The following is a 72,089-nucleotide window of genomic DNA, read 5'->3' as shown; positions in this document are numbered from 1 at the left end:
TGGCAGCACAGACATTGGTCGCATTATGGTGTATCGTAGCAATCGTCCCTGTGGAAATCCCATGATTAGGAAGGGCACCCAGGAACGTGCGCACGCCAGTACAGGCTAATTCACATGTAGAGATATAGGAAGATCCTGCAGGCCAGTGTGAGTGGTCGCTCCGGGTCAGGACACCAATTCTGGGGTGTCCTTCAGGAACCCCTTCTAGTCCCACACCCCACAGTAGTAAGGGGAATGATGATGTGGCTGTATTACTATCTGTGGAGTCTGCAGAGGGGCATGGTCTCGCTATCTCATGTGCTGGGATGGCTCATCGTATGAGTTGTAGGATGAGACAGAAGGACCTAGGATAGTGTTCAGGATGGACATTCATAATTTTTTGCCTCTACATTTCTGATGTAGATATCCCAGCACCCACATACAGTATTCCCCCTTCCATGTATACCTGACACTGTGAGGATGTTTATCTCAGTCTTTGCTCTTTTCAGCAATGTGGATAGCCAACAGTGTTTATTGGGGGCTGTATGAGCCTTCCAGGACATCGTGATTTGCCGTTTGAAGAGTATGATGGCTATATCAAGGAATCTATTAAAGTACTTAGCCCCTTTAGTCTTGGGTCTAAGACAGAGTAGGCATAATTGCAACGAGGTATCAAGTGCCCCACCAAAGTGGCAGTAGTTCTGTGACTTCCCCCCAGGCCCGCTCCATCACCGGGCACTCCCAGACAATGTTGTAAAAAAATTGTGTCTTGTGCACTACATCTGGGGCATGCAGAGGATGCCGTAGAAAACATGCAATTGATGTATTTCTGTGTGAGGTGTGCCTGATGCCAATAGTTAAATTGTGAGTAACCGAAGCATGAATTATGTGAAACTTCCTTTACATGTTGTAACGCCTGGGTCCAGAGACTGTCTTGCTCATATGCATGCCAGCAAAGATATACGATCTTCATCTAATGCGTCTTATGCGGTGGGTGAGCCCTGGGGTCCAACAACCAAATATATATGTATATGCACCCGAGGAGTCTGTGGATGGTTGCTCTCTTAGGTCAAGGGGCTGTGCCCAGCCAACGCATCAGCCACTGCAGCTGAGCTGCTGCATAGTACAATACAAAATTGGGGGTACCAAGACATCCCTCACGAAGCAGGCGCTGGAGTATGAAGAGCACCACCGCCTCCTGCCTGAGCCCCATATCAGCTCCAGCAGGAGACCATTAAGGTCCCGAAAGAAGCGCTTTGTGGGGGAAAGTAGTAACGCTGCTAAGAAGTACAGGAGCCGTGGCAGGATAAGCATCTTGGAGATCACCACATGGCCCAGCAGGGACAGCGGCAAGGACGACCAGAAAGGGAGGGACTTACAGATCGAGTCCAGGACTCGATCCATGTTAATGTTACCCTCCACAAGGTACTTGTCCAAGTGGTAGATCTATACACCCAACTACGTGAGCGTGTCAAGACCCCATTCCAGCCAAAACCGCAACAAGGCCCTCTTGTAATGCTCAGGAACTGGAGAGAGGGGGAACAGGCAAGACTTAGACCAATTTACTCTGAGGCCTGACAAAATTCCAAATTCCTCCAGGGTCTCCATCAGGCCTTGAAGTGTTATAGTGGTATCACACAGATAAATTAGGGAAGCATTTGCTAATAAAGAGAAGATATGCTGTTCGTCATGTTCCAGGAGACTCCAAAGCTGCCCATGCAAGTGCAGGCAGCAGGGCAATGGCTCCATGGCCAGGGTACAATTCACCAGGGAGAGGGAGCAACACTCCCTGATGCTCCTATGTATGTCAAAGCTGTCAGATATTGACTGCCTCATCCTGACTTTTGCTGTCGGGTTCTTATAGAGAGTGTGTATCTAACTAAGGTAGCCCAGCCCGATGCCTATTTCCTCCAGCGTTGCCAGTAGGTAATCCCACCCCAGTATGTCAAATGCCTTTTCTATGTCAAGTGACACCGCTAACTGTTGCCCCGTCTCACTCGAGGCAGCTCTCATCAGATTAAGTAGTCGTCGCATGTTGAGGAAGGTATTGCATTCCGGAATAAACCCACATTGATCTACTTGCACTAGGGTGTTAGAAACAGGGACCAGCCTATTGGCCAGGGTCCTCCCTAATATCTTATATTCTTTAAGAGGGAGTGCGGTCAATATGAGGGGACATTGGGGGGATCCCGGCCCAGATTTGACAGAACCTCTATCTGCGCCTCATGGAGCAAGTCTGGGAGCTGAGCCTTCTTCCATGCTTAGTTAAAAACCTCCAAGAGATTCTCAGAAAGGTGTGAACTGAAGGTGGCATAATAGTCTATATTATTATATACCCAGGGTTTTATTTCAGCCAATGTGGGTGAGAGCCACCCATATCACATCAATTTGAAGGGGCCCATTCAGTTCCACTCATTGGAGAGGAATCAATCAGGGTAACGGTACCCCATGAAGAAACACCTTGATCCTGAGAGCGATAGTACTTGCATATTAACCACTGTGCCACCCCCCAACTTGATTGCTCCTATCGATGGGTGTGCCTGGTCCTCCTAACCCAGCCATGACAATAGCCTGCCCAAGCGATCTACCTCTGCATAGAGAAGGGCAAGACAGTGCCAATTGTCATGTTTCCCCAACAATGCCTCTAGATCCCTGTGATTCTCTCTCAGCTGCTTGTGTCTTTCTGTCCCGTCAGCCCACGATGACACCTCAGTCTCAAGTAGTCTCAACTCCCGCTTCACGTCCAGAAGCTCCCCGCTCAGGGCCTTACGGATCCCCACACACAGTGGCAATGCATTGCACTCTGATGACCACCTTGTGGGCATCCCAGCCCAGCGCTCTGCAGGGAGTGGTGCCCATGTTAAGTTCAGAATATTGGGCAATTTATGTTAAAAGTGCCTACCTGAAGGGGTGGTTTGAAGTGCCTCGGTCTGGAACCTCAAAGGTCCGTAACATCATTAGCAGTGGACAGTGATCTCAGAGGGTACGCTCCAAGGACTCCGTGATAGGCATCTGCATGCCAAATGGTTCATTGCAGAGAAAAAGATCAAGCTTGGTGTGGAGGTCATGGACCAGGCAATAAAACAAGATGTCACTGGTGTCTGGATGGTGCAATCGAATACACTCTTGTTAACAACCCAGGCCCAAAAGTATTGTGACACCCTGAAACACATAGCTTTATTCAGCAGAGGGGTGGAGCAGTCCCGGGCAACATCCGGAACACAATTAAAGTTGCTGCCCGACATGCTAGGACTGTGTGGGCCACAGAAAAGAGCTGGGGTTAGGAGAACTAAAAGAAGCTGAGTGATTAGTGTTGGAGGCAAAAACAACCACCAGCATGAGGGGGCAACGTCCATATGTCCTTCCACCACCATGTACCTACCCTACCCTCAGTGTCAACTCTATGTATGTCTTTCACAAATGGGACCCCCGGGGCAATCTATATCAGGACCAACTTGCATGCCCCGATGTTGTAGTGCCATACACCTGTCCCCTCCATTTTTCATGTACATGTACTGCCTATGTCAAATGCATCTCTTGCAAAAAAGTTATGCGTACCTCTTTGTGGCCCTTCACGTTCCACGTCAGCAAGTTAGAGTGTGGGTTATTGTGGCCTGTAGGTGTGTCCATTGGGTATGGTGGTAAGTAGTGATGCATTGTGTTCCTCGATTCACATTCCCCACAACTCCAGTGTACGGGTCCCCCCCAACACCCCGTTGATTATCAAGAGACTAGTGCAGTATAGGGCAATGCGAAAGAATTATATGTAGGTAACTTCATCTGTGTGTCAAATGAAAACACAAGATTTGCAACCCCTCCGCAATGACCAGGACTCCTCTAAGTGCCCAGCCATAACCATCCCATGAATGAACAACAACCAAAGAGAAATGTGTAATAAAATACATTTTCTATTGGAGAGGTCAGGGCTCATGGAAACATGGGTCTTCTCCAATGATCTGGATGTCCTACCCTCTCTCAAGAGGCCCCAAGGTTTCTCCAATAGGCACCAGTAAGACGTCCACACCACTTATCACACAGCAAAGATCAAACACCCACCCCTCATAGATCATCCGCCAGCCATGGTGTCAACTCCGGTCCCCAGGAGTCCTCCCCAGCAGAGGCCATGGAGCTAATAGTATCCGGCTGTCAGAGGCACGGTCTGACTGCAACGTCTCAAGAGTTCTGGCCATTTTCCAGAACCATTTCGCCTGACTGTGCTCACTCCCTGGCCTCCTGTGCCATAAAGGGACGGCTATGCATCACCCGCTCCTCCTGCACTTCAGTTGCTACGTCAGCCATTTACCAGTGTTTGTCATCTTCACAATTCCCTTGGCAAGTAACCAGGTTTATGTCTCTCCAGGAGACAAGAAAGAACAGGTTCACTCATCATCCATCATCTTAAGTTTAGCAGGATAAAGAAGATCATACTCTAGGCCTAGCTCCCAGAGGCGTTGCGTGACCATCGTATGTGAGTTGCAAAGATGCTGCACCTCCATAGTAAAATCTGGGTAAGCAGTGATGCTGCTGCCCTTGAAGTGCCCGGGACCTTTCATCCAAAACAACTTCAGAATCAAGTCTCTGTCTGTCCCTATAATTAAGTAGTTTTGCAATTACAGGACTTAGCTGGGCCTCCGGTGGAGTCTGCCTCCCAGATAGACAATGTACTCTCTCCACAGAGAAACATTTGGATTCATTGCAAGACCGCATTGTGGTCATCAACCACTGTTCGAGGAAGAGTTCTATACTCAGGCCCTTCAAGCACTCCAGAAAGCCCAAGAAGTGGACATTATTATACCTCAAGCAGCCCTCAGCATCCTCTGATGTAGAGAGGTCACCTCTACCCTCATGTCCTTCAGTCGGGTTTGGAGTTCCTGCAATGTGGGTCGCCTTGTGGTCAATGTGGATTCAACATCGTCCAGTTTCCTGCGATCCATACAGAGCAGGTTCACATCCAAGGAGACTGCATCAATCTTGGACTTCAGCATGGCTTTTGTGTCCAGAATTGCATGAAATATCTTTTCAAACTTGACAGAATGAAAGCGGAGAGTGGCCCAGAGTGCCAACTCCATAATCAGGAGGGACGGAAAGGGCCGCTGCATCCCCTATGCCTGGGGTGGGGTTATTAGCAGATTTCAGCTTTACCATCATGCCCCCATTGTTATCAACCCCAAGTGGATGCACCTGCAGGTTCTAGACAGTGCGCCATCATCCCCAACTCTCCGCCAGGTTCAGGCTGCAGGTGAGCGCAGTGCAATGCTGGAGCTGCGTGTGATGTCCGCCAGGCCGCCTCAAAGGAACTGAATGTGAAAGCTTGTGGAATGTTATAAAAAATGTGAAGAAATACTATGATCTGTGATCAAATAAAAGGCAACTTTAGTTGGTCAATGGCTAAAGGGTAACACATGAAAAGTAGGGGATATGAGATATTACAGCCTATGCACAAGCCTTAATATTTGGTACTGTCATAGTAAGAGATTTTAGAAAACTTGAGGAAGGGTGCCAGTTGGCAGAAAAGTATTGTGCTCACCAAGCCAACATAAGACCATGTCAAATTGAGTACTGGTAAGTTATAACCCTAGAATCCGATGGGATGGCAAATATTATAGGCCATATGGGCCATTATATTTGGTATCCCCAAAGGAAACAGATGTGAAAGTTAGTGGAATGAAATCAAAAATGTGAAAAGAGATTGCAATCTGGTATCATACTAAACGGCAACTGCAGTTGGTCAATGGCTAAAAGGTAACTCTTGAAAAGTAGGGGATACAAGATATTACAGCAACGCATGAGCCGTAATATGTGGTATCCCCATAGTAAATGCAAGGAAGGGTGCCAGTTGGCAGAACAATACTATGCTCACCCAGCCAACATAACACCATGTCAAATTGAACACTGCTAAGTTCTATCCCAAGAAATATAGGGGATACCAAATATGTCCTACATAGGCCATTATATCTGCTATCCCCAAAGGAACATGATGTGAACGTTTGTGGAATGAATTAAAAATGGTCAAGAGACCGCAATCTGGTATCAAACAAAATGCAACTCCAGTTGGTCAATGGCTAAAAGATAGCCCTTGAAAAGTAGGGGATACGAAATATTACAGCAACGCATGAGCCATAATATGTGGTATTCCCTTAATAAAAGGTGCTGGAAAACTAAAGGAAGGGTGCCAGTTGGCATAAAAATACTGTACTCAGCCAGCCAACATAAGACCTTGTCAATTTGAATCCTGGAAAGTTCTAACCTGTGAAACATAGGGATACTAAATATTATAGCCCTATGGGCCATGATATTTGGTATACCGCAAAGGAACCGTATGTGAATGATTGTGGAGTTAAATAAAAAATGCAAAAATATACTGTAATTAGCTATCAAATACAAGGCAATTTCAGTTGGTGAATAGCTAAAGGGTAACCCATGAAAAGTAGAGGATACACAATATTTTAGTCTTGCATATACCCTAATATTTGGTTTCCCAGTAGTAAGAGATGTTAGAAAACTCAAGGAAGGGTTCCAGTTGCCAGAAAAAGACTGTGCTCACCAAGTGAACTTAAGAGCATGTCCAATTGAATCCTGGTAATGTATAGCCCTAGAAACCTAGGGGATACCACAAATTATAGTTTGTATCGGCCACTATATTGGGTATCGCCCAAAAGAACCGTATCTGAAAGATTGTGGAATTAAATCAAAGTTGCGAAAAGAGATTGCAATCTAGTATCAAATAAAAGGCAACTCCAGTTGTTCAGTGGCTAAAAAGTAACCCTTGAAAAGTAGGGGATACAAGAGATCACAGCAACGCATGAGCCGTAATATATGGTATCCCCATAGTAAAAGGTGTCATAAAACTCAAGGAAAGGTGCCAGTTGGCAGAACAATACTGTGCTCATCCAGTCAACATGAGACCATATCATATTGAATCCTTGTAAGTTATAACCCGAGAAACATAGGTCATACAAAATATTATAGCCTGTATTGGCCTCTATATTTGATATCCCCCAAGGGAACCAAATGTGAAAGCTTGTGGAATTGTTACAAAAATGCGAATACCCATTGTAATCTGCTGTCAAATAAAATGTAACTTGAACTTGTCAATGGCTAACGGGTAACCCATGAAACGTGGGGGATGCAAGATATTACAGCAATGTGTGAGCCATAAAATGTGGTATCCCCATAGTAAAAGATGTTGGAAAGCAAAAGGAAGGGTGCTATTTGGCAAAGAAATATTGTCCTCACCCATCCAACATAAGACCATGTCAAATTAAACCCATGAAACACAGGGGATTCTAAATATTATAAGCATAATTGAACATTATATATGGTATTCCCAAAAGGAACCGGATGCACATTCTTTTGTAATGATGTAAAAAATATGAAAATATACTGTTGTCCGCTATGAAATAAGAGGCAACTTCAACTGGTCAATGACTTTAGGGTAACCCATGAAACATAGGGGATATGAGATATTACAGCAATGCATTACCCACAATATTTGGTGTCCCCATAGAAAGGAATATGCTACTTACCAGTATGCATCTGTTCTTGGCATTTAGAGCTGCAGATCTACACACTTTTGCATAGATCGCCATCTGGTGTTGGGCCCGGATGTTTGCAGTTTGTTTTTCCTCTTGGAAAGTCTTTGGAAGTCACGAGGTCAGTGACTCCTCCCTTGGTTCGTATTGCGCATGAGCTTCGGCTCCATCCTCAGATTGTTTTTCGCCAACAGGGAAAGCTGGAGCGTAGTAATAACAGTGAAGAAACCCATGTGTGTTGTATCTAAATAAGATAGACTGGAACAGATACAGGTAGCCGGGGAGGCGTGTGGGCGTGTGTAGATCTGCAGCTCTACATGCCAAGAACAGATGCATACTGGTAAGTAGCATATTCCGTTCGAGGCATATGAGCTGCAGATTATACACTTTTGCATAGACTATATAGCAGTTCCCAACCCTAGCGGCGACCACCGGTATCTGTTGCAGTGGTTTGAAATAGGGTTTTTAGTACAGCCTGGCCCACACTAGCTTGGTTTGCACATCTACACAGTAATGTTTAGTGAAAGTGTGCGGTGTTGACCATGTAGCTGCTTTGCAGATATCATCTAATGGGATGTTCCCTAGAAAAGCCATAGAAGCCCCTATCTTTCGTGTAGAGTGGGCTTTAGGGGGAACAGATAGCGTTCGTTTTGCTTTGTTGTAGCAAATCTGGATGCATTTTACAATCCACCTAGCTATCCCTGATTTTGAGATGGGGTTGCCTTTGTGTGGTGGAGAGAAAGAGACAAACAGTTGTTTGGTCTTTCTGAAAGGTTGTGTTCTCTGGATATAGTAAAGTAAGGCCCTTTTAACATCTAGCGTGTGTAGAGCCCTTTCTGCAACAGTTTGAGGTTGTGAGAAAAAAAACGGTAATTCTACCGATTGGTTTAGATGGAAGGGGGAAATGACTTTGGGTAGGAATTTTGGGTTGGTACGGAGGACAACCTCGTTCTGGTGCATTTGGAGAAAAGGTTCTTGTATAGTAAGTGCTTGTATCTCACTGACCCTTCTAAGGGAAGTGATGGCTACAAGAAAAGCTATTTTCCATGTGAGAAATTGCAGTTCACATTTATGCAAAGGTTCGAAAGGCGGTCCCATTAGCCTTGTGAGAACTATATTTAAGTTCCACACAGGTGAGGGTGGTACTCTGGGGGGAATTATTCGTTTGAGGCCTTCCATGAAGGCTTTAATGGCAGGCACTCTGAAAAGTGATAGGTGCTGTCTGTTCGGTAGGTAAGCGGCAATTGCTGCGAGGTGTAGCCGAATGGATGTATATGCTAGGTTACACCTTTGTAGATGGAGCAAGTAGCATATGATGTGCTGTATAGATACGTCTAGAGGGTTGATTGTGTTGTTATGGCAATTAACAACAAATCTTTTCCACTTTGCAGCGTAGCAGGCTCTAGTGGTAGGGCGTCTAGATTCTCTGATGACGTTCATACAGTCAGGGGGAAGGTTAAGGTATCCGAATTCTAGGATCTCAGGAGCCAGATCGCAAGGTTGAGCTGAGCTGGGTCCGGGTGTCTGATCTCTCCATGGTTCTGGGTTAGGAGGCATGGTGAGAGGTGTAACTTTTGGTGTGGCACTACCGAGAGTTCCAGCCGCGTGGTGTACCACGGTTGTCTGGCCCATGTTGGAGCTACTAGAATCAGTGTGAGGGAGTGCTGTTGTAGCTTTCGCACCACTAATGGAATTAGTGGAAGAGGTGGAAAAGCGTACGCAAATTTGCCTGACCAGTTCATCCATATCGCATTGCCTTTGGACAATGGGTGTGGGTATCTGGCGGCGAAGCTTGGGCATTTTTTGTTTTCGTGGGTGGCAAAGAGGTCTATCTGTGGATGCCCCCACATCTGAAAGAACGGGTGAAGAACCTGTGGGTGAAGTTCCCACTCGTGGATCTGCTGCGTCTGTCTGCTGAGCAGATCTGCCATGGTGTTTTGGACTCCTGGGACATGTTGGGCTAGGAGAAAGATTTTGTGTGGTATTGCCCATCTCCATATGCTCTGTGCTAGTTGAGAGAGCTGTGGAGAGTGTGTGCCGCCTTGTTTTTGAATGTAGTACATGGCCGTCATGTTGTCTGTGCGAATAAGGACTGCCTTGCCTAAAATCTGTGTCTGAGAGGATTTTAGGGCTAGAAAGATTGCCAGTAACTCCAGATGGTTGATGTGGAGTAACTTTTGTTGCGGCGTCCATGTGCCCTGCACTGTGAGGTGTAATAGATGAGCTCCCCAGTTGGAGAGCGATGAGTCTGTTGTTAGGATTATTTGTGGAACCGGGTCCAGGAACGGTCGACCTCTGGAAAGATTTGTGGTGTTCCACCACTGCAGAGAGCAATGGGTGCGACCGTCTACCAACACCAGATCTGTCAGTTGCCCCTGGGCCTGGTTCCATTGGCGCGCTAAGCACTCTTGGAGTGGACGCATCTGGAGTCTTGCATGAGGCACTATGAAAATGCAAGAGGCCATCATCCCTATCAGTTGCATAAACACTCTTGCTGGGAGAGAGTGTTGAGGTATGAATCTTTGTCGCAAAGCCTGAATGCTTGCAATCCTGGCAGGATTGGGGTAGGCTATGGCTTTTGAGGTGTGTATGGTGGCACCGAAGTATTGCTTTGTGTGGGATGGTATTAGCTGGGACTTTTGGTGGTTCACCGTGAAACCTAGCTGGTGAAGTAGTTGGATTGTAGTGGCGGTGTGATGTACACATTGGTTGTAGGACGTGGCTTTTATTACCCAGTCGTCCAAATATGGGAAGACGTGAATGTGCTGTCTTCTGAGGTGTGCCGCCACTATCGCTAGGCACTTGGTGAATACCCTTGGTGCTGTTGTGACCCTGAATGGGAGCACCTTGAATTGGTAGTGTTGCCCGTCCACTACAAATCTGAGCATGGTGTACCGGAATGTGAAAGTATGCGTCTTTCAAGTCCAGTGTGGTGAGAAAGTCGTTCTGGGAGAGGAGCGGAAGTACCTGCTGAAGTGTTACCATGTGAAAATGGTCCGAATGTATGTATGTGTTTAGAGGCCGGAGATCTAAAACAGGTCGTAGAGTCTCGTCTCTTTTTGGTATCAGAAAATATAGGGAGTAGACCCCTAAATTTTGCTGATTGGCGGGGACTTGTTCTATCGCATATTTTGTAGGAGGGAGATTACCTCCTGTTTTAGTAATGTGGAATGTTCTTGTGACATTGGGCGTTGCCTGGGTGGAATGTTTTGGGGGGGTAGATGTCAATTCTAGGCAGTACCCTGAACGAATAATTTGGGTCACCCATCTGTCTGAGGTGATGGTCTCCCAGACGTGAAGGAAATTTTGTAGCCTGCCCCCGACTGGAGTGGGATGGTCTGGAGGGAGCAGGGGGAAGTCATTGGGTAGGCGGTGTGGCAGAGCGGGCGGTATTTGTTTTGCCTCTGCCTTTATTGTTATTGCCCCTATAGCCGCCTCTTTGATAACCCCTTGTGAAGGTGGATTGAGTAGGGGATTTGTAGGAAGTGGACGCGCTATCTGAGGAGTATCCACTGGTCGTACCCCGAAAGGAAGAGCGGCGAAAGGAGCGCCTAGGATGGTGTGACTGCAGGGCTCCCATAGATTTCGCCGTATATGTGTCTTTCTTCATCTTCTCGAGGGCTTCATCTACCTTTGGGCCGAATAGATGTTCTTGGTCAAAGGTATGATTTAATATGGAGGCCTGTACCTCAGGTTTAAAGCCTGAAACTCTCAGCCAAGCATGGCGCCGGAGGAGGACGCTAGTGTTAATGGCCCTGGAGGCTGTGTCTGCTGCATCTAAGGCACAGCGTATGGAGGTGTAAGTTATTGTCTTACCCTCCTGAATTAATTCATTGGCCCTATTTTTGTATTTTTCTGGGAGATGGTGCATGATGGTTTCTAATTCATCATAATGCGCTCTATCGTATCTGGCCAATAGCGCTTGAGTGTTGGCGATACGCCATATATTGGCTGCCTGTGACGCAGTGCGCTTTCCTGACGCGTCCAGTAGCTTTGACTCTTTGTCAGGTGGTGGTGCTTCGCCTGATGCCTGGGAGTTTGACCTCTTCCGTGCAGTGGAAACCACTAGGGAATCTAGTGGCGCTGGCCCTTTGATATAGGCAGGATCTGTGGGGGCAGCTTTATACTTTCTCTATGCGGGGGTTAATGACCCTAGCCCTGACTGGGTCTTTAAAAACCTCTGGCGCATGTTTTATTACCCCCTTGAGCATAGGTAGTATGGAGGTAGACCTATGTGCGGTATCAAAGGTGTCGAGGAGGAAATCGTCCTCTACTGGGTCAGTGTGTAGCTCTACCCCGTGATAATGTGCCGCCCTCTGAAGTAGGTGGTGAAAACCTAATGAGTCCTCTGGTGGAGATGGCCTGGATGGGTAAAGGTCATCTTGTGGGACATCTGGAATGCCTGGATTATTATAGTTGTCCCATGGGTCTGGGGATCCTGTAGGGATGGGGTCTTGTGGCACATCCCCTGGATCATAATATGGGTCCCCCTGATCATCATGGTCTGGAGACGGGGTCGGGGAGCGATGAGGCAGGGGTGGAGAAGGCGGAGGGGGCGGAGGTGGAGAGGGTGGAGGAGGTGGAGGAGGTGGGGAAGGCACTCTGAAAGGGGAGGTAGCAGAGTCTTTCCTCTTTGGAGGTGGAGGCGGAGCCGGTTTATCCAAATGTCTCTTTTTAGAAGAGAGTGCCAAATGTCCAGTTTTTGGATCCTTGGTAAGCGACTTTTGCAAGGGATCCGGTGTAAACAGTTCCTGTGACAATGTTTGGTCCGTCGCCGCCGAAGATTTCGGGGCCGATGACTTTTTAGGCTTGTCCGTGCTGTGCTTTTTTGTAACCTCCGATTTCTTGGTCGGCGCCGAGGTAGGCTTCGGCGCGGAAGTGTCGGTGCCGAGGGCCTTATGGTGTTTGGTCGGTACCGAAAGGCTGGGTTTCGACACCGAGGACTTTGGTGCGGAGCTCGGTGTCGAGGTAGAAGCCGGTCTCTTTTTCGGTGCCGAGGTGTGTTTCTCGGCACCGCTGGCAGGCTGGCTCGAGCCCGAGCCGCCGGAAGGCTTATTAGGCTTCTTTCCGGGCCCGAAGGTGGGGTGTTTGAAGCAGTGTCTTTGGTCTTGCCTAGGCCCGGAGGCGAAGGCGTGACCGCAGCCTTTTTGGGTGTCGGCGCGGGTGTGGGAGGGGGTATAGTACTCACGACCCTCTGCGCCGGAGTGATGTCTTCCACATCCGAGTCGTCGGCTTCGGAAGCACTGACGAGGTTCTCTTCGATGTGCTGCTGTCCTGGAGCTTCGACGTCGTCCCCGAAGATGTCGACTGGAACAGAGGTCTAGGAGTGCGCCATGTTTCGTCTGGCACTTCGATCTCGAATAGTCTTTTACGATCTGAAAGACTTGCAGGCGGGACAGTCTCGAGCCTCGAGGGGAGAGGCAGAGGTTGCACACCTCATGAAGATCGGTGTGGGGGAATTTGGACCCACATCGAGGGCACTTCTTGAATGGAGTTCTTTCCATCAGCCGGGACCGGAGCTTGGATAGGCCCGAAGGCCGCCGTCGACGACTGGAATCGAAGATGTGTCGGAGAGAAGGTGATTGAGGAGATCTGGATCTGAACAATACCGCGATGAGCGAGGATTCCGCTTCGATCGTCGAACTGGAAATGTTCGGAACCGGAGCGCGAAGTATTACATCCGAGCCCGATGACGGAAAAAAACAATCTGAGGATGGAGCCGAAGCCCATGCACAATACGAACCAAGGGAGGAGTCACCGACCTCGTGACTTCCAAAGACTTTCCAAGAGGAAAAACAAACTGCAAACATCCGGGCCCAACACCAGATGGCGATCTATGCAAAAGTGTGTAATCTGCAGCTCATATGCCTCGAACACAATGTTAGAAAGGAAAAGGAAGGGTGCTATTTGACATAGAAAAACTGTGCTCACCCATCCACTATAAGACCATGTCAAATTGAAACCTAGTGAGTTCTAACCCGAGAAACACCGGGGATACCAAATATTATAGCCAGTATAGGCCATTATATTTGGGATCCCCTAAAGGAACTGGATGTAAAATCTTGTGGAATGATATAAAATATGTGAAAAGATACTGTGGTCTGCTATCAAATAAAAGACAACTTCAAGTGGCCAATGGCTCAAGGGTAACCAATGAAACATAGGGATATGAGATATCACAGCAATGCGTGAGCCATAATATTTGTTATCACAGTAGTAACGATGTTGGAAAGCAAAAGGAAGGGGGATATTTGGAATAGAAATTCTGTGCTCACCCATCGAACATAAGATCATGTCAAATTTAATCCTAGTTGGTTCTAGCCCGAGAAACATAGGAGATACCAAATATTATAGGCCGTATAAGCCATTATATTTTTTATCCCCTAAGGGTACCGGATGCAAAATCCTGTGGAATGATGTACAAAATGTGAACAGATACTGTAGTCTGCCTTCAAATAAAAGGCAATTTCAACTGGTCAATGGCAAAAGGGTAACCCATGAAACATAGGGGATATGAGATATTACAGCAATGCTTGCACCATAATATTTGGTATCCTTATAGTAAATGATGTTGGAAAGCAAAAGGAAGGATACTATTCAGTATAGAAATATTGTACTCCTCCATCCAACATGAGGCAATGTCAAATTGAATCCTGGTAACTACTAACCCGAGAAACTCTGTGGATACCAAATATTATAGGCCGTATTGGCCATTATATTTGGTATCCCCTAAGGGTACCGCAGACAAAATCTTGTGGAATGATGTACAAAATGTGAAAAGATACTGTAGTTTGCAACCAAATAAAAGGCAAATTCAATTGGTCAATGGCTAAAGGGTGACCCATGGAACATAGGGTATACAAGATATTACAGCAATGCGTGAGCCACAATATTTGATATCCCCATTATAAATGATGTTTGAAAGCAAAATGAATGGTGCTATTTGGTATAGAAATACTGTGCTCCCGCATCCAACATAAGGCGAAGTCAAATTGAATATTGGTAACTTCTAACCCTAGAAACACTGGGGATGCCAAATATTATAGGCTGTATAGGCTTATATAATTGATATCCCCTAAAAGTACGGATGCAAAATCTTGTAGAATGATGTACAAAATGTGAAAAGATGCTGTAGTCTTCTATCAAATAAAAGGCAAATTGAATTGGTCAGTTGCTAAAGAGTAACCCATGAAACATAGGGGATACAAGATATTATGGCAATGAGTGAGCCATAATATTTGGTATCCCCTTAGTAAATGATGTTAGAAAGCAAAAGGAAGGGTGCTATTTCCTATAGAAATACTGTGCTCCCGCATCCAACATAAGGCAAAGTCAAATTGAATCCGGTAACTTCTAACTCAGAAACACTGGGGATACCAAATATTATAGGCTGTATAGGCTATTATAGTTGGTATCCCCTAAGGGTACCAGAGGCAAAATCTTGTGGAATGATGAACAAAGTATGAAAAGATACTGAAGTCTGCTATCAAATGAAAGGCAAATTCAATTGGTCAATGGCTAAAGGGTAACCCATGAAACATAGGGGATACAAGATATTACGGCAATGTGTGAGCCATAATATTTAATATCCCCACAGTAAATGATGTGGGAAAGTAAAAAGAAGGGTGCTATTGGTAGAGAAATACCTTGTCCCGCATCCAACATAAGGCAATGCCAAATTAAATCCTGGTAACTTCTAACCTGAGAAAAACTGGGGATACCAAATATTATAGGACGTAAAGGCTATTATAGTTTAAACCCCTAACGGTACAGATGCAAAATTATGTGGAATGATGTAGAAAAATCTGAAAAGATACTGTAGTCTGCTATCAAACAAAAGGCAATTTCAACTAGTCAACGGCTAAAGGGTAACCCATGAAACATAGGGGATACGAGATATTACAGCAATGCATGAGCCATAATATTTGGCATCCCCATAGTAAATGATGTTGGAAAGCAAAAGGAAGGGTGCTTATTGACAAAAGAATACTGTGCTAAGCCATCCAACATTAGACCACGTCAAATTGAATCTTTACAAGTTCTTACCCGAGAAACACAAGGGATACCAAATTTTATAGGCGGTAGAGACCATTATATATGGTACCAGATATTACAGCATTGCAGAAGCTGTGATATGTGGTATCCCCATAGTACAATATTATGGAAAACAGAGGGAAGGATGCCATTTGGCAGGAAAATATTTTGTTCACCCAGACAACAGACTGTCATGTCCAATTGAATCCTGGTAAGGTCTATCCCGAGAAACATAGGGGATACCAAATATTATAGCCCTTATGAGACATTATATTTGGTATCCTCCAAAGGAACTAGCTGTGAAAGCTTGAGCAATGAAATCAAAAATGTGAAAAGATATAGCAGTCTGCTAGCAAATAAAAGGCAACTTAAGTTGATATGTGGCTAAAAGGTAACACTTGAAATGTTGGGCATTCTAGATATTACAGCACTGCAGAAGCCATAATATGTGGTATCCCACAGTAAAATATTTTGGAAAACTCAGGGAAGGGTGCTATTTGGCAGGAAAATACTTTGTCCACAGAATGCCATGTCAAATTGAATCCTGGTAAGCTCTAACCCAAGAAATATAAGGGATACCAAATATTATAGCCCAAAAAAGGCTATATATTTGGTATCCCCGAAATGAACCAGATGTGAAAGCTTGTGGAATCAAATGAAAAATGCAAAGAATTAGTGTAATCTACTATCATATAAAAGGTAACTTGAATTGGTCAGTGGCTAAAAGCTAACCGTTGAAAAGTAGGGGATATCAGAAATTACAGCAATGCAGGAGCAGTAATATGTGATATCCACACAGTAAAAGATGTTGGAAAACACAATAATGGGTGCTATTTGGCAGGAATATACTGTGTTCATCTAGCCCAAAGTATGCCATGTCAAATTGAATCCTGGTAAGCTTTGACCCGAGAAACATAGGGAACACCAAATATTACAGCCCTTGTAAAGCATTATATCTAATATCCCCAGAAGGACCCTGATGTGAAAGCTTGTGGACTGAAATCACAAATATGAAAAGACCCAGCAATCTGCTATAAAATTAAAGGCAACTTGAGTTGAAAAGTTGGGGAAATCAGATTTTACAGAAATGCATGAGCTGCAATATGTGGAATCACTTTAGGAAAAGATGTTGGAAAACTCAAGCAAGGATTCTATCTGGTAGAAAAAGTAATGTGTTCGTAGAGCCAACATAAGGCCATGTCAGATTGTATCCTGGCAAGTTCAATCTTCAGAAAAATAAGGGCTACCAAATATTAAAGGCTGTACAGGCCATTATATTTGGTATACTCCAGAAGAACCAGATGTGAAAGCTGTGAAATTATATAAAAAATGCAAAACAAGACTGTAGGCGTCTAACAAATAAAAGGCAATTTAAACTGGTCAGTGGCTAAAGGGAAACCTTTGAAAAGTGGGGACAAAGATATATTAATGCATGAGCAATTTTGTTTGCTACCCCCATACAAAAAGATATTGAAAAACACAAAGATCGGTACACATTGTTAGAAAAAAATATTGTGTTCACTTAACCAATATGGAAATGTCTCGTTACTTACCCAATTCAAATGTTTTCTAAATGTGAAATACAAAAAGCTATAGAGCAAAGGAAGAATGTTGCCTAACCAGTAGCACCCACGATTGGCTGCTAGTCACTAACCTGGCCAAGTAGAGGGAGTATCCACCACCTAAAACCAAATACCACATTGAGGCTAAAAATATTTTTTAGCTTTCAGTTTTTAAATTTTTTTTGCAATGTTTCCCCTTGAATTTGGCATGCCCTTCATTTTGCACCTGAAGCAACCACCTAGTGCACCTATGAACTCTGACCGTAACTTTTATTTGTTAACGTGAAGCTTGCGCTGCAGGTATTTGAATGTCTGGATTCTCTTTGGGTTGTTGACCATTACACTGTTCATTGCCACACAGCACTTTTAGTGTTCGCAAGCTAGTCAGTCTTCTCTTTTAAACTACAAGAGCGCTTTGCATGATGCAATTTTTCAGCCATACTGTCAATCTTAAAAGAGAAACTAAAAGTCCCAGAATGCTCAATGTAAACTAAAAAGTGAAGATTTACATCTCTCATAATAAAGAGAGATTTGACACTGGGGCTGCACCAGAAACAAATATCATTTGGTTATGTTTACTATTCTGAAACAACCAAGTGTTGGCACATGAAAAGGTATTTGTGTAAAACGCCCTATATTCATTTGTAACAATTATGCTTCCTTTTAATAATCATTGTTGGAAATGACCATATTTTGTGTGGCGTCCCTCCAGACTTTCGCCATATCTGCTTTACTGGCTTTACAACTCTGTGCAATTTACCCCTGATAGTAGGGTGCCTGTGTGCCCTCTTAGATATGGTTAATTTGGCTTATTCCTCATTGGAATACTTAACTTGCTTGGATGTCCCTACTATACGATGTAGAAAGTGAACACAGGGTCCGGAAATGTAATGGTACTAAAGGACTGCAGTGCCTATAGTGCCATCAACTACAGCGGCAGGGCAAACATGGCTTCAGGCATACCTTGTGTATTCCTGACTGCTGCACTGTAAAAATCTACTGTGCATTCATTCAACAAAACGTTTTTTGTTAGGTAAAATCATTTATTTTAAATATCAAAAAGTCACTCCTGTGTAGGCCGTATAGCCCACAAGTGAGTGTGCATGGACTATGAAAGTGGAACAGTAGAAATATACAGTTAACAGTAGAAATATACAGTTAACATGCCCTTATAGTGACTAGCACCAAAAAGCTATTTTTACTGTGAGAAGGCTCTTGCTATCCCAAAGGGAAACACTGGGAAGCGATTGTAATAATAAATGTTGGTATCTCCAGTTAGGGTCCAGCTACAAAAATTATGAAACAACTATTTACTATAGTTATTAAAATCCCAACTCAATAGTGTGAAGTCGTGTTTTTAATGAATATTAGGGAAAGGTATATTTTAGAAAGTAACATTTTCCCTGCTTGAAGCTGCTTGGGCTAATTTGCATTCTCTCATAAGCACTGGCACAGCAAGGAATAAGCCGTGATGAAAGGTATGAAAAATGATCATAGGCCAGGTACAACGGCTTTGGAATCAGGAGCTGTTTTTCTCTTCCCCTGGCAGAAAGACTAGTGGGGTTGGCCCAGGAACTTAATTTACTTCGAAGGGGTGTTACATGTAACAGGCAAATGTTTGGTAACACCTGGAGATGTCCGGGATTAAGTCCTTATTAGGCTGGCCCCAAATGCTACCTCCAGAACTGGTGTAGGGTGACCTCAGAGAAGGAGAGTCTTGATTTCCCTGGTCATACATCTGGGAGGGCAGTGCACACAGGCTCTTCATAAAGAGAAAAGGATTTCTCCATCTTAGATTTAGAGAGTGAAGGGGCACTGTGGGATTGTTTACAGAAGGGCAAACAGGAACAGTTTCAAAAGCGGGTAGGGTTACCCCTAGGAACTTTTACCCATTCGCTTTGGGCGCCATTAGGAGCAATACACTAGTTGGTACCAAGCATTAATATGGAACCTCAAGACACCCTTTTTAATCACACTTTATGGACCTGTGGAAGAAGAGAACAGGACCGGAACTGATTTCTGTAACTAGAACAGAGCCTTGAAGGATTGGACTTGCTTTCCCTTGTAACCGAGACAAAAAAGTAGACACCTATTGACCTGTGCAACTATAGGGCCACAACAAGCTGCAAGCGGACTTTTCCATGAAGTGCCCAGCTGACCAATAACAACTGGACCTGACTTGGAACCTGCTGATGGCCTCTCCTGGAGTGAGTCTTGACTCTCAACTGTTGTTTCTCAGGTCCTGGAAACCTGAGCTGTGTCTTACTGCACTGGTCATACCACCTCTGAATAGTTGGGACCTACAAGGTTTTAGATATCCAGTTCTCAGGAGGACTGGAACACACAAACCCATTCCATCCAACCAAGGCATAGCCACGCTGGTTTGAAGAAAGTGGTTTCTCCCACTTGGAGCTTCGCCGCAGCAGCAAATCAGTGGGCCCTGATCGATAAGGTACCGTGCCTCATGGAACTCACTGTCGGATACAGCCTGGTGGCTTGACCCACTGAAGGATTTTGATTTCAATTTCAGAGACCGAGTCCCAAGGAAAAACTCTACTGTGGCCATTGACTATCAATGGTGTGTAATCCTTTTCAGTGTTATTATCACTATCACTGATAGTAGTTTCGAATCCGGTCCGGGCTTTCCAGGGAGCCCGCTGAGGGCTGATCGTCATTGTTTGATAGAACCGCCACGGAGCCGGAGCTGCGGAGATAGGCGGACAGATGGAACCTGCCGTTTTTTTTCCTCCCGCTCCCTACCCACCTCTACGACCACTACGGCCCGCTTCTATGGCTTCTGTGGCCTCTACGGTCTCTACGGCCTGCACAGTTCCTTACTCCTCAGCGCGAGGCACTAGCTCGCACCCGCACCGCACCACACTTGCGCTGACCTCATCACCCGCCCGGCAGCCCTGCTTCCCTGCTATCAGCCAGTGCTCCCCCCAGCCCACCCCTCCCCAGTCGGAGCTGGGAGCAGGGCGCTGGGAGCCGAGGGCTGGGATCCAGGTGGCGGCAGAGGCGGCAGTGGGGGCAGTGCAGCTGTGCACCAGGATCACCAGAGTCCATCTATCAGCCCGCGGTGAGAGCGGGATGGAGACGGACAGTGCGGTGCGGTGCATAGAAGTGCGGTGCGGCTATATGCCAGACACAGCCACCCCCAGCCACGTCCTGCTCACCCTTCCAGGTGACTGCTGCTATCACCAGACAGCCAGATAGTCAGACCGCCACCAGATCACCAGGACGCCCATCAGGACACCCAAGAACTGAGTTGAGGTGAGACGAGAGGTGGGTGAAGAGAACTGTTGTGGATTGTGAGTGCACTGGAAGAGCATTTGGAGAGCCCGCTCACCCGCCCAGACCCAGGCCCACAACTTAAAAGCAACTCCAACAGCCCAGCCCGGCCATCTAGCTGGGGGAGCTGGTGAGTGGGCCCACAGTCGCTGAGGCTGCTGGCGGCTGCTGAGGGGTAGTACGGCAGTCTAGCAGGTGGTATTACATCAGCTCTCCACAGCTAGAGCACTCAAGAGCCCAGTGCAAAGATCAACCATGCGGACCAGAAACTCAAACCTGGTCCAGCACCAAGCCAACCATCGCCCTCACAAAACTGCAAGGCGGCAAAAGTCCAAGATTCTGTATCCCCTAGGCAGAGGGTGTGCCAAACCCGGGTTATTCCCTAGGGAGGGGCCGGAAATGGGTGAGTCGCTAACCGCAACTGCAACCTCATCGGAAAAGACTATACATACAAGTGAAACTACGGCAACCAGTAATAGCAACAGTATTAAAAAGAGCACAACCACCACCAACGGTAACTGCAACATAAGAGTGTACCTTTACTACACAACTTCAGAAGATACATTTTGTGAATCTGGCAAAGCAGCCCACACACCCGTGCTGAAAGCACTGTTAGAACATCGGCAGACGCCTACAAATATGCGGACAAATATGCAGACCCAAGTTTAGTCAACCAGACGTTCCACTTTCACCAGAAATAACTATCATTACGGGAAAAAGAGCTCCAGAACCAATAATGGATCTAGGCTCATCCAGCTTCAACAACCCAGCACGTCAAACTTTAGGGACCGCAAAAATGGACCACATGGAGGGAGCCAACTTTCTTATTACAAATGAACTACCAGCGGGTACCACCCACTACCAAAATCAATAACAACAGCTAAACTTGGCTCCCCCGATATCCCAAGGGGGCACATTAACAAATAGTCAGTTAATTGACCAGACGACTGCGTCGTCCCCAAAGGACTCAAACAATGCCTCACTGCCTGGTCAAACAACCACGTCAACATGGTCCAACAACAATGACAGGGCTAAAAAAGAAACAAGTGTAGCATCAAAGACAGCCCCAATGGCTACACATCCCAACGCCTTCAACCCAGTTTTTCACAGCCCAAATCACCAGTCAACCTTGAGAACATCTCCCACATTACCCATAAACCCTTCCTTTTTCTGAATAGCCCACAGTGCCAATAATCACACAGAAAACAGTGGAGAACTTTTTAACAAATCAAATTCATCTCCCGATCTCTTAATTTCAGAATCGAGTGAGGGCTCTCCTTCAGAACCAAGAAACAACATGGGCACACACAAAACTCCTTTAAGGCTTAAATCGGAGCCTTTTGATTCTTCTTCTGTGCCGGCTGAGTCCACAAGTCAACAATTCTCACCCAAATGGCGCCCTAATCTTTCAAACTCCAGCTTTCTTCCACACGCAAAGAGCCTTGGATCCTTGGTTCACCTAAAACGGGAGCGGAAATTGGTCTGCAGCCTCATAAAATCGAGAATCATCTAGCACTAATCAACAACGCCTTGATTTCAATGGCAAATGCTGCCATAATGCATGCAGACAAATTGGACACTCAAATAAATATACTGCAAACAGTCGCTGGACTGATCGCTGGACTAGATTCAAAACTGGAACACTTAAATTCACTGATCCACAGAGCCCAGGCAAATACGGCTTTAATGGTCAAACAAGAAGATTGTGGATGCAGTCCAGTACTGCAGAATCTGGAAAAGCTCCCAGAGATAATGAGCACCCTAGTTAAGGACCTCAGGAATGAAGTCAACAGGTGACCAAACACCCTATACTCCCTGCCCCAACAAAACACAAAGCCGGCCACAAGCACGAAGGACTTACAAACCAATGATAAAGAAGCTTCGCTCGAAATTACAGGGGCCATGGGTGACCAAATAAATAGTGCAGAAGAACCTGAAGCAAAAACCTGCTGCAACTTAGACAAAGGTCCAGGAGCTATCTATAAACCAAAGTCCATAACTTCAGACAGCCATCATTTATCTAGAAAAAACAAGAAAAAACTAAAAAATGTAAACAAATCAAAAACAAATCAAAACCCACAATGAAGGGTGTATCTTGCATTGGCTCCAGCTGGAAAACAAGGAGAATGAGGATCATAATAAAGAACGCTGTGAGGTAATTACCTATTCTCAAAAAACGACCCCAAACAAAAGAACTTCAGGCATACAAACGGACGGCTCAACCAACAGCGAAATCATCGCTCTAGGCACCTTAGGACACCCTTTGGCGAATCCGTCTAAGTCCCTGGATATGACTGACCAAGAACCTAGGTGGCACTTTAATAATACACAAGGGCCACAAGTTGAAGAAGCAAACCACGAACAAAAAATCTGGAATCTAATATAAAGTTGCTTGCAGTGACCAAAGCAGACAATGTAAGAATAAATAGCATCAATCAAGGAAAATCTAACCCATGCAAAACAAATAAATGTGTTCGTACACCAGCAACAGTCCATAAGGAGCCCCAACTAACAACCACACCTATTAATTATAGGGAGATGAAGTCCATTCAAACATGCACGGGAGACCTATATTCGTCCACTGCCCACCACCATAAGCTCTGGAGCAACGCTCAGCGGACGGTAGTAAGCTTAAATATGCACGGGGAAGACTTGGATACCCAGGCGAAATCAACTCGAAACGCCATAGAGGCCCATGACGTGCAGGAGGCAACTCTCCATCAAAATTTGCCATTCACCGACCAAACAAAAGACCAAGAAAAATTAAAAGTACTGCTGTATCCCGATTACACCTCGCAGGGGAAACGGGACATTCTTAGTTGAGGCAATCTCCTGAAGTTTTGCGTAAACATTCCGGGCTTAGAAAAAATTAAAACAACTAACATGGACAGTGTGTCTTTCCTTACCCCTGGACCAAGCGAGACAAATGAGATAACAGAGTTAATCTTTGCTAATCAGGCTATGGCCGAGACCCTGAGAGGAAATAACAAGCAACTGGAAAACTGTGGTATAAAAACCATGACCCCGTCTGCTATAAAATACCCAGCGATCCTTAAAAGTAGAGACCCGAAGGAACAGCTGGGACTTCAAGAACTGAACGATCAGAAAAGGACACTCAAAGAGGATTCAATCTGGCCAGCAATAGTAACTGGGTCTATTCTCCATGGCACCAAAGGTGGATCAAAAATAAATCTGACCAGAGCTCTATCAAAATAACAACGCGCAGAAGGGGGCAATCCCTCCTGTTCGACCATGGGAAACATCAGCAAAGATATTCGGAGACTCAAGGGGGATCTCCATATACATTAAGCCCTCATTGAAAGTACACTTTACAGAGTTAAAGAACTCTTCGGACATGTTTCTGGCTGGCACCCTTAAAGGCCTTAATACGGTTGATGGTCCACTATCAATACTTCTGATTAACATCTACTACAACCCCCACAGGCCTGGCCCTATGGACAAGCTCACTCAGTTGATAACTCAGATAGAAACTCTGCTTCTACAGTTTGCATCTATGCAACCCATTATTCTTGGAGAATTCAATACGCACAAAATAGGGGCCACTGTATCACCAAACCACCGCTCAGGGAGCACCAGGATTTTCAATGCCCTTATGCGGGCATACAATTTGGCAACAATGCACTCTCTATCGATAAAGTAGAAGCCTGGGGCATTCTTTGCACCCAATTACAACAACCAGACCACAATAGACTATATCTGATTAAGTGAGAGATTACAAAAATTCATGTCAAACTACACTGTGTACCCACGGAGTGAAAGCGACCATGCCGCCTTAATTGTTCAGTTAACCATCACAGCAGACACTCGCCACTTTCTTCACTGCATCGGGGCATCCAAAAGGGGAAGAACAGCATAAACTCCTCAGAAGAATCAAATGGGAGCCGATGCCAATCAATAAATTAGACTCTTGGAAATAAACGTGGACAAGCTGGCAAATCGGCTCAAATAATGGGGGTATCATAGATGAATGGGACCATCTCGCCTACGAACTAGCCTCATTGCATCGGGGGAGCACCACATCTAGAACTCCAACAGATTCATCATATACCCTAGGACATGTCCCAGCGATCAAGGAAAGCGCCAAACAATTAAACGCCAAACGCAGAGTCTATCAGAAATCTGAGTCAGAGATGCCAAAATGCAATTTAAAATAGCTGCAAAAAGCCACTCAAAACAGGTCTGGAAAGCAATACGTGAACGCACAGAGGCAAAATTGTTGAAGATCTTTGAGCTGTTGGCACTGTGTAAATCCCAAGAATTTTGGCAATACCTAAACAACCTAACCCACGGGGCCACTAACAGAGAGAATCCACTTGATGCCGGCTCCTGGGTAGCCCATGTGAAAACCCTGTACTTGGATGATTCAAACACAACTCCTCCAAATAGCCCCAGAACACTAGGGGAGGGAACTGGCAACTCCACAGTTGAATGGACCATACTTTTGGATGATTTAACCCTCCCAGGTAAAGGACTAGTCTGCACAACTTTATAAAAGATTCAACACAATGGGGAGTCTGGCCCCAACGGGCTGCCTGGCTCCCTCTTCAGGGAAGATGCAGAATTTTGGACAGAAAATTTGGCTCAGTTATACGCCGAATGCAAATTTCTGGGGGATGTTCCAGATTCCTGGAGGGGATCACTGCTGCACCCAATATACAAAAAAGGGCCTAACACCGACCCCAAGAACTACCGCATGATCGCCCTGTTGGACATTGAGGCCAAGGCTTATGCAAGCACTCTTCTGGCGGAACTAGTGGACTGGGTTGGCACTGAAGGCCTCTTGCCCTTCTTTCAGACCGAGTTCAGACCAGGGGGCTCCACTGTGGACAACATCATCGCCCTGTCATACTTAGCCCAACAAGCGGTGGCCCATCAAACCCTGTCGCTTTTCGCCTGCTTTATTGACTACTCAGCAGCTTTCGACAGGGTAGACCACACCATCCTCTGGCAGAAAATTGGCACACTGGAATATCAGTCCGTCTTTACTACAAGCCATTAAATCGCTGTATTCACAAACCTGGGTAAGGGTCAAACTCTCGAGCAAGTTTGCCACAGAGAAAATCGCCACGGATCAGGGGCTAAAGCAGAGCTGCGTTCTGGCCCCAATGCTTTTCAATTTATATACAGCTGACATGGGCCAAGCCCTGCACGGAGCCACTTTAGCCACCCCCAGGATCGGGCACACAAAGATCCAATTGATGCAATACGCTGATGACCTGGTTCCTTTGGATCACACCAAAATCAGCCTACAAAAAGCACTCACAGCCCTCGCAGTCTACGATGCCAAAAATAAATTGGTTGCTAACCTAACCAAGTCTAAAATAGTGATTTTTGGCCACTATCCGAAAACAAAATTGGCAAAGTGGAGGTTGGGTCCGCTGACTTTGGACTGTGTACAACATTATAACTACCTGGGGGCTTGGCTTAGTGAAATGGGAAGCCCACGGGTCTACCTCCACAAACTGCAGCAGAAAGGGAAAAAGGTCACCTATGCCCTCTGCAAATTACACGCTACCCTAGATAGTTCAACAACAACGGCCATTCCAAGAGTACTGAGGGTGAAACTACTACCATCCCTCAATTATGCGCAACAGGCTTTTCCAGGGAAATTTGTGAATGACCTAGAAAAAATACACTGCACAGCTTACAAAAAGCTATTTCGTCTACCAGCCTGCACCAGGAACAAATTAATTTGTCTGGAATTTAATCTTAATCAACAAAAACTGGAAGAGATGGCGACCATGAGCAAATACTTTTATCAACTCTATGAAGGCCGTTATAAAACGCATCTTCCAACAACCTGGCAAACCTTGGTTTGCCTGTCTCGCCTCTGCCAAAGACCTCCTGCAACTTCAAATAAAGAACTGGGACCCCAGCATAATCAAGTATGCCTCTTTTAAAAGGACAATAAAAAAGCAAGTACGTCTACGTTCTCGCACTTTGGATATGGAATCCTTGGTAGCAAGAGGCTTCCCAAAGCCTCCCCAAACACTGCCCAGCCTCAAACTTCATCTTACGCAGACGGTGGGGAGACAAGCCCTACATAGAATCTTAGCTGCCAGACTACATCCTCTCCCTCTTAAAGAACTATATCCAACTTGGAAAGAAAGGCCAGTCATCATGGAGTGCCGCCTTTGCAACTACAAACGAGAGTCTCTGGCCCATATTTTACTCTGCTGCCCGGCGCTGCGTCTAGTCCGCAGAACCTACCTCAGGCCCATCCTCCACCAACTGGGCACTCGCACAGCAAAGGAGGCAGTCCATCGCCTCTATACGTTAGACACAGTGAAGCATATGGCCAACTTTGGCAAATGTGTTCACTACAATCGTCTAAAACTGATGGACACCTCCCCCTAAGCTGATAGGCGAGCACTGCTGGGGCTGCTGTCTGGCCACTTCTTCACAACAGACTTATTTAATATAAACGACTGATTATCACCTGATTGTTTTTATCTAAGATAGCAAAGGAGAATTTTAACATTGTTGTACACATACACTTGCTTTTTTACTCTGTCATTTTTTAAGATGTATTTTTGTAATGGTTTTAAGTAACCACACAAATAAAGAATTCATTCATTCATTCACTTTAATCTTTTAAATTCATATATGTTGTATCCCTTAATGGATTAGTCTTGTTTTGGTGTCATTTTGCTTATTAAATTTTACTCTATTTTTATAATTTGGTTTGGTATTTTTATTTCTTGGCGTTTTTTACTTTATTACTGTTCTGACAGTGGATAAATAAGTCACACATTTCCCTAAATTAAGCCTGTCTTACCTACATCATTCCTATCAGCGGGTGGAGCTTAGGCTAATTAGTGACTTTGAAGGTCCACCCTGTCTCCAGTTGTGATTATTTCTTGAGATGTATAGTTGTCCACCTCAAATATGAATCCAATTTCTTGCAATCATAGAAGAAATGCATATTTTTAAAGAACTGCTTTGTGTGCTTCTTGTTTTAGGTGTAAATGTCAAAAGGAAAAAAAATACATAGTTGTATTGCTTTTTAGGTTGAGCCTAGGGAACGCACATGTGCTGTCTGGAAGACCTGTTATATTGATAAAGGAGTTTGCTCCTGCCTGCTGCTTACCATTGGTTCAGTCCAGTGTCGCTCTTCTTTGTTGCCTCCTAAGTGGTTCATGCAGCGATATCTCACTTCAGTTTTTCGCAGAGGAGCACCACCTAAATACAGTTTCTTTCCGCTTGCATTCTTCATCTGTTGTTGGGGAGAGCTATTTTTTCTTATTGTTGCTGCGCGGCACACCATGCTTTATTACTGTGCAACACATGTAAAACCCAGCTCGTATGTACAGCTGCCCACCCCTGCATTTCTCTCATTCCCAGCCCACAACCCCCCATTTCTCTCATCAGTCAGTGGTGGGAATAAAATAGTGGAGGCTCGCCTGTGAACTTAAATGCATGAAGTCTGCCCTCCGTGTGACAGTGCCTCTGCTAAGAGCCGTCTCGCTTCTTTCGCTAGTACTTGTTTTGTGTTGCGGCTGCTGTATTAGGTTCGCAAGCCCTCAACCAAGATTACGCAGTTTGCGATCCATTAACCAAGATGGCGCATCCTAAGCTGATTACCTTCAGCGTTGATAGTACCTTAACTAATATGGCGCCCTTAGGGTGACAATGTACGGGTGCTGTGCTGGTCAAAATAATCCAGTTTTTGCCTTCCTTCTGCCTCCAGTGCTGGCTGAGCTGCTGGAGGCCCTGGAAGGCAGCAACGAGCCCATGGGGTCCAAGCTGCTGCAGCAGCAGTAGGTGAAACTGGGCCTGGCGAAGCTGGAGCAGGCAACGCGCCTGGTCTTGGAGCTCCATTTGTTCAGGTAGGGCAGGGGTGGTGGGCTGTCCGGGCAGGTACAGCATCATAAGTTCGGCAGGAGTGCTTTTTAATACAATACATACTGAACACCTGAAACTGTTATCCGTATCTTTGCAAGGCATACAAAATGTTTCTGGAGCGTGCTTTGGATAGAGTTATACTTCTGATTTGTGAGACTAGACTATTGTTTTTTCAGGGTGCAGTACAGCCTTATTTCTTCTTCGGTGTTTGGTGAGAGAATAAGGACTTTCACCTAGCCCATCAACTAAAGCAGTACATTAAACATTCTGGAGCTGTACTACAGATGAGTGCGCCAGCGCTAATTGTCGCTGTGCACCAGAGTATGTCTGTGCTTATGTGCATTTGCGTCTGTGCTCTAATACAATATGTGCACAGACGCAAACGCTTATAAACAAAGAGTTCAAAGTCATCACCAAGATCACAGCGCATTACACACTGATCCTCTGTAATGCCGTTGGGAGCATAATCTGGCGCACAGAGACAATTAGCGCTGGCGCAGTCATCTGTAATACTGCCCCAGAATAGGATATCTTTTGTTAAGTCTTTCAATCGAGTAAGCAACAGAGATAATGGGAAGCTGCTGCTGTGAAGGCTCACTCGGAAATGTTGCAGTCCTCAGAACAAAAAGACGGTAATGCTGCCCCTGCTGTGCCAGTCATGCCATCCCTTCCTTGCCCTCACACAGTTACAAGTTGCAAGGCTCCGGAAACATGTAGCATGCCGTTTGTGTGCATGACATGTACCAGAGAGTTTACAAATAGGCCTATATTTGGCAGTCTCAATGCCACAGAGTGGCATAATTGTGTTCGTCAACGTGTCCTTGCAACGTGCAGAACACCACATGCAAGTGCTATAAACGAGACCAGTCATGAAACTTTTCCTTCATCAGTCATAATTAGTAACTGTCTCTTGTAAGGTTTGATGGAACACAGCATTTAAGATTTGAATGGGTTAAACCAGCGTCCAAGTGTAATACTGTGTTGGAAGACGGCAGATTAGGCAAGCATCCAAGCAACTGACAACGAAGCATAGTTTCGGGGTAAGGGCACAAAACCACCACCAACTTCTGATTTGTAAATTGGATTTTATGTTTATTGAGATCTGGGCCACCATGTAGCCTGATATATCATCCAGTCTTGACCAAAGATCCAATAAAGTACAAAACGTCCCTTTTTATAAATATTTTCCCTATGTATCCATCTTTTTCTTTCCATACCAACCATCTGTAACTTTTCTACCCATGCATCACCTACCATCTTTTCATTCAACTGATCACCCAGATATCCATGCATGTGCAGCCATCCATCCATTCAAGCATTCATACAAATAGTTATCATTCCACCAACCCATCTCTCCTAACTGCACCTCTGATTCTTAAATGCTCACATTATCTGGATGGTAGCCACATAATTCCACTACACACCACATACACCGACTCTACTCTATAACACATGAATATTTACATTTACAATGCCAATAGCTCTAACTCTCATTTTCTAACTGATCACTCCACTGCAAACAAAAAAAAGCATTTGCAATGCAATAGGTCTCGCATTTGCGAGAGATTAAGCTATCGGCATTGTAAATTACAATGCCTTTTATTTATCGGTTTTGTAATTAACACATAAATAAAAAAACATTGTCATTTACAATGCTAATAGCTCAAATTCTTTTAATACAAGACCTATTTCCTTGCAAAGAAGTAGCCGCCATTGTCCCGGACTGCTTGGTAAGTGAAAGCACGCATGGTGCGCTGAATTTTGCAGGAAAGCCTGTTCTGCCTGCATTAGGAGAAACTCATTTGAAAACCAGCATTAGATTGCACTGTGCAGCATGAGGCATAAGCGTGCACCAGGTTCCGTGCGTGAAAACCAGCCATGTGGGAAACCAGCATTAAAGTGTGCTGTGCAGCGTGAGACACAAGTGTGCTCAAGGACCTGTGCCTTAAAAAAAGCATTATGGAAAACCAGCATTAGAGTGTGCTGTGCCGCATGAGACACGAGCGTGCACCAGGGTCCATGTATGAAAGCTATCATTAGTGTATGCTTTGCAGCGTGAGGCATGAGAGTGCACCAGGAGCCGTGTGCGAAAACCAGCCGTGTGGGAAACCTGCATTAGAGAGTGCTGTGCAGGGTGAGGCATGAGCGTGCACCAGGATCCATGCAAGAAAACCAGCTGTGTGGGAAACCAGCATTAGAGTTTGCTGTGCAGCATGAGGCATGAGCGTGCACCAGTATCTGTGTGCGAAAACCAGCCATGCGGGAAAATAGCATTAGAGTTTGCTGTGCAGCACAAGACATGAGCGTTCACCAGGACCCATGCATTAAAACCAGCCAAGTGAAAAACAAGCATTAGTGTGTGCTGTGCAACGTGAGACACGAGCGTGCACCAGGATCTGTGCATGAAAGCCAGCCATGTGAGAAACCATTATTAGAATGTGCTGTGATGCGTAAGACACAAACGTGCACCAGGATCCCTGTATGAAAACCAGCATCAAAATGTGTGCAGTGCTACGTGAGACACGAGCGTGCACCAGGATAAGTGCATGAAAAATACCCCTGTGGAAAACCAGCATTACTGTGTACTGTGCAGCAGGAGACATGAGCATGCACCAGAATCTGTGCATAAAAAACAGACATGTGGAAAAGTAGCATTAGAGTGTGCTGTGCAGCTTGCGACACAAGCACACACCAGGATTTGTGTAGGAAAACCTGCCCTGCTATGTGGAAAATCAGCATTAGAGTGTGCTGTGCAGTGAGTTACATGAGCGTGAACCAGAATTCCTGTACAAAAACCTGCCACGTAGGAAGCTGGCACCAGAATGTTTGCGGTGAGCCACCAGGATGCACCAGGATCCGTGTACAAACAAAGGCAGTAAGGGAACTAGTCCCAGAATGTGTGCTGTGTAGCCAGAATGTGTGCACCAGTATCTGCGTACGAAAACCAGCAATGTGAGAAATGAACATCAGAATGTGTGCCACCAGTGTGCACCAGGAACCATGTATGACAAGCATCTGCAATGCAATAGGTGTCACATTTGCCAGAGTTTAAGCTATTGGCATTGTAAATGACAATGACTTTTATTTATCTGTTTTGCTAATTAACACATAAACAAAAGGCATTGTCATTTACAATGCCAATAGTTCAAACTCTTGTAAATGCGAGACCTATTCAAAGAAGCAGCCGCCATTATCCCTGGCTGCTCGGAAAGTGAAAGCACGCATGGCACACTGAATGTTGCAGGAAAGCATGTTGTGCCTGCAGTAGGAGAAACTCATGAAAGAAAATAGTGCTTACAGACTAAAAAAGACGTACCGTGTAACAGCTGAAGTAAAAGGGCCAGTCCTCATGGGAGGTTACAAATGAAGACAAGGTGGTACTAAGGAGGGACTTACAAGCCTATTAACGAATTAGAAGCCAGCATTTAGGAAGGACAATGACACAAGCCAATGGCAAATATGGGAGGAGAGTGGGTGGGGCTTCTATTCCATGCTCCAATACATCATGCCACAGAGTAGCGCATGCGCTGCCCAGGCTCAACCTAAAATACAAGTAAAAAACATTGTCATTTACAACGCCAATAGCTCTAACTTTCACAAAAGTATGAGATCGATTGCGTTGCCAATGCTTGTTTAATTAGCGTGGACACAAAAAGATAGGGCAGCTGGTAAAATGCCAAGTATGTTGTATGAGTCAAACTAAACATGCACTGTTATTCAACTTATTGTGTAAGTTATATGTTTGTCATTAGCACCTTGTAACATATTCATTATATGAAAATCAAAACACTTTCTTTCCCCATTTTAATACTTTGCTTTTTTCATTGCCTTTTTTTTCACCTTTACCCTTTAATCTTTCGCTCGTTTTGATATTATTTTTTCCCTTATTTGAACCCCTGCCATTGTTTCTATTCTCTTCCCCTCATGTAATTTCGTTACGATTCGATATGCTTCAGCAATAGTTTCTTTGCTTTCACAATGTTTATTAACTTAATTGCTATTTCCATTATGAATTATTCTCTCAGTTTATTTCTGTCTGTCTCTCTTCGTGCAAAAGTTTCAGGTGATTTATCGCCAGAGCCGAGTTTGGCATCCTGTTGAATCGTGTATCCCCTAACTCAGCCCGAGCAGTGATCAGCTGCTTCTGTCTGAACCTGCCCGGGCTGAGTTTCGTTTCCGAAAAGTGCCGAAGAGCAGGGGATACACGATACCGTGGGGATACCAGATATTATACATCACCGGCACTTCTCAGAAACAAGCAGGTACTTTGCTACAGAGTACCTGCACTTCTATTTTTCATTTCAAGCACTGCTCTCCACTCTCTACGTGTTTGCACACCTTCAGGCAAATGATGACCTCGGAGGCCTGTACCACAACCACATCGACTCACTCAGCGGCTAGTAGCTCTCTATCAGGCAATAAAATAGATATTTCCCTAATAACGCGAGACTGGAAGCTACAAGCGACGCTCCACTCACAAGATACAAGCCGCATATTTATGCTCCTGTTCTATTCAGAGACTAAATGATGATTTGTGAGATTTTTGTTTTTGATACTGGTGCAGGGAAGAAAAGCAAAGAATAGATGCCCGGAGAAAGCTTAATGCGCCTCTGAGCGAAACAGGTGTTGACGCCGTCATGGTTACTTGCGTCGTCATTGGGATTACTTCTTGACTTAACCAAGTAGGAATTAATAAAGGGTACTCTGAGGAGGTCAACTCCTCTCTGGGCAGGAGTGTGCTCTTCTGAGCAGTGTAGCTGAAGAGTCGTATTCTGTATATACTTAGACAAACTAAACAAAAAGACATGAGAGCAGTTGCCGGGCTGGGAAAGTCCTCGAGTGCTTCGTGAGTAGGCCCGTATTGGGACTCCGTAGATGGAGCTCAGTACAGCAGATGTCCTACACTGACTCTCTGATAAAAGGCTGGACATCGGGCGATATGAGAAAGCCAGAAAGGGAGACACTGACACACCTCGCACATTTAACCATGGGGCCGTATGGCGCACTGAGTATAACCGAGGCACTCAGTTGTGGGGTCTTTATTATTCTTTAGAAATATTGCGGGGCCGGGGAGAACGACGGCACCATGACCCAAGATGGCCGCCTGATGTTGCGACTCTGCACTTCGTCAGACCTCTCATCAGACCTCTCTCTGTGACACCTGTTTTCTCTGCATGGTGCTCTTCCTCTTCCAAGCGCCTTCTACAACACTTCATGGGTAGGAGTAGACGTCTCTTACAGCACCACAAATTGACAACGAACACTCCTGCCACCTCTACAATGGGTGCCTCTACATTTAACAAATTTTCCTGTTTATCGCAATTACCACCAGACTGTGACTGCCTTGAATATTCAGGAACTACTTCTAACATGTCATCTAAAGGGCCGTTTTCCTCCACTACTGGCAAGAGACTCAAACAGGATCCCACTTCTCCCCCTAAGTCTGCCTCTCCGGTCTCCCTGGAAATGGTTTGGGAGGAACTACGCGCCCATCGCCCATTCATTGAGGAAACTAATTCTCGTTTGGAAATGTTGGATGATAAATGGTCTTCCATGGATTCTCGCATCACGGCGGTGGAGCATCAACTTGATGATGTTCAAGTCTTATCTACCAAATTTTCCTCGTTGGAGTTAGAGGTCTTACAGCTGAAAAGAGAGTATGAGGATTTGGAAAACAGAAATCGCCGCAACAACCTGCGTATTTATGGACTTCCTGAGGGACTTAAAAGGGATGACCCCGTCACATACTTTGCATCTTTTTTTACCTCAGTTTTTGGACCTACCTGCTACCACCAAATTAAACATTCAACGTGCTCATAGACTAGGTCCCCGTCTCTCCTCCTCTTCTACACCTTCTAAGCCCCGTGGCATAATTATCTTATTTTTGCAATTCACTGACCTTTTGTTGGTTCTGAATGCAGCTAAAACCAAAAAGAATTTATCCTGGCATGGTACCAAGGTACTTATTTCTCAAGATGTCTCTACATTGACTGCTAAACGTCGCAAAGAGTTTCTGGATCTTCGCCCTCCTCTTCGTTCCTTAGGTGCAAGATATGGTTTATTCCATCCATGTCTCTTCAAAGTCACCTTTCTCAACAAGACTTCTACTTTTGAGGACCCAGCTGAACTTCGCAGATTTATTCAATCTCACTCTGCTACGTCAATGGAGACGTCTCTCTCTTCGTCTGTCTCTTGACTTTTTTATCTTACCTTGATTGCACTATCTCATTGAATTATTGTCTTATTTTATATTTTTTAAACTACATTGTTATCTTTTAGGTCCGGTTTAATTAACTCATTATTTCCTTTACAGGTACATTGGTGTCATTTTCGTCTTCGTCCTCTACATATTTTTATCTTCCTTTTTATTAAGCGTTCTATTGTTGAATATGCATCCCTGCGTCTGACTCATCTTATGTTTTATTTGTTCCTCTTTACAGGTTTAATATATTCTTCAGATTCCATTCGTGTTCCATGTTCCTGCTCCTGCTTTTATTCATTTTATGGATGTCCTAATGTGCTGTGTCGCCCCTTGTTGGATGTATTGTCTTTATTGTCCCTTGCCGCTTCTCATTCTTTCTTTGTTTATTAAGGTACGTATTGCAGTCGTCATTTGACATGTACTGTCTACTTTTGTTCTTACTCTTTCTTCCCTTCTATCTTTCTCCCCTTCTCTTTCTTTCCTCCTTTGTCTATCTCACTGTTCTTATGCTCCTTTGTTTTCTATTGGCTTTTCTATTTCTCTTTTTCTATATTTACTTATTGTCTACTTCATTCTTTCACTTTGCATATTTTGTTCTATATGTTTTCTTGATGACTTGAATTCAAAGTTATTTCATGGAATGTGAAAGGTTTCATTAATCCCATCAAGAGACAGAGAATACTGTCTCATCTTGCTTCTTATAACCCTGATTTGGTCCTTCTACAAGAGACCCATCTTACAGAAACCGAGGCATTGAAATTAAGATGAGGTTGGGTGGGTTCAGTCTTATTCTCTCCTTCCTCGAACAAGAAAAATTGTGTTTTAATTTTGTGCTACAAAAAACTAAATTGCAAAATTATATCACAAGAAATTGATACTGAAGGGAGATGGTTGTTAGCTAAATTGTTAATAAATAACATTTCTTTAACGGTTTTAATGTTTATGGGCCTACACATCCAGATTCTTCTTTAGGGCCTCTAATTACACAGAAATATATTCAATTTAGAGATGACTATTTTATTTTAGGAGGTGACTGTAATCAAGTTGTTGACCCCTTTGTTGACGGCCAATCTCAAGTTCGCTTCACTTCCCAAAAAGCACATAAACAATTTCTTGATACTATATCCCAATCTCATCTTGTGGATTCTTGGAGACTCTCTCATCCTGATACTCTTGATTTCTCCTTTTTCTCTCCTCCTCACAATTCCCTCTCTCGTCTAGACTATATCTTTCTCTCTCAATCCTTGTCTCAAATCTCTTATCCTCCTCTATTGAACCTATTGTTATCTCTGATCATGCTCCAATTATAACTGATCTTGATTTACTTCCACCACGCCCCAGGTCCTCCCGTTGGCGTTTTAATAACTCTTCTTCTTGACCCTACTTTCTCTTCCTCCTTTGTTACTTTTGCCAATGAATTTTTTGATTTAAACACCACTATGTCTTCTTCTCCCCATATTTTATGGGATTCCTTTAAAGCCACTGCAAGAGGCTTCATTATAGATTTTTTTTTTTTTTAAAGAAACGTTTCCTTCAGCAACATAAAGCTACCTTAGTACATATTAAATCCTTAGAGCATGAGTTTTATATGTCATCAACAGATTCCGTACTTCCAGCCTTGGTACGCGCCAAGTTAACATTCAACAAAACTTCCACTGATAATGCTGCTTCTATTCTTTTACGCAGCAGTGCTCGTTATTATGGAGGTCGAAATAAAGTTGGGAAACTTTTAGCGAATTATTTGAAAACTCGTAAAGATCGTACCCTGATCGATTCTATTTATTCTCCAGATGGTTCTTTGCTACACAAAGATCAAGATATTCTTGACACATTCAAATTGTTTTATATGGATCTTTATACCCCGGAATCCCCTCCCTCTAGTTCCCTCGTTCAATCCTATTTTAATAATATACCATCACCATCTACCGCCCACCTTAATCTAACAGATCTTGAAGCAGATTTATCTTTAACTGAGTTATCCTCTGCCCTAAAAGTTTTAAAAAAAGGGAAAACTCGTAGGCCAGATGGTTTTTCTGTTGAATTTTATTTAAATTTTTCTAAGCTATTACTCCCAAAACTTTTAAATCTTTTTTATTCTTTCTATCTTTCTGGGAAAACTGAGGGCACTTTTCAAGAAGCCACCATATGTCTTATTCATAAGGAAGGGTGGGATCCCATGTTTTGTAAAAATGATCGGCCGATCTTTTTGGTTAATGTAGATTATAAGCTCTTTGCCAAAATACTCGCACTACGTTTAGATCCCCTTATGCCGCATTTGGTCAGCAAAGAGCAGTGTGGTTTCGTCAAAGGTAGATTGACTTCGGATAATTCTCGCCTCTTTTTTAATGTTTTAAATAAGATTCCCTCCCTCTCCGCATCTTTAGCGGCTATTTCTGTCGAAGCTGAAAAGGCATTTGATAGTGGATTGGTCCTTTTTATTTGCGGCTCTTAAATTGCATGGTTTTGGCTCCAAATTGATCTCGCTTATTTCTTTATTATATTCTGCTCCTAGAGCGTCGGTATTAATCAACGGTTCCGTTTCATCTTATTTTCCCCTTCAGTGAGGAGTCCGTCAAGGTAGTCCTCTTTCCCCTCTTCTTTTTGTTCTTGCACTTGAACCCTTCTTATCTTCAATCCGCAATAATACTTATATTTCTGGTTTCTCTTATGGCGATCAACTTTTAAAACTTTCCGCTTATGCGGATGATATTTTACTTTTTATCTCTGACCCTGAAACCTCTATTCCCTCTCTATTACGTGAATTCACTTCTTTTTCCCTTGTCTCTGGGTATGAAATTTACTCAGAAATACTCCCTCTCACCAAAACATGTCTTCCACATTCCTTTTCTTCTACTGGTTTTGCTTGGAGTAGATCCAAAATCAAATACTTAGGTATGTGGTTCTCTAATTCCATCACTTCTACCATCAAATTAAATATGTCTGGGATTCTGTCTCAGATTGATAAATTACTCTCCTCTTGGAATCCTCTTTTTCTTTTATGGTGGGGCCGTTTAGATTCAATAAAGATGCCGATCACCCCTATTTTGATTTATGCCCCATCTATGCTTCCTGCCCATATTCCTGCTTGTTATTTTAAACAAATTGATTCCTGTCTATCTAAATTCCTTTGGAAAAACAAAAGGGCCAGACTATCTTTATCTTCTCTAAGCAAAATCTAAAGGAGGTATTAATTTTCCTGATTTCGTCTTTATCACAAATCATTCAGCCTTCGCCAAGCCTCTAAATGGCTTATTTCTGAATCCTTCCCCTTCACTCCCCTTTGGCTATCCATTGAAAGTGCCCTATTATTGCCTTTTTTCTTTAACGAAGTTCTCACTTTCTCTGCAAAAACCTCTTATACTCTCTCCCCTTGTTTATACATACTTGTTTTTTATTAAAACCTCTTGTTTCTCCAAAACCTATGTCCAGGGAAGCTTTTTTGGAATCATCTATTTGGCATAATTCCCTTATTAAACTATAGAACTATATTCTGGAAGGCATGGAGATTGAAAGGTATAATTTGGGTCAAACATCTTTTTGATGGCGTATCTCCTTACTCCTTTCCCCAATTTCAATCCACTTTTCATTTTGCTCGCTCCTTTCTACAGAAATGTTCTACTCTAATGATGGTCATCCTTGACACTTTTTATTCTCTTCCATCTCTCTCTCCCCCTGATGTTCCAAATCCTCTTTTGCAAATCCTTCTTTTGCTTCCCAAGGCTTCTCTTATTTAAAAAAAAATTCAGCTCGCAATTCAGAACGCACTAAGACTAAATTGGAACTCTCATGGGAATCTGACCTGGGTTGTGAGTGGAATATTTCTTTTTGGGATCAACTTTGGTCCCGTTCCCTTAAAATATCTCGCTCTGCATCTCTCACTCAATCAATGTTCTTTCTTTATCACAGACTTTATCTTACTACTATCTCCTTGGCTCGCTTTTCTCTGTCCACTGATACTAATTGTTGGTCTTGTGGCTCCTCTAATGCTGATATCAACCATCTTCTTTTCCTTTGCTCTTCAGTTTCTATTTTCTGGGAGAAAATCTGGTCCTACATTTCTCGTATATTTAATATTTCTATTCCCTATTCCATCCCTCTCCTTTTTTCTGGTAGTCTGTCAGATTCTTTAGATCTTTCCCCTCACACACATGGTCTCTTTGACCTCATGCTTGCTTTAGCTTTCCAACATATTACACTTAACTGGAAAACACTCAGAAGACTTTCTGTACAAAATTGGTGGAATAGTCTTTGTCACTTTCATCGACTTGAAATTGCTTTCGCCTCTTCTTGCAAACCAATCCTAAATAGAGATCTCTTTTGGTTACCTCTTACTACTTATTTAGATAGCCTAACGTTAACACATAATTGCCATTCAACTGTTGCAAATTTTAAACCGCCTTGAATGTCTTCTCTGTTCTTTTGATTCCTATATTTTATTGGTTTAGTAGATATATTAAGTCGTTGAGATTACTTCTCATTTTTCCATGAAGTACGCATTCATTTATTTATCTCAAGTTTATATGCCTTATGTGTTTATGAATTTCCCTTCTTCCTCCCCCTCTCCCTCCCTCCCCTTTACTTCCCCTTAAAATTATTTAAAATAGCTTTCTCTTCTGTTTTGAATACCAGTCTTTTATTGTTCTAATTCTTGTTCTGCATTTTTCTCTGTGTTACTGGTATGATGTAATATTTGTGATTTTTCAAATAAAGCTTTAAACTTAAAAAGAAATATTGCAGGGCCGCAGCTCCCACTAGGGAGTGTTCTCTCTCTCTCTCCTCTCGCTTTCTCTCTCTCTCTTTCTCTCTGTCCCTCCTGCTCTCTTTTTCTCTTTCGCTCCGTCTCCCCCTCTCTCTCTTTCCCTCTCCTCTCTTTCTCTCCCTCTTTCTTTCTTTCTCTCTCCTTCCCCCACTCTCTTTCTCTCCTCCCTCTCTCCTCTCTCTCTCTCTTTCTCTCTCTCTCTCTCTCTCTCTGTCTCTCCCGCTCTCTCTTGCTCTCTCTCTCTCTTTCTCACTCTTGCACTCTCTCCTCTCTATTTCTCTCTTTCTCTGTCTCTCTCCCTCCCTCTCTCTCTCTCTCCCCCCTTTTTCGGTCTCTATCCATCTCTCTCTCTCGCCCTCTTTCTCTCTCTTTCACTCTTTCTAACCCTCTCTCGATCTCTTTCTCTCCCTCCCTCTCTTTATCCCTCTTCCCTCTCTCACTCTCGCTCTCCACTCTCTCCTTTCTCTCTCCCTCCGTTTATCGTCCTCACCCTCTTTCTTGCCCCCCACCTCTTCATGTCTTTATGTCTCTTTTAATCTTTCCATCGCTTTCTCGATTCTGTTCAATGCTACTTTATGGATTTGTTTTTTAGATAAATCCACTGGAATTATGCGGCAAATGACACAATTATATGGCGGGGTTGAGTTGTTTATTATGCAGCAAAAAAAAAAATTATGCTGCAATCATGTGGCACCTCTGGCAGTTTAAAAACAGTGTAAAACAGCATATCACATTTCAAGTGTCTCACTCGGTGGAGGTTTAAAATCCAGTGAATGGGGCCCCGCCTAACAAAACACGCAACAAGGCTTTGCACAGCTGCCAACAGGTTTGCAACTGGAATCCTAAAGCAGCAATACCAGCAGATTTTGTTTGAACCCTACTGAAAGGACTGGGGCTGTACCGTGGCCGGTGAGGGACTGCAGACCCCCGCCCCTGCAGTTACAGTCGCAAATTGTTTTTTTATTGTATGGATTTAAGCCTCTGCCCCAGGTTACTAATACATTTTAACAAGCCGCCCTGCTTTTCTTTGAAACGCTTGTTCAGTCCTGGCATGTGGCGCTGCAAAATACCTCCACTCGCCCTTGCTTAACCTTGCGAAAGGAAACAAGAAGCCCCAGCACTCCTGGCAGCGCCACTACAGCTATACAGAGGCTTAATTTCAGCGGGTGTCTGCCGGTATGCTCATGAGCAAAAGCTATTAAAATATGTAAATTTGCTGCTAATACATATGCCATGCCATAGGGCGGTTGTGCGGCACAACGCTCTCTGTTGAAGTGTATTTAATGATTTAGCAGAGGCATAGTAATAGTGCCAAGGTCTCCAAAGCAGAGAGGAGCATGGGCTTCTTCCTCCAGCATTTGCAGCAAAACAAGTATTTGGGGCACAGTAGGACCTTCATAAATGGGCCTAGTGGCATCCCCAGCACTCCTGCCAGCCCCACTAAAGCCATACAGGGGCTTAATTTCAGCCGGTGTCTGCTGGTACGCTCATGAGCAAAAGCTATTAAAACATGAAAATTTGCGGATAATACATATGCCATGCAATAGGGTATGATTTTGAGTGGGGGGTATAATTCAATGGGTGTCAAATAACATTTGAAAATGTCACCAAAAAGTAATTCCATCTGCCTAATGTAAATGTTTCTAAATTACACCATAGTATTTAGTAGTGTGCGTATAATAAAAGTATGTTTACTTTCTTATTAATAAAAAAAATATATATTATTTCCTTATTATTATTAATCCATACTAGTGTATGGTAAGTACTCACCGACACAAACTCCCATGAATACGCCTTCAACTATAATACCCTAAAAAAATCAACTACTACAATTCGATGCATGTTTCCCATTTGTCAGGTATTTTTAAACAGATTACTTAAGGAAGCCTTATTTTCTGCAAAACTAATAACCCATCACAAAGGCGAGACCTATTGGCCATGCCACTGCTTGTTCTGGTGAGGCTGTGGACACATAGGGGCACATGAAGGATGTAATAGAAGTTGCAGGCCTCGGAAGTCTGCCAATTGCACGCCAGGATTTCTGGGAGTCTCACACACACACACACACACACACGTTGCGTTGCTCGCTCGCTCACTCATTCATTCATTCACTCTATTCGGATTCAGCTTCTATTCTGACACCCATCTATTGACCGCCTCACTTCGGTGCTGAAAGATTTAGAACATAATTTCAAGATTCCCTACGCACCCACAATGTGGAGTACTGTGTGCTGGAACTCGGGAGAAAGATATCATAATTGACATATTCCTGATTTGGGGCAGCTACCAAACTGAGATCTCTGACAAGAGTGAGGACCGACCAAGGACTAATTACAGGAGTCACAAGAACTGGCTGACAGTCCAATCCAATAGATCAGTGGCTCTTAACCTTGTGACTTCTGTGGACCCCCACTAAATCATTACTGGAACCCGTCAACCCCCATTGATATATTTTTGGAATACAGGGCCTCCCCTCCACCGATTCATTACTGGGGGGCGAGGACCACAGTCTAAGTAATTTTGAGGATTTGAACCTCAGAACAATACACAAGAATACAGAAATAAGCATTCATCAAACAAATACACATATTATTAAATGTTTTCTTTAATTCCCAATTATAAAAAAAAATAATCAAAATGGAGCTTTAAATGGGAAGGTTGGAGCTTTTCCAAATTCTACTGAGATCACCCATCGTCCATACTATATTCTGTTTGATGCACTTGGACTGCTTCAACGAATAAATCTAAATATACCAAATTCATTTAGCCTCCGGTTTCAAATTGCATTTACAGGACGTAGAAATACACTTTATTAATCTGTTAATATTATTTAATTTTCTAAACAGTTGCCAACCCCCTGAGTAGATGTCGTGGCTCCTCAAGGGCCCGTGGACCATGAGTTAAGAATCACTACACTAGACAATGTACTCCAACCCTATAGGGAACAAGCCCTCGAGAACTCCACGGAAGCAGAGTACACAGTAGTAAGCTGTGCTCCTAATAAAGGCCTCATCCAATCGTCCATTAAGTTGATTGAAATGCATAACCCAACTGGAAGGGTATATAGAATGTATTCACAACAACATTCCTCACACAGATGATATACACAACCTCGAGGGTAGCACTGGGAATTGTGGTCCCGTACACAGCCAAAAAATTGCAGTTACTAATCTAAGGGCGCATGTTCCAAATGTTACTATAACTGGCCTCGTGTATACATGAAGGCACTACTCCAGGCAAAAATTATCAGGCTTCTATGCGTTGTTTAAAATGTTTCATATATATTTTTTACAAGTTTGATACTTTGAACATTGTTTATTAAACACTCGAATGCTCACACAATCGCAGAGATGTTTTATGCAAGAAACGCCTGTCGTGTTTACAATGTAGAAATAACGGTTGTATTTGAAACACAATGTACAAATTACTACACGTATCCCCTTGGTGGCATGTTTCGCCTTTCGTATATGTTTACATAAAATTACAATTGAAATCCTTTGGGTAAAACTCAGGCAAACACTTAGAACATAGCCACCTTACTCAGACGAGGGCACACGAACAGACTCTACATAAACAGCACAGGGTTTCTAACCTCTTTAGGGCCACTCTACTGTGATTAACCAAGTGACGCAGGCAGAAGACAAAATACAAACTTCAGGCCTGGCAGGAGCGAACAGAAGGAGTAGTATGTAGTGAAGGAAATGCTCACTGGTACAAGGAACTCCAGAACCTAAAGCTGACTAGTCCTCATGGGGGCATTCGGCGCAGTCAGTGCACCGCCCCTAAAACAAACACTGAGGCCAGTGATCTGATGGAAACTCAGACAAGCACTGAATCTCTGACGGTGCTCTGTCTCAGGTATCCTCAATACAATCTCTGGAGGGAGGGCATGATATCAGTGCTGGAGGTCACTGACTAGACTGAGCAGAAGAGTTACCAGCAGCAGCATCTGAGCAAAACATTTGGGCATCGGCACTCATTATTTTACAAATTAAGCACTGGTTTCAGTTCAGCCTGCAGTCATGATATTGGCACAGAGGGCATGCGCCTCCCGGTTTGCCCATAAAGAGCAAGGTGTACAGGATCTCAGAGACAGTATCGGACTCTATCATGGTACATGTTGCCTTTTCCAAGATGGTAGACTTTGGCGCTCTCAAACACTCCTAGGATCAGTGGACAAGACCAGTAGTGCCGGTTCTGGTACAAGGGCTGTCAGGCCTGCTCTGTTGCATAGAGGATAAAGACAGATACTCATTTCACTGCTAGAGCAGGCACACTTGTGGATGAGTTGCATCCAACACACTGTTTAATTTGTAAAATAATAAGTACAGGGGTCCAAACCTTCTGCACAGAAGCTGCTGCAGGTCCTTCAGAAGGTTGTGGTGCCTAATACCAATGCAACATAGTCTTGATTCCTCCTCATGTACCTTTATGCCATGACCAGATGCCCTACCCATGAAACTCACTCCTGTACATTCCTTTTTCGCCCCTGCTTTCTCCCCTTGTCACGCTTTTTCCATCTTTCTCTTCCTCCTTCTCCCCCCTTTTGTGTTTTCTTTCTCCCTCTTATTCTGGGTCAAAGTCTGATGAGGGAAAATAAGTACCAGTGCCCAAAAAGTAAGTGCCAGTGGGACCCACCTGCGACCATCGGCTCAAATTACCCACTGATCCAGCCATATTTCTGAGCCTGAATCCATCAAGTGGCAACCATCAGATTGCATTGAGGCAAATAAAAGGCAGTAGTGTAACCCCTCAACACCAGTACAGTTACAGGGATGCCCACAGCTTAAAGATTTCCCCTGCTACTTTCGAGAAACTCCTGTACCAGGTATTGGCTGAGTTTGACGTCTGTGTTGCATAGATGGATGATGCTATCATTAGTGACAGCTGGAAAAACCACTCTGAAAACCATGGAAGATCTGCAGAAGGCAAACATCACTAGAAAGGCCACCTTGTGGCAAACTGCCCAGCCTCTGTAGTCCTTTTTGTGCCACAACTAGGGAATAGGAAAACTCCATCCCAAAAAGTCAAGATAATTTCTATGGTGAATAAGTAGGTCTCCACTGCTCAGCTGTAGATAAGAGCCTTTTTCTTCCAGGGGCTCTGTGCGTGGCCATGAGGCCATGAGCAGCCTAATGCCTTCAGGACAACAGAGGGTCATGAGGTCTATAAGGCCCTGAAGCAGGCATTGTGCACCGACATTCCTTACTGTGGCCAGCCTTTGTTATGCAGACTGCGGGTATCCAAAAAGTAATCTGATACCCCATCACCAGCAAGGGTTGGAATTGAGAAGAGAACAAAAGTCAGGGAGGTCGCATAGGAATGCTGTTAGGCAGCGCTGAATTCATTAAAAAAATACGTGCCAGTGTCCTCCTTAGGAGGCCACTGCAGCTTGCATTTCCTATTGCCCCTGCCAGCATTGCCTTTGACATACCTACATAACTAATAACCATCACAGGACTACACGTCCGGCAATTCAGACTGGTTGAGCCCCCCAAAGCTATAAGAATGGCTTGGGAAACAGGTATTAGTTGTTTTTAATGTGTAATGAATTAATAAACAACTGCTGTACTGCTCATATTTAAATTACCCAAACAGCGCCACCATGTGGCAGCTGTCAGAAATGCCGTAGTTTACATTTAGGTGCCGGTCTTGACAATTAGGTGCTGGTGCCGAGCAACGGAAACCACCGGCTCAAACTAAGCACTGCTGTTAGGCGTTTCCCCACTCAGATAGCTGGGATTCTGCTTGTCAGTAGAGGCCCTTGCATATCTGATACAAAACACACTGCCCCAGTTTCACTTTTTCTGCCTCGTTCATGTGTATGGTCTTTAGCTCCATCTATGCATGTGAGAGCCTGGGTGTGCATAGGTGTCTTGGTGCAGGCTTGTTGGGTGGCTTGGAGACCTTCGCCGTGTATTTTGTGTCCTGTAGATGATACTGTGATTTCTGCATAAAGCTTTAGATCCCCTTCCTTCTGGCCTTTGTCCACACTAGATATGCATGCTGTTGCTCCTGTGACTGCCCCTCAGAAACCACACAGAAGTGTGGTAGGGCCCCGCCACCCCAGCAATCATCTCAACTCCCCTTCAACCCCTGCCCTATGCTGGGTGTCACCTAGCAAACAGAGACATGGCCAGGTGTGGGTGGCTTACCCTCTCCGCAGTCTCCAGCCCGAATCCCCAACCTGAGCATTAGGGGGCAGATTTACAAGAAACTGACACATCTGTACAGCTGCGTCAGTTTCCCTGCGCCTCAATACAAAACCCTTGCGCCGCCATGAATGCGCCGTATTTAGAATACGGCGCACCATGGCGCATGGATTGACAGATGAGTACGAAATTCTGACGCATCTAATGGTGCAAAAGTGATGCATTGCTGGAGTTGCTCATAAAAGTGACAACTCCACCAATGCCCCACAACAGATAGGTGAGTCCAATTTAAAAAGCCTTACAACATTCCTTACGCCTGGTCTGAGCAGGCGTAGGGATTTTGACGCAGTGAAGGCATAGAGTGACGCAGTGAAATGTTGTAAATTTCACTGCATCAGTTCTACATGGCTTTTTGCGTGGGAGCACCCACCCTGCATACATTATACCTGACGCAGGTATAATGTGGCACAGGGTTTTACAAGGTGACACATCTCCCTAGATGCGTCACATTGTAAATTGCGTGCAACGTGGTGCATTGTTTACGCCACTGCTGCGTTACAAAAAGTGATGCAACGGCGGTGCAAAAGTTTCGCAAGTGGCTTGTAAATCTGCCCCTCGATCTCGAAGCTATGAATACCTGCCCAGCTTGTCACTGCCCTAACTCAAAGACATCAAGTGTCCCATTATCAAGATGGGACTGTGACATGGAAGACATGGCCTCTGGAATAAGCATCACTAGTAAGCAATGAAGATTACTGGTAAGGAATCAGCCATTTGCTTGGGCGGCTGTAAGCTTTTATTTTTAGGTGGAATTACAAGAAATGTTAGTGTGAAATCAAAGCCACTTAATATTCACAACTTCTAAATAAGAAAATTATTCTAGAGCTGTAGAGAAACGAACGGCTAGATGGAAATCAAGTAATACACAATTTGTTGCCAGAATGCTTTTCTAAAGTGCATTTGCAGTCTCTGTAAATTTGCTCGTTATTCCCTTCCATTGCTGGGCTGACACACTCCGAACATACTTAATATATGCAGCGTGGGGTGGGGAGTTTTTTCTTTTTTTTTTTACATATCGAGCGCTTTTCCTAATGAGTAAAATAGCATCGCTCTTTAATATTTGCGGTATCGTTGTTGCTGTTCGACAGAACCTTTATTTGGTGCAAAGCAAACCAGATGAAAAAAAAATCGTTGGAGGGTAGTTAAGGTATTTGAATTAAAGTCTCCCAGAAAGAAAGTATTTGATGGCTAATGATCTCATTTCAATATAATAGGACCTTTCGCAGAGAGCAAGACAGGTTAAAAGATATAATTATGACTTTCCAAAGTCTCCCAAGTGCCTGGAAAAGGGCTGACAGCTTTGATCCCAGGCTTAGTTCTCAAAGGGGGGAAAGGCTTTGTGTGCTGGGAGAATTAAAGAGACACCATCCCTTCCCCACCCTCTGCCTACTTTGCAATTTATCTGTCAAGGATGCAACCCAGGTTACAATGTCAACACCAGAGAGAGGTGGGGTGGGTCGGTTCATGGAAAAGGGGGGAGCCGGGGGTTCCCTGACCTGTCAGGCACAGGTCTGTGCTAAAAATGCTCATACTTCAAGGGAATTCTTGGGTTATTTCGGGACCTCTTTTAAGGTAAAGGTGGCATCCTGAGGACAGAAGAAGGATTAGGCCTGGCCTTTGAGACAAGCTTTAGCTGTCTCGCCCGACTATAGTTGTTCTTTAAAATTAATATGTAATATAAATACCTAGAACGGATTTTGGTCAGCAGGCTTCATCTGTTGGTCTGTTGAATTGCCATTCACATGTTGCTTCCTCCCATCACAGCTAACAGCATGGGTCAATGAGTCAGCCCACTTTACCTACTGGCTTCCTTCACTTTGAGTGACTGCTTGTGCACATTGTTCATATCCTCCTAAAAATAGTTCCTTCCTCTTCAGTGACAAACCAGGCTCAAAATGTGCATTTGAATTTATTCATTTTTCATGTCTAAGTTGCTGCTAAATATTTTGTCTGTGTTTAGAGCGCCTCCGTAGATGGTGATTTATTTTTCTGTCTACTTTTTTATGGTCTCAATACAGAGAGCCCTAGACGACTCTCACAGACTGCATTATATAGAATACTCCACAGAGCTGCTCCTTGCTCATAATTAGAAAGCTTTCATGCCAATCTCAGTTGCTTTTTTGGCGGTGGCTTTTCTCACTATTCCTTAGTCTGTGTTAGTGCCTCCTCCGGAAGATAGCTCTTTTAGCCTTGATAATGATTGTCTATGGTGAAGTGTTGGAAATGAGGTGACTGGTTGAGGTGGGGTGAAGCCCTACTCAAGCAGAACCCACAATTTATGTTAGGGTGAATTCATAAGCAAACCCCAAATAAACCTGTGCTTAACCCTCTGGTAGGTTGGCTCAAGCAGTCAGGCCTAACTTTGGGGCAATGTGTAAAGTATTTATCCAGTACTTCAAATAATAGTAAAGTGAAAACACAACACAAGAAAAATCCCACACCAATTTAGAACAATAAAGTAAAATGTAATAAATAATTTAAGACCAAAAAGGCAAACATTTAATCAGTAGAACCAGAGATATGCAATGTTTAAGATTTAAGTGAAAATAGATAGCAGAAAGCACCAACTGTGGTAAATGTGGTTGCACCGGACAGGGACAAAGTCATAAGTTCAGGCCGCCCACGATGGATTTTGGGCCGCATACAGGGACCAAGTTAGGCCCATTGAAGAAAGTACCTTAAATCCTGGTTTGCGGAGCGTTGCGAGATCCCGCGCTAAGAATGCATCACACAGCGGCAGTTCCTTGGAAGCTGCCAGGCTGTAATGCAGTGTGTGCGTCATTGTGAAGAATGTAGTTGAGGTTTCCCCCTTGGAGGTGTTTGAAATTTCCTGCCTCACTGCTCTGACTTCCGCTTGTCTGTGGTCACAAAAGACTAGTGTCAAAACCCTTTGTGAGTGTACTGGGCAGAACCTTTGTGATGTCCAAGTGTGGTAGGTGACAACTCCTCCCCCTTATCCTGCCAACCACTATTTCCCTTTGTCTCACTGTCTGGGAGCAATACGCAAAGACGAACTGCCAGCTACACCTAGTCATGTGACCCAGGATACTGGTGCAGGCACCAAATGGTTGGGATAAGAAAATGCCAACCTTTTAACAAGAATTGGCAAAGCCAATAGGTCTCACCTATGCAAGAGCTATTGGGTTTGCCAATGTGTCGTAGACATGTTGTACACCAGCTTGGCTGTTGTTCAGCATGGCTAAAAGTTAGTGACGTAGAGGCGAGTGGCATGAAGTGGCATAGAGTGGAATGGGGAAGTGTGGAGTAGAGTGTTGTAGAGTGGAGTGATAGGGACTGTCGTGTATTAGAGTAGCATAGTGTAGAAGTGTGTAGAGTGGCATACAATGGAGTGGCATAGAGTAGAGTGGACTGGTGTAAAGTGCATTGGTGTACAGTGTTTCAGAGTATAGTGGTGTAGAGTACAGTGACATTGACTGCAGTGGCATTGAATTCAGCGGCGTACAAGACTGTATCGTAGAATGCAGTGACGCAGATTAGAGCAGGGGCGACTGGTGACATTTGAAAATGGCAGGGCGTAAAAGTGCTGGAGGAGTGCCCCGTCAAAACGCTCTCTGAAACTAGGCCCAAAACACCCCTTCCCCTCCATGGATTTTCTTCAAAACACTTGCAATCAAAATTAGACCTTCCCAACTCTCATCCCAGCTAAGCAAATCCACTCGGAACCACCTGCAACACCCTACAATCGAACCCCAAAAACATGCAAAACTCACGTTTAACATGGGCTCCTATGGCAGCTCCTTCCCTTCCTCGATTCCTCCCAAACTTCCTGTACACCCATCAATTCCCCCTCCCTACCACTCACAGCAGCCCCGTTCCTGTCGATCCACTGGAACACCCTAAAAACCACTTCTCCACCACCCCACCCCAACCCTACCACCTAACCCTAAACACCACCCCAACCCTACCTCCAGCAGCGGGAGAAATTAAAATTAGTAAAATTAAAAGACACTTACCTGACCGCCTCTTCTCCTGCTCCGCGTTGGCGCCTCTGCCCCTGCAAACCGGTCCGGAACACCATGTGACGTCAGCACTGGAGTCAAGTGACTGGTAACCCCTCAGCCAATCCTGGTGCTGCTGCAGCGCCAGGATTGGCTGAGGGCACAGCCTACTCCTCGCCCGCCGCCTGCCCATTAGGAGACCGAGGGGCTCCTAATGGGCATGCGCAAGGCAGTTAAAACACAAGTACGCATGACTGGGCACGGGCTAAAAATTAATCTCCATGCCCACTCATGCGCACTTGTGCTGCCTTTCCCTGGCTTGTGACAATACACGTCAGTCAACATGACGCCGGACCGCCTACGGTCTGATGTCATGCTGACTGACATGCATTGTCAGTTCTCCCCACCCTCGGCGTCTCTGAACTTAAGTAAACTAAGTTCAGAGACACCGAGGAGGGAGCTGCGGGCGTGCGGGCGTGCGGGCGGGTGCGGGGGTGGGGGGGCAACGCCCCCACGCCCCAATGGACGCACCGTGCCTGGATTAGAGTGGTGCATAGTTAAGTGGAGTGGCGCGGAGTGGAGTAGAGTTGAGTGATGCAGGGGGCAGTGGTGCAGAGTACAGTTGAGTAGCATAAAGTGCAGTGGCGTAGAGTGCAGAGTAGAGTTGAGTAGCATAGAGTACAGTGGCATAGAGTGGTGCAGAGTAGAGTAACATAAAGTGGTGCAGAGTAGAGTATAGTGTCAGAGTGCAGAGGTATGGAGTGCAGTGTCGTAGAGTTGAGTAGCATATAGTGGAGTAGCATAGAGTGGAGTGGCGTAGAGTTCAGTGGTGGAGAGTGCAGTGTTGCAGAGTAGAGTGTCAGAGTGCAGTGGTGTAGAGTGGAATGGAGTGGCGTAGACAGCAGTAGCGTAGACTACTGTGATACAGAGTACAGCAAAGTGGCATTCAGTACAGTAAAAGAGCACAGTTGTGTAGAGTGCATTGGCGTAGAGTGCAGTGGTTAAGAGTAAAGTGGAGTGGAGTGGAGTGGCAATGAGGGGAGTCACGCATAGTGGAGTAAAGTGCCATAGAGTGCAGAGGCATAAAACATACTGTTTCAGAGTAGCTTGAAGTGGCATAGAATAGAGTGGTGCATGGTAGAGTGCAGTTGCGTAGAGTGTCATAGAGTTAAGTGGTGTAGAGTGCAGTTGCATAGAGTTCAGTGGTGTAGAGTAGATTAGAGTGGTGTACAGTGGATTGACATTGAGTGCAGGGGCATAGAGTTGAGTGTTACAGAGTAAAGTGCATTAGCTTAGACTTTATTGACATTGAGTGCAGAGGTGTAGAATGCAGTGATGTAGAGTGGAGTTATGCAGAGTAGACTGGTGTGGCCTAGACTGGAGTCGTGTAGAGAAGAATGGCGGAAAGAGCACTGGCCTAGAGTAGAGTGGTACAGGGTAGATTGCAGTGGTATAGAGTGGAGTGGTGTAGAGTGCAGTGGCATGGAGTAGTGTAAATTGGAGTTGTGCAGAGTAGAGTGCAGTGGTGTGAAGTGGTGCAGAGTAGAGCGGAGTGGCATACATTGGAGTATTAATGGTGTGGTAGCACACTGCCATTACAGACAACACATTTGCAATTAAAATGGACATTACATTTGCACAGAAATACAGTTTTACTAATAAAACTATACTGTGCACACACGAAAAATTGTGGAAATTGCTTTGCCTAGTGTAGGGCTTTGTTTTGATCATATTAAAGTATTTGTTTCTAACACACTTCAAAAATTGTGCTTCATTTGTGTTCGTAATTCTGATATATTCTGAAATGCTTACACAGTTCATTTAAATGTTGTTGTGTGTTAGAAACAAAAAATCTTTCTACCCCCAGCAAAATTGTCACACAAATCTTCTCATTTTGAAATCATAGAAACAAAAAGTAAACAAGCGCCCTTGAAAGACACCGCCTGACATTTGACCTAGGTATTTGAATGTGCAGCAATTAGGACGAGATGAGAACAAGATTTATAGGCCTGTTTACAGAAAGGGAGCACTTGAAAGTTACTGCAAATAAGGCTTGGGCAAGGGAAGGTACAAACCCAAGCTGGACGGCCTTAAATAAATAAAGTCAGCAAATGGAAAGCAAGAAAACATGAGTTACAAACCACAAAGTCAATGGCAAGCAACGGGCAGAATGCATTTCTAGGTCAATTTTCTGAATGTCCCCAAGACGTCTTTAGCAAACCAGAGAGCTGCACTGTCTGGTAGGCTGCGACACATCAATGGCATTTTCAGAATTGTGACTTAAAATCTGACTTTACCATTAAAAAGGGTTTAAATTACGATTCTTTAGACACCAAAGTCGACATTCCACCAGCTCCCAAGTTAAAGTTATCACTTATTAAATGTAATATGTTAACCCAATGTTATCCTATGCCTGAGGCAGGCCTAGAGGCAGTGAAAAACAAATTTGAGTTTTTCACTACCAGAACATGTAAAAGTACATGTAAATTTTTTTAAATACACCGCATCCTGCCCTCTGGGCTGTGGGGGGCATACCCTTGGGGTGACATATGTATTAAAGAGGAAGGTTTAGGCCTTGCAAAAGGTTTGCTTGCCAGGTCGAAATGGCAGTTTAAAACTGCACACAAAGGCTGCATTGGCAGGCCTGAGACATGTTTAAAAGTCTACTTAAGTGGGTAGCACAGATAGTGCTGCAGGCCCACTAATAGCATTCAATTTAAGATCCTGGATACATGTAGCATCCCTTTACTAGGAACGTAGAAGAAAATTAACGTGCTATTTGGGTGTAAGTTAATTTCACAATGTTGAAAGTAAACAGCACATGCACTTTAGCACTGGTTACCAGCAGTAAAGTGCACAGAGTCCTATGGCCGACAAAAACGAGATCAGCAAAAATGGGAGTAAGACAAACGTTTGGGAAAAGACCACTCCAAGGATAACATGTCTAACATGTGTCCTTCCACTGCTAATGTCATGGAACTAGGTATGTTCTTTTTTCAATGTCCTTTCTTGCTTGGTTTGTAGAGCACGCTCTTTACTTTAAAACCTCCAGCTCCCTTCATCTCTTCACTTCCACTCTTCTCTTGATGCTCCGCAGCGGGTGCAAGGTACTGGATGACAGCCTGGATGTCCTGTGCCACTGTCCCTCCCAATGCTTCTCAGAGGCATGCCAGGTAGCGGCCTTGGTGATGTCCTGGATAACCCCTTACACCCTCTCTCCCTATGGCTCTCTGTGGTGCTCCAGTTGCTAAATAGTGGCTTTAGTGATACCCTAGATGTTTCCCCTCACATGGTATTAGCCGCCATTAGTTTTTTCCAATGTGTGAATATTTTAAACTCCACCGGCCATGCTAAAATTATAGAAATCAATGACAAGTTGCTGGTATAAATTGTGTAAGGTGGCATGTAGCATTGTTCTGTCTGCTATTTGAATGTTGGTTAGGTCTTTAGTCTTGTCTCCTTTACAAATGATAACAAGCATTGGCAAAGCTAATATATCTGTCTTGGCTACCAGGCACTAGCTTTGCCAATGACAGTGCTTTTTTAATGTTTTTGTAAAACAGTTGGCAAACACATTAAAAAAGCGAGCCCTTGTGTGCATCCAGGTGCACATATACAGGTGGTTTATTATTTTTTAATAAAGTTTTGAAAAGATTAAAATATGACTGCCTATGCATATGAATGCATGTGTATGCACTGCCCAACATCTTTGAATGTTTTTGTAAATAATGTTTAACATACCATTCAAGGATAACTGCCCTTACTTGCGTATTTGTATGTAAGCTGGGCTATTTTGGAGTGGGTTAAAATACCCATTTTAAAACATGGCCAATGTAAGCTTTACAAGGGGTCCCAGCAGTGGGGGTGAGCTCACAGTAGAGATCTGGGGATCTCGGGGCCCTCTTAAAGATTAAAATAAGTTAAAAAAAGAGAAAAGCAAACACTGGCCCAAAAGTCCCTACCACTTAAAGGAACTATTTTCTTTATGGGTGTCAACATTGTGCTTGGGTAGAGTACCATCACTCACAGAGAAAGGTACCAAAGGCTCATGTGTGTAGAACCACTGCCAATATTGTAAGCTATGATAGGATGAAGCAAAATGTAAATGACAATGGAATACAGCAAAGGTTGAAAAATAGCAGCTGAACGACACTCGTGGTAAGTAAAATGTTATCAAAAACGAAAGGCTTTGGCTAATGCCAGACCTAATATAAAATGCAAGGCACAACTAAAACGTCTTCACCACGCGTTCTCCTTCAACGATCGTATTTACCACGCAAGTATCTTCATGCATCTTCATCGTCTTCTACGTTCCTACGTCCTGCGCGTACATCATTTGAGTAGTCCTTATTTGATTTTTACAATCGTCTTAGGTGTGTTTTCACGCTTGTTTCAGTGGTTGGTGGAAGTAAAGGCTGCTGGTGCAAGGCGTGCAGGTGAATATAAATAAAATTTTTAAAAAGCATGCGGAAAACAAAAGGGAGCTTGGGGGGGTCTCCCCCCCCCCAAATAAAAAAAAAAGTAAAAACGAAGGGAAGTGGTAACATATTGAATGCGTGGTAGAATGCTCCGAAGTGAAAAGCTGCTTGGTAATGCCACTTGTGATGTAAAATTCGCGTGGTAATGCCATGCGTGCTACTTGATTGCGATGTAAAATCATATATTCTTAGCCAGGTGGAGCAGGGCTGACATCATGACAGGTGTACACAAGCCGAGCCAGGGTAGGGTTTGAGCGCCCTGCTACAGACCAGTCACTTGTTACTCACCGGCCATAAAGCAAGCCAAGAGGGAGAAGGGGCTGGCAGCACAACGCTTCGCTTGCCTTTGTGAATAAACTATGCTTCGAGTCTGGAGACAAGCCCTGCACGAAACTGTATAACAAGTCCATGTGAAATCAAAAGCAATACATGATTAATAAGGGCTCTTTATAGGACACTTAATTAACCACAGGCTTTCTGCCATATGAATCTGCTGTATAGGAATATAGTAAAACGTATTAACTGTCAATCAATGGTGTATTTGTTGTGTCTTGACCTTCTGTGCTCTGTGTGCCTGGAAGAGCTGTGCTGCTCCTGTCTGGAAGTTATGGGATGTCAAGTAGCCAATGTTGTGCCTGTGTCTGTTTGAAGCTACTACACACTCACTACTCTCTACTATTCTCTACTACTCACTCTCTACTACACTACTACTCTCTACTACTCACTCTCTACTACACACTCAACAACACACTCTACTACACACTCTCCACTACTCTACTACACACTCTCTACTACTCTACTACTCACTCTCTACTACTCACTCTACTACTCTCTACTACACACTCTCTACTACACACTCTCTACTACACACTCTTCTACACACTCTCTACTACACACTCTCTACTACACACTCTCTACTACTCTACTACTCACTCTCTACTACTCACTCTCTACTACTCACTCTCTACTACACACTCTCTACTACACACTCTACTACACACTACTACACACTACTACACACTCTACTACTACACACTCACTACTACACACTCACTACTACACACTCATTACTACACACTCACTACTACACACTCACTACTCTCTACTACACACTCTCTACTACACCCTCTCTACTACACTACTACTCACTCTCTACTACTCTCTACTACACACTCTCTACTACACTCACTACTACACACTCACTACTACACACTCACTACTACACACTCACTACTACACACTCACTACTCTCTACTATTCTCTACTACTCACTCTATACTACACACTCTCTACTACTCTACTACTCACTCTCTACTACACACTCACTGCTACACACTCACTACTCTACTATTCTCTACTACTCTCTCTATACTACACTCACTACTCTACTACACACTCTACTACACACTCTCTACTACTCACGCTCTACTACACACTCTCTACTGCACACTCTCTGCTACACACTCTCTGCTACACACTCTCTGCTACACTACTACTCACTCTCTAATACACACTCTCTACTACTCACTCTCTACTACTCTACTACTCACTCTACTACACACTCTCGACTACACACTCACTACTACACACTCACTACTACTCTACTATTCTCTACTAACCACTCTATACTACACACTCTACTACACTACTGCTCTCAAATACACACTCTACTACCCTACTACTCTCTACTACTAACTCTACTACACTACTACCCTCTACTACACACTCTCTACTAATCTACTACACACTCACTACTAATCTACTACTCACTCTCTACTACTCAACTATTCACTCTCTACTACTCTCTACTACACACTCTACTACTCAATCTATACTACACACTCACTACTCTCTACTACTCAATCTATACTACACACTCACTACTCTCTACTACACACTCTACTACACACTTTCTACTACACACTCTACTACACACTCTCTACTACACACTCTCTACTACACACTCTCTACTACACTACTACTCTCTACTACTCACTCTCTACTACACACTCTACTACACACTCTCGACTACTCTACTACTCACTCTCTACTACTCTCTACTACACACTCACTACTCTACTACACACTCGACTACACACTCTCTACTACTCAACTACTCTCTACTACTCACTCTACTACACTACTACTCTCTACTACTCACTCTCTACTACACTACTACTCTCTACTACTCACTCTCTACTACTCACTCTCTACTACTCTACTACTCCACTACTCACTCTACTACACACTCTACTACACACTCTACTACCCACTCTCTACTACAGCCTCACTACTACACCCTCACTGCTACACACTCACTACTACACACTCTACTACTCACTTTATACTACACACTCTCTATTACACACTCACCACTCTACTACACACTCTCTACTACACACTCTAATACACTACTACTCTCTACTACTCACTCAATACTACTCTCTCTACTACTCACTCTCTACTACTCCACTACTCTCTCTACTACTCACTACTACACACTCAACTACACACTCTCAACTACACACTCTCTACTACACACTCTCTACTACACACTCTCTACTACACACTCACTACTACACACTCACTACTACACACTCTACTACTCTCTACTATTCTCTACTACTCACTCTATACTACACACTCTCTACTACACACTCTCTACTACACACTCTCTACTACACACTCACTACTACACACTCACTACTACACACTCTCTACACTCTACTATTCTCTACTACTCACTCTATACTACACACTCTCTACTACACACTCACTACTCTCTACTACACACTCTCTACTATTTACTCTCTACTACACACTCTACTACACACTCTACTACACTACTACTCACTCTCTACTACACACTCACTACTCTCCACTACACACTCTCTACTACTCACTTTCTACTGCTCTACTACACACTCTACTACACACTCTCTACTACTCTCTCTACTCTTTATTCTCTACCTCTCTCTCTACCTCTCTCTCTCTACTACTCTCTACCTCTAACTCTCTACCTCTACCTCTCTACCTCTCTCTACGCGCACACATATGCACATATATATGTATACAAGAAAGTGCCCCGGGGGTCCCAGCTATACCAGTAACACGAGCCCGTGTCACCGAGAGCGGAAACCCTGAACGAGGCAAACGGCTGTCGTTTGCTGAGCCTTCTCCTCGGGGGCGGGGGGGGGTCCACGAGCCGGTGACAGTCGAAAACCAGCAAATTATGAGCTCTCTTCGCTCACACGTTTCTCCAGGGAAAATAAGAACGAACGTGGACCTCGTTGAGTAGTTCAAAGATATTTTATTCCTCCTTGCCTGCCATTACTCGTTTCAGCCGTCAAAGCGGCCTTGATCACATGACAATGTTCAGAGAGTTTTACTCGATATTTAAAGTGCTAGTGCTTAAAGAAACAACCCGTCACACATGGTTTGAATTAATAGACAATGAGAACAGACTGAACAAGTTCCCCATTAATGTCGATCCACCAATACATTACATGTATTAGACATTTTTTAGTGTAGATTAGCTTAGATTACTCACGGACCAGACTGTAAGAAACGCTCCGAATTTGGAAACAGATAACTATTCAGGATTGATGGTCTCAGATGTGGGGATCTACCGGGATCTCCTTGAACTGGGTGAAGCAGCACAAACCAGCGGATCTAGTATGTACCCTTTGGAAGCGTGTGCCAGACCAACAACTCCGTTCAAGAATAAATCCAAATTTGTGCCAATCATGGCAAGGGATGGGCTTGATGCATTTAATGAACATGTAGTCAATCAAATTAAAAAACTTAACTACATTGTCAACAGCCCAGACAGAAAGTATACTAACAAAGAAAGGAAATATAACCAACTTATTTACAAACTGCAAAAGGAAAACATTGTTATCAGAAATTCAGATAAAGGGGGAAATATTGTTTTGTGGCCGATGGAGGAATACTTGAAAGAAGCTCATACCCAACTTAATGATGAGGAATGTTACAAGAAGAGCACTCCCGCTAAATATAAAAGTACACAGGAAGCACTTGCCAAATATCTTTTGGCTTGGAAAAGCCTGGGACTACTCAGTGGAGATGAATACAAGTTCCTCAAAAGAGAACATCCTATGGTTCCTTGTATATATTTTATACCCAAAGTACACAAAAACATGAACAAACCCCCGGGCCGACCTATAATTGCTGCCTGCGATGGGCCACTGGAAAATCTATCTAAATATATAGACTACTTTCTGCAGCCATATATGAAGAACTTAAAATCATATATCCAAGATACATGTGACTTTCTAAACAAAATTAATAATTTGAAATGGAGCACAGATTACCTGTTAATAACGTTAGATGTGTGTTCACTATACACATGCATCCGTAACAAGGATGGCCTGAGAGCAGTCGAGCATTTTCTATGCAGTAGATCCATTGTGTATGCTCAGCACACCAAAATGCTTTTGGATATGTTACTTTTTAGTCTGGATAACAATCTTTTCCTTTTTAATGGCCAAATGTACCAACAGACGCAAGGTGTGGCTATGGGGGCCAGTTTCTCTCCCAGCTACGCTTGTATTTTCATGGGCTGGTGGGAGGAACTGCTCCTCATGCGCCAATTTGAACACATCTATAACAATAATGTGATTTGTTGGCTAAGATTTATTGATGATTTATTCATTGTATGGAGGGGAACTGAGACTGAAGCCGTTGAATTTATTGACCAAAGTAACCATAATGATATCAATTTAAGATTTACTTACACCATCAGTAAGCAAACCGTGTCCTTTCTTGATGTGCAGGTCACAGTGAAGAATAACAGTCTAACTACCACATTATTTAGAAAGCCTAGTGCGGGGAACACTATTCTGCATGCATCAAGTGCTCATCCTCCGCATTTAATTAAAAGTATTCCATACGGGGAGATGCTCCGTATTCGGAGAATATGCAGCAGTGAGGAAGAAATGAAAACCAAGCAGTTAGAGAGTCGTGCCAGGTTTCTAGCTAGAGGATACAATGCAGGATTAGTTGATGCAGCCATCAGAAGGTCACGTTCCAAGGCAAGGGAGGAACTTTTAATATACAGGGCCAACCTTCCGGAACAAAGGGTCAATACCGCCGCTCAACCTGTGAGATTGATTCTATCGTACTCTAAACAAGAAAGACAGATTAGAAATATTGTTAAGCAGAATTGGCATTTTATACAAGATGACCCGGTGATTGGAAGTCACATGCTTACCAATCCTTCCATCACTTTCAGAAAAACAAAAAGTTTGGGTAATAGATTAACAAGTAACAGTCAAGATGTGAGTCATAAAGATATGTGGCTCACTGCCAGAAAAGGTTTCTTCAAGTGTTCCACTTGTAAAGCTTGTAAATTTGGAAACAACGTCAAAACATACACTACAGATTTCTCACCTAAGATCCGGGAGATTAAGCAACACTTAAACGTGTAATACTGAATATGTGGTGTATGTTTTGGAATGCAGTTGCCATCTGAAGTACATAGGGAGCACAAAACTAGCTGCACATAAGAGAATACTGCAGCATATACGAGCGATCATTAATAAAGATCAAAATTACCCAGTGGCAAGACACTTCCAAGCCATTCATGATAGTGATCCCAGCCATCTTAAATATTTTGTTATAGAGGCTATCCCTGTCACCAAAAGGGGAGGAGATAGGGAAGCCAAGTTAAGACGTCTGGAAACCCACTATATATTGGAATTTGATTCCAAGCATCCTGGAGGGCTTAATGCAACTGAGGACCTTTACACTTATTTGTAATTATTACCATACTTGCAAAATAGATCTAATCTGAAAACTGAATTTATGAATTGTTAATCATGTATTTTTGGCCTTGCTTATTTATAAGATGACTTATTGTTTTTAGTATTTATACTGATCTTATCCGAGTATTTATTGTGGCTTAGACCTTTTTAGAATAATATTTTAGACATATAGTTTTTATCTATTGTGTGTCTATTGTTTGTTCTGATGGTTTTTAGTCTCATGATATTATATGGTAATGCAAACATCAGCCAAGTTATCCTGATTCCCTTTGGGAATCACAGTGGTAACCATTTAACCCCCTCTCCAACAGCAGTATTAATACTAGAACTTATGCAGAAGTATTAACTTTCCTCTGTTCACATCTTTTTTAGTACACATATCAAAGGTCCACTTGAACCAACTTTGCACTATTTGCACTTTCCTCTTTTTTTTTAGCGCCTTCGGATTTTATTATTCCATCCATTATTAAATTTGCATTATGCAAATATCGGGATTTATTGCAATGATTATCTATCATTGCACCTTTCCACTATATATAGTATTGAGGCCCTAGATATTGGTATTCGATTTTTTAATAATATCTGGGGGTGCACTCACGAGGTATTAGACACTGGTATAGGGCAAGTATATTTAATTATTTATTTATTTATTTTCTTACACAATCACACATGATGTAGACATAGAACGATCAAAATACCCTTACAAAGGTTATTTCCCCCTTTTTTTTTTTTGGTATTAAACAGCTATTAGTAATTATTATCGATGTTCAAAATTGTAACAATTGATTTTACTGGTTTATATGATTAGTGTAAAAGAGGTATTTTACCTATATTAATTGTATCCTACACTAAAAAATGTCTAATACATGTAATGTATTGGTGGATCGACATTAATGGGGAACTTGTTCAGTCTGTTCTCTTTGTCTATTAATTCAAACCATGTGTGACGGGTTGTTTCTTTAAGCACTAGCACTTTAAATATCGAGTAAAACTCTCTGAACATTGTCATGTGATCAAGGCCGCTTTGACGGCTGAAATGCGTAATGGCAGGCAAGGAGGAATAAAATATCTTTGAACTACTCAACGAGGTCCACGTTCGTTCTTGTTTTCCCTGGAGAAAAGTGTGAGCGAAGAGAGCTCATATATATATGCATATGCATTTATATATATGTATGTATATGTACATACATATATAAACATATATATACATATGCATATCTATATAAATACATGCATACATATACATATATGCATACATATGCATGTTATGTACATGACAGTTTGAAAAACACTAATAAAAGCAAAGCTAGAAAACCACCTAATTACAAACAGAATTGCTTTAACTTAAACGAGGGCAAGACCTATTGCATTTTCAGTGCTTGTTTTATTTAGCTAATGCTTCAGCTTCCTATGGCAGACCTTTTAGCTTTGCCAGTCCTTGCTTTTATATAGCTTGTACCTTTAAAAAAAAAAAGTTTTAATTGCTCATGCTCTTTTTGGGTCACAAATTTGGGAGTTGCCCAAATTGGGTTGCCTGTTTTAAGTTCAATGTGTTCTATTTGCCAGCAACTGGACCAAACAAAAATATATTTTATTGTGCTGTGCCCTCTGTGCCAAATTGAACTCAGCAAACATCGTGAGCACTTCAAATGGGCCATGCCCAACTGTTGTCAGCTCGCTGAGCCTTCCAGCAGAGCAATGGAGCAGATTGTGGTGACCCACTTTGTGGTGTGCACAATTAATGTCGTCTTCTCCTATGCTAACACCCCCTTGTAGTGATTTTCCAAGGAAAGCGCGACCATGGAAAGCGAGGCCATATTGGTTGGGAAAAGATCTCCAGGACTGCCAATGGTGGCAACAGTGCGTTTAGACATTGCATCCCATAAATTGTCAAAAGTAGGTCGCAAACAGCAGATCCAACCCGGGGGAAGAACGGATCTGAGGCTCAGGATATCCTTCGCCCCCTGAGGGCCCACGTAGATAATTCCGAATCACATTGTTGTACACCACAAGGTGTACACGGAAACAAAACAAAACAAAAACCCCACACGAAATGAGCCAGAGGTGGTGATTAAGGCCTCAGGTGCGGATTCTGACACATCCCCGCTCTCTGCCTCCGGGAAACAATTGCATGTACAGGAATGTGCCAAAAATGGAGCAATTTGAAGTGGCAAATAATTCTGAATCATGCCACACTTGAATTATAATGTCTCGAGTCTCACAAATTAAAGGTTATTTGAAGTTAAGCAGCCGGGAGAGCTTTGCGGTAGCATGTAAATGAATAGGAGACTCGCTGCTTTCCAGGGAGAGGGTTGCATTGCGAAGCAGGTCTGCATCTAGGTGGTTTCAATGGTGTGCTTCTGGGTTTGCAGCTGGAATATTGTGCTTTGTTTGTGAAGGATCACTGGAGCCTTTCCAGTGTTCCGATACATAGCACCTCTATGACCTGCCAGAAACCGCCGCCTTTCTCCTCACAAGGCTACTAAATGGCTCCCCATCAGCAGAGACACAATATTCCAGACCAGTCTGTTCTACTAAACAACATCTTCTGGGAGTTTAGTCCAAATTGGTTAAATTTAGATCACTGTCGTGTGCTTTCTGCACAAACCCACGTAGAGACAGATCAGTTGCATATGTTGCTTTATTGGTCTTTTCTTTCTGCTGCCTACATGCACGTCCATGCCCGTGCCCTCTCTGTCCAGGAATCCCTCCCCACTCCCTGACCGGAAGTGGTGTCCGGTTCCTGTCCCTCCCAGCATGTGTGTGAGGGTCCTAGTGCATCCTGACCCTGGTCACTACATCTCCCACCTCCGTCGAAAGAAAATGATGAGAGGAGCGCGAGAGAGAAAGAAAAACACAAAGGATGGTGATAATCCATCATTGACCTTATCCCCATCATTACATTTCTTCGATCAGTCTTGTTGGCCTTTTGCTCATTCTTTTCGAACATGTTCCTTCCGTTCCCTTCTGTGATCCCTCTTCTTGTCTTTCACCGCTGTATGTCCTTCTTCCGTTCTCGTCCATAACTTCCTCTCTTTCATGTCTGTTACCGTTCTCTGCTACTGTGTCCTCCCCGTTTCCATCCATGGTGTTTAGTCCCCTGAAGTGAGACTTATTCCTGGTGATCTGGTATGGGCCAGACGCAGCTGTAATCATTGACCCCTTGACGCTTGTTATCGTTAACGGTTCACTTGAAAATGCACTGTCTGATTTTCTTACTTGCCGCTGACGCACCACCACCAGAGTCCTCTTGCTTAAGGTGTGACGGAGTGGCATGTCTCCTAGCATCTGCATATGTTTTTATCTTTTCCTTCGCCTCCTGGTCTCTGACAGCGATACTGCTGTGTTCCAGTGGGGATTTTGTCTCTAGTTGTGGTAGTCTCATTCTACCTGTCCTTCCCAGCACTAGTTCGGTTGGACATCGTGGAGCTGTGGGAAGTGTTTCGATAGTCCCTTAGTATTTGACAGAGTGCTTGTCCTATGGAGATCTGTGCTAACTTTGCTCTTTGGACAGCCTTCTTTATGTTCCCCGTGAACCTCTCCACCATGCCATTTGCTTGTGGCCACAGAGGCGTTATTTTCCGGTGGTGAATGCTTAAGTAGTTCATGAACTTGTGAAATTCCTCCCCTGAGAAGGGAGGACCATTGTCTGTCTTTAAGGTCTGTGGGGAACCCCAGACTGCAAATATGTCATCCAGTATTGGCAACGTCGCAGTCGCTGATGTTGACGAGACCTGTCGCACTATTGGGAATCTGGAGTATTCGTCAATGACCACGAGCAAGTAGTTTCCCGTCTCCAGTGGCCCATAGAAGTCTGCTGCCAACGTTGTCCACACTGCCTCTGGAAGCTCCGACATCTGTAGCTGCTCCGGTTTTGCAGGACGTCCTGTTATTTGGCATGTGTGGCAATTTAAGATGGTGTTTTCCACCAGTCTATCTAGCCCAGGGAACCATACCTTCTCCCGAAGCATCTTTTTTGTTGCTACCATTCCTCTGTGGAATTCATGAGCCAAGTTTACAGTCTGCCGACGTACTGCACTTGGCATGACTATCCTTGTTCCCCTCATTATTATTCCTTTTTCAGTTTCTGATAGTTCTTCATTTATCTTTTTGAATGCTATAATTTCTTCCTTGTTAACTCCTTCTCTCAAAGCGCTGTTGTTGTTGATGTGCCTCCATCTTTGCTGTTGTGTCATAATTTTGACTGCCTGCATTGTGGCGTCCCTTGCTGTTTCTTGCTCTAGCTGTGTTAGTGTGATTGGTGCAGGGGTGTTCTGTTTTAGCACAAAATTGAGGTATTCCTCAGTCATTGATGCACTTTCTTGTGCCTGCGGTAATGGGTGCCGTGACATGTAATCAGCCGGGTTGTGTTCCTTCCCTGGCTTGTGCACGATCTTGAAATCATAGTCCATCAGTCTTATGCCCCATCGTTCAATGCGGGGCAGTATCTTTGCGTTTGGATTGCCGTATATTATCACTAGGGCCTGATGGTCTGTGATGATGGTAAATGGTTTTCCGTAGATGAACATGTGGTAGTGTTCACACGCCCATACCACTGCTAGGCTTTCCTTCTCTGGCTGAGAGTATGCCCTTTCTATGTCGGACAAGCATTTGCTGGCATATGCGACAATTTTCCTGGTCGAATCTCTACCTGGCATGTGTTATGCTAGGATTGCCCCTAGTCCTACCGGGCTCGCATCCTCTGTTAGCTCTGTGCATAGCAATGGGTCATAGTATGCAAGATGATCCACAGCCACCACAGCATGTCTGATGGCCTCAAATGCCCGATTGCATTCTTGTGTCCAGATGAATTCTTTACCCTGCTTTGTTAGGTCCCTTAGCGGTGTGCTTACTGTGGCAAAGTCTTTTACGTACCGAGCACAGTAGCTGGCAAGACCCAGAAATGACCTTACTTCTGCAACGTCTGTTGGGGGATTTGCCTATTCCAGTGTTTCCACCTTGCTGGGGTCTGGCCTCATTCCATTCCTTGAGAAGATGTGCCCAAAAAATACCAGTTCGTTCCTCCCCAGTTCGCACTTGTCTTCATTTAGAGTTAGTCCTGCGTGTTCCAGCTGTCTGCAGACTTCGCGTAAAGCCTTGTCGTGTTCGTCATCTGAACAACCAAATACTAGGATGTCGTCACTGTAGTCCAGACTGTTTTTTATTGGCCTTATTACTTGCCGTATGATTTCTTGGAATATCTCCACTGCCGATGATATGCCAAAACTGAGTCGTTTGTAACGAAACAGGCCCATGTGTGTTGAGAACGTGGTGATGTACCGTGATTGCGCGTCGAGCTCCAACTGATGATATCCTTTGCACAGGTCTAGTTCCGAAAACCGGCAAGCGCCCGTGAGACAGCTAATCATGTCATTAAGGTGAGGTCCAGGGTGTCTTTCCCTCTCAATTGCTGTATTGGGTGCTCTCATGTCAACACATATGCAAATCTTTGAGGTGTTCTTTTTTGGTACTGCCACTATTGGCGACACCCAGGGGTTCGGCCCATCTGCTGGCTCTATGATGTCCTGGGTCAGCAGGCTTTGTATTACTTCCTCCACCTAGGGTTGCAAGTGTACGGGCACTCGTCAGTGATGTTGGGCAACAGGTTTTATCGCCACATTGATATGCAAAGTTATTTGTCTTTCTTTTAGTTTTCCTAGCCCTTGTAGTATGGCCGGATGTTCTCGCAAGATGTTCCGTCTTTCTGACATGCTGTATGTCATTCTAGGAGACCCATCACCTGCGCTGTGACGTTGCTTAGCAGGCAGGGTACTGAAAGGTCTCCCCGTAGCACATGTATTTCCTCTGTGCTTGATCTTTTTTTGCAAGTCAATGTCTCTGTAAACTTCCCTATGTTTACTACTGGTTTCCTCGAGCACCAGGTGAATACATCGACAACGGACGGTGATAGTGGCGGCTTCACTTTCCTCTTCTCATACTCTGACATGCACATGATGTTGCATGTCGCCCCACTATCTGCCACGAAACGTGTATTGTGTCTTCCTACTTAGATGTCCACTGTCGCTGTCTTCTTGATCTGATGTTTCTCTACGAGATTGATGTGTTCTGGTATTTGATCTTCCACTGGGGCATCCGACATCAGATATAGCCGTTCCACCACTTCTGGCGCGGCTGCTTCTTCTGATTCAGCTGAGGAACTGCGATTTGTTGTTGCCATGTGTCTTGCGTACCTGCTAGACACCGTCCATGGTCTAGCCGGTCGTCCTCGCTTTTTTTTTAAATTGACCACTCATGCAGGAGCTTGTAAAATGATTTTCCCTGTTGCATTTCATGCATTTGTGGCCCATTGCTGGGCACGCGCAGACATGCGAAAACTCGAGCCCGCACCGCTAGCACGTTTTTAGGTCTCGCCTGACCCAGCGCATGAGCTGGTCTGGCAAGACTTTTTGTGAGGGCTACCATGGCCGGCCTAGAGCTACAGTGCATGTGCGCAGGCGCGCTCCGCGCTTGATCGCGATCGCGATCACCTTCACTTTCGCTTTGATCCTCAGTCGCCTAATCCTCATTCTCAAAGTTATCTATATCAGATACATTCAGAAATTAAGTCTTTTTAGCCCCCTTCTCATTAAAATAATCTAAAGATTCTAAATCCTCCCAGTCTCTCCCTCCTTCCTTTCTACTCTTTTCTGATACTCTATGCTTCTGAGGTTCTTTCTCCCTAGCACTCCCCCTGTCAAGTGCATGTATCCTAGCCTCTTCATCTGTGTACCTGTGAATAGCAGAGAAGAAGGTAAAAATGGTAATGCTAGATTGTATTCAGTGTCCTTTTCATGCACATTTTCTTAAATGGTGCCTTCCATGAAAAGACTAGAAATGAGGAAAAAACATGCAGTGAAGTGTTTTAACAGTCACTAGCTGCATGCAAACCATGCGTGCAGCTTTTCAATAAGAACATGGATGGATAAGGAAGTTGCTGAATACACCCTGCCAAAACCCCCAACCCACAGCCCCAAAAGAAAATTGTCATGTTCTCCTTCTGAAAAAAAGGTAAAGGGGGTTCAAAAGTTTGAGGAGCGATAAAAAAATATGGCGAGCTGAAAGCATGTTCCTTTGCACTGTACTTGCTGGCAACCACAGATTAGTGATTTTACTATAATGCTCCTATTTAACAAAACAAATATTAATTTTAGACAGCATAAATATATGCTCAACCTAAGGATTCTACCTCACCAGACCAGGTAAACAACCTAAATCAGCATGTGATACAATACAAGGAAGTCTACGTAAACTTGCCCTAAAACAGATCATTAAACAAGTACTGCAACAACAAAACTAAGAAAAAACAATTGAACTGCAATTCACAGAAACAACATACTGAAGTGTATTAAAGCATATGGGATGATATTACACTATATTGCATATTCAATTAACATGATAGAAACAACTTAATGTTTAGGACATACTAACTAGTCAGGATGCAAAATACCTGCAATAAATGTTTTTCCATCCATACATAAATTCTTATAGACGACATATGGCGAAAATAGGTGAACAAGCATTGGCATAGCCAAGAGGTTTCGCCTTTGGGACCTTATAAGTGTTTAGCCATGCAACAGTTGATGTTGTTGCACCAAGGACATTGTGCTGCATACCTAAATACTTATAAGGTCCCAAAAGCGAGACCTATTGGCTATGCCAATGCTTGTTTCATGCTTCCTTCTTGGTGGTGGCAGTGTGGCATCTCTCCTCTTGCTGTTTCCAGTTAAGACGGTTCGCTTGCTCCACTCTTCTTTCTTTCCTGAGTTCCATCTGTCTGGCATGCATCATTGCTCTGGCTTCCGCTCGAGCCATGGTCAGTATTTTCTCTAGTGAGGTTGGCTCTTTCAGAACTCGTGCCCGGAACTCCACTGACTGACAGCCCTCAATGATGCGCAGTCGTATTGCTTGTTCGTTGTCGAACTTCTCGAACTTGCAGTACGTGACCAGTTTTCGCAGTCTTGTTGCAAAGTCGTCGAGGGACTCCTCTGCTCTTTGACATGCAGTGTTGAAGGTGTACCTTTCGAAGTCTGTGTTTCTTAGCGGGCCAAATTTGTCAGTGAGGCACTTTATCAGTCCCTTGTATGTAGCTCATTCCTCTGCAGGAAATGTTATTAGCAGGTCTTCCACTTCATCCAGACGAAATTTAGAAATATATCCACGTTTCGCTTCTGCGATATCAATGGCGCGCATGTACCTTTTGAATTGCCAGATCCATCTTTCCCACTTGATGCCTGTCTGTGGTTCCGATAGGCTGAATGGTAGTGGTCGGAGAAATATTGCTTGCGCGCTATTCTTATCACTTTGTTGTTATTCCTTCTTTCCTTTGTGTGTCCGTCTTCTTTTGTTGTACTTTGGTCTTCGTTAACTCTTTGTGTTGTAATTTCCTTTTATTTCCACCTTTTTCTTGTTTTCTATGGCTTATTGTTATTGCCTGACTTTAAAATAGCATTTTATACAAACAAGGGAACCCGAAAAATGGCTAAGGACCACGGGTATCAATTATATATGTAGAAAACAATGGTCCTGAGCAGACACTAAATTTTACATAAAATGAAATATAGACCACAATGGGTTACTATACACATCCGATGTCCAGCCGGACAGGGGATTTTTATTTTTCAGATACTAAAGGATATGGTCAAGGATAATGAAAACACTACATTTATCGTGGGGCACAATCCTGCACCCTACAGCATGGGGAACGTGCGGGGGGAAAAAAGGGAATAACAATGCAGACAGTTTAGGACAAACAACAGTTACAGGCAAAGACTGAGAGCTGTTGCAACTTGCAGGCATAAATGAAGTTGTAGCAAGTTTGACAAAATAGAGACCACAACGAGTAAGCACAATGGATATTTGTGGCACTATTTTTAAAAAGTCGACGTTTCGATCCCAAGCTCATTGATTAACGGGATCATCTTCAGGACTAAATTTATAACATTTGCCTGGTTTTTAACACCTGTCAGAGTAAAGAAAACAAAGAAAATAGCTTGTGTGAACAAGGGAAAACTTAGAACATATTAAGATTACTCGAAAGTTATAGCATGTCAGAAGGTCAAGGTTATCAATTGTGCACATGGAGTTGTGGTTAAAACGATCGTGCTCGGGCCTATTCCGGTCAAGTGAGTGGGGATTTGTTTGTGAGTGTGCTTATTACAACTGAAGCTGTCAGTCAGGGCTTTTTAAGCAAAAAATAATTCATTTTCTTAAATGTGAAATCACCACGCACACCGGTCATCTATACCCTTCCCAAAGTCCACAAAAATTCTACCAACCCTCCTGGACGCCCAATTGTGTCAGCCTGCGGCTCAATCCTTGAGCCTCTTGGTTCTTACGTAGATTTCTTCATCAAAGAATTTGTACCTGTCACTGCCTGCTATGTGAGAGATAGCATGGCTATGATAAACCTTATCGAACACCATCCATTCGACCCCACATCAGATACATTATGCACCATGGACGTAGAGTCCCTGTATACCAACATTCCCCAGACAGCGGCTCTATTGGTAATACAAAAAACACTTGACTCCCGCCCCCATACTGTTCCAACACTATTCATTTTACAACTGTTAGAAATCTGTTTGACAAGAAATTTTTTCACTTTTGATAACCTGTATTACCAACAAATCAAAGGGACTTCTATGGGCGCAATTTTTGCCCCCAACTTAGCGATTCTGTTCATGGACCAATTGGAGATAGGTTCCATTCTCACTGACACAAATCCATTCCTCCCAGGCATTTGCCTATGGCGAAGATATATTGACGACATTTTTATCATTTGGAGACATGATATCAGTGCACTACAACAATTCCTTCATTGGTTAAATAACAACTGCTCAGGCCTATCGTTTACGATCTCCACTGATAAATCTGCCATTGCCTTCCTTGACCTGACAATCTTCCACTCTGAAGGCGAATTGCTCACACGCCTGTACAGAAAACCCACTGAGCGGAACACGCTGCTCAGTTACGGAAGTAACCACCCCAGGGCCCTGAGGGATTCACTTCCATATTCTCAATTTCTGAGAATCAGGCGCAACTGCTCTTCCAAAGCAGACTACTTCAGAGAGGCAGCCACTCTCTCATCTAAACTGAAAGATCGTGGTTACCCCAAGAGGATAGTAAAAAATGCATCCAAAAGGGCATGGTACTGCCCTCGTGATGTACGTCTGACTCCCAAACCCAAACGTGAACTGGAAAGAATAGCCTGCGTCACTACCTTTTCACCAGTATCCAACCAAATAAGAAAGTCTATAATTCAGCACTGGCCAGTCATTAATGCAGGTAGTCTTAGCATTGAAAGACCGCTATTCGCTTTCCGTAAAAGCAGAAATTTGAAAGATCACTTGGTAAGAGCAGCTCTTCCCACCACTGTCCCCCACGTAACACTTGATTCTTTTTGGGGTCTTTCTCCTATCCTAGGACATTTCAAATGTGGTGGTTGTAATGTTTGTGATTTTACGATTGAAGGCAAAAGTTTCACTGCCAATAACATTACAGTTAATTCGAATGCCTTCTCTAATTGCAATACCTGCAATGTTATCTATTTAATACATTGTCCTTGCATGAAACTGTACATTGGCCAGACTACACAAAAAGTAAAGACAAGAATTGGACAGCACAGAAGTCGTATCAGGTGTAACACACCCAACGCACCACTGGTGGAACATTTCACGGATGCCAAACACAACGAAGATGACATCCGCTGGACGATTCTGAAGGTACTCAAATTGCCACAGAGAGGAGGCAACATGACCCATTTGTTAAACCGTGAAGAACTAAAAGCAATAATCCTTTTTGATACAATCAAAAATGGCCTGAATAGGAATGAGGACTGGACTACCCTCTTATGAATTGACTAATACCATACTGCAACACCTTGGATTTTAATTGGTTGTTCTGGCTGATCTCTTGAGAAAATTCTTAACCTTGACTTGTACGTGTATATGCCACAAACTGTGACTTTCAACTGTATATACCACATTCGTCAGTACATGTTCAAATTTTACTTCCAATTGTGCAGGCCATTATCCCAAGCATGTTTTGTAAATACCTGTAAAAAGTTAATGCGTAAATTACTCCTTTTTTGTCACACATTGACACTTACGCACGCCCTTGCATTGCACTTCACACTAACCGCACTTGGTTTTTCACTCACCCAAGATGGCCACCGCTGTTACACACAGCTATCACCCATCCATAGTCCTTCCTCCCTTTTGGCACCCCTCTGAGGTCCTTCAGAGGTTTCCCGCTCTATTTAAATGAGAGCACTAAGCACCAGCGCCCAGTGCCTGCCATTGAGCCGGTTACTACACAGCACATTGTTGCTGAGGACAGAGATCTCCATTGCTGTATCTCTCCACAGGTAAGACAACCCCTCACCCCGATGCAATTGACTGGTTTAAGGATTTTTCCTCACTTAGGCAGCCTTTGACTAAAACCTCCCCTTATTTTCAATTCCTTCAAGCTTGGACTGTAACATATTAGTATATTGAAGCAATACCTTGGCGCATTGAAATGTGGCCCATCTGCACCACAGTCTAACTACCCAACAGCCGATCCAGGCAAGGAGCAGCACGCTCCAGCGCCCACTAAGTTTTATAGAAACCTTAACTGCAAGGTATGTGCCCTAGACTCATTTACATCCCAACCCCACATCGATTATGACACACCAAATCCAACCGCAATGTAACTTTTTTCACAGCGACCAAACCAAAAGCAACAACGCTGCTCTTCATTGTCAGTTTCCACTCTGACCTGCCTTATGTGATACCCCTATGTCCTCAATTGGGGTAAGCATACATGTTACACTTACTTTTCTCACGCGCCATTCCGTAATGGTTAACACCCCCGGTTACGTGTTTCTCATAACTTCACGTCCTCCCAATACCGGTTCTTATTTTTTAATAAATACGACTGTCCCCCATGCCGCTCACGATCGGAATGCACATTCACACACCTTTAATAACTCACGTGGTTCTAGTTTTTAAACCATTTTTACGTAGAAACTAGGTAGCCCGCCGATGCCTTAAACTTCCAAACACCTCCAGTCATTCATCATTCCCCCATTGAATGTCACTTATTAAATCCTGCTTGCCATAGCACACTCACAAACAAATCCCCACTCACTTGACCGGAATAGGCCCGAGCACGATCGTTTTAACCACAACTCCATGTGCACAATTGATAACCTTGACCTTCTGACATGCTATAACTTTCGAGTAATCTTAATATGTTCTAAGTTTTCCCTTGTTCACACAAGCTATTTTCTTTGTTTTCTTTACTCTGACAGGTGTTAAAAACCAGGCAAATGTTATAAATTTAGTCCTGAAGATGATCCCGTTAATCAATGAGCTTGGGATCGAAACGTCGACTTTTTAAAAATAGTGCCACAAATATCCATTGTGCTTACTCGTTGTGGTCTCTATT

Source organism: Triturus cristatus, chromosome 1_1, assembly GCF_964204655.1.
Source record: "Triturus cristatus chromosome 1_1, aTriCri1.1, whole genome shotgun sequence".
NCBI lineage: Eukaryota > Metazoa > Chordata > Amphibia > Caudata > Salamandridae > Triturus > Triturus cristatus.
This window is presented reverse-complemented; position numbering follows the sequence as displayed.